Raw genomic sequence first — 72,089 nt, forward strand, 5'->3', positions numbered from 1 at the left:
TACAGAGGGAGAAATATAAGTATGTACACACCAAGTTGTGTATATGCAGGCAACTTTTACATCAGCTCTAACACACCCCCATAGAATCAAAATAGCATTTTACATACACAGCCATGTGCATGAAACAGATTCATTTGCATATCTCCCAACATTTGGGAGAAGATTTTGGGGGCCGCACTCCACCTGAGGCAAAGGGTGGGCAGAGCAACAGCCAGCAGGGCTGTCTAGAGACATGCTGGGCCCTGGTAAAGGGGGCATGGCTTTATAATGTGGGCATAACTATGCCCTTTAATTTTAAATTTAAAAAAAAAAAATAATAATTGCGGAAGCGGCCCTGCACGCTCCACAAGGGGGACACTGTTTTAACACAGGGGGAGAGCGGGGAGGGCACCCACTTCCTACCTTACTTGATCTGATTTAATTATTGAAGCATGTATAAATTACATATTAAAAGCAATTTTGACATATGGTATTTGTAAAGTTTGATTACTTTACAAGGAAAAGCAATACCGTATCACACTGTGGTTCGGGAAGCTGTGACCATTAAACATAAGCAAATAAACGCTAAGAAATGTATGCACGTTGCGTATACAATGCAGCAACACGTGTGGCTGAGTACACCTTATCCCCAAACAAGAATGGAATGCGACACCAGTAGTTAAATGTAATGTTGTGGTCCAACGCATCAACAGTATTTACTCAAAAGATACAAATAAAAGATACAACAATATTACAAAGAAGAGCTACAACCAATAGTACATACGTTTGTTCGCAAGCGCTCCCAGATCCAGGGCTCAGCCAGTCTCAGCAAGATGTCCTTCAGAGAATAGACTGAGCCTGATCAGGAGGACTCTCTTTATACAATGTGTCCAAATACAGTACAATGGGAAATGTAAGCTCTTCTTTCATAGGTCAAGGGGCAGGTCATTTAAAGTACATGAGGGGTCATAGGTTGGTTTAGATGAATGGGCGATGCTTGGTCCAGGTGTACTTGCAGCTGTTTGCCACTGGGTTCCGGCCGAATATCCAGAGTACAGTATTTACAGTAGTTTATGAATATTACAATTCTGTGCATATCTATGTGCAGAAACATGTGATAAACTGCAAATAGTGACCGGAATAACTCTGTTGTTCTATCTTTTGAGTATATGTAACTTGCTGGAAAAATGTGTGGAGACTATGTGTAAATTATGCACTATATAAATAGAATAATGAATATGACTTTGTGGCTTTTCTATGCAAATGCGTATGCTACCGTATTTACTCATTCAAGCACCAATACTTAAGGTTCGTGAACCAGTGTACATAGCATGCAAGTATGCGTACGCACGGCGAAAACGCGCATGCACAGGGGTCACTCTGTTTGGTGTTTGCTTGTAGTGTGTATGTAATATTTTCGACTTTGACAGTCCACCCTTTGACAGTAAACAATAATTGTGATAAATTACTAACAAAATATTTCAAAACACATAACAGGTGACCTAGACACACGTATGTACTTATTTTGCAAATCAGACAATGACTATGTTTGGGGAAGACAGGGAGGAGGAGGAGACATCCTCTATATGCACTCGGCGGTCATGGGACCACTGGTTGGGTGTGGGACGACATTCAACCTATAGAGTATGCTGGGACAGTGCTATAGCCTAAGATGTCTGATTTGAAAGAACGTTGCATACATACATGTACCTATGTCTTTGCACACTGATGTCCAGATTCGGTAGAAGTTTTGCTGGGTAGAAGGAGAGAAAAACACAAAAAAATGGTGAAAGAAACAGGCCTTGAAATTCATTTACATTCCTATCACAGCACTGTCTGTATCAACGGATCGTATACCAGAACTGCCACATTTACAACGCACCCGCTCCTTAGACTCATCAAATTTTTATTATGCCTTTTTCGCCGCGTCAAAATCTGAACACATTTAAATATCAGGTCAATAATTATGACAACACCCAGGATACAGAGGAGAAACTTCCCCACATTTGCAACCATACCTTGTGCCCACTCTCTTAACCCAGAGAACCACTTGAGTGTGTTCAACCATGAGGCCAGTCCAGTCAATTCATTACCCACAGCCGCTAAAGTGAGATTATGTTTCCTTCTAAACTCCCATTTCAACTAGAAGATCTTGTCCATCTTTTGATCAATGATCTCTGTTGGGTCCTCAGTACTGTTCGTAATATATGTGCAGCACTTCACACCATATTGAGTCACCAAGGTAACACAATACCCACCCGTCACGGCCGTGACATAATTCAAGACCATTCTGTGTTGGACCAGTTCCTTCTTGTAGGCCTGTAGTTCCCTACCCGTATATCTGAAGGTGTTGTCATACATCTCATTGATATTATCTATCAAGTTCGCTAGCGCATGGATATACCTATAATTTATAATTCCTCTGGCAGTATGGGTGATATCTAATTCAAGAAGAATCTGAATCCCGGTGAATTTATTAATCAAATTAGAGGCTGCAATCTCTCTCATGTCTATGAGGTGTCTCTTGAAAATGTGTTCGTAGTGGGTGTGAGTATAAGGAGTGCAGAGAATGTCTTTCATTTTGTCATGTGCAATGGTCATGACTTCTGGTAGTACTTGGCCTATGTAAGACAACCCTTCAGAGCTCGGAGTAAGCCACTTGTATGCCTTCCTTCCACATATGAAGTAAACGTCATCTGGGAGAACATAGGGGACAAAATGCATCAGTATCATGTCCCAAATAATCCTTACAAAGAAACCTGTCCCCAGTTTTTCCATCTGTTTTACACAAGTATCTGGCTGGATGATGGGCGTACAATATCCCTGTGACACTTTTCCAGTCCACATGGTTTTGATCCCATGTGTATAATTGTATCGGAAGTACCTCCAACTTGTGGCTATCCCACGTACAAGTTCAGAGTTGATGGGTTCTTTGTCAGCTCTATATGAGAAGGTCATTGTCTGATTGTTCCAAGTCACTTCCCAATTTCCTGGTTTCCGGAAATTGGTTATGTTGAAACACAGTAGTGATCTATCTATGTGGTACTGGTGGAGCTTTAGGCTAGGGGGTCTAAATATATTGTATTTTCTGTCCACCGGTGTCCCCCCATGCAATTCGAGTACCTCATTTACTGTTAATGGGTATGGCACTAATCCTGATTTACTCTGTACTTGAGGTACCTGTGAGCACACCCAGCATTTTGTTTGGTTTAAGACCGTACCCACTAATGAGTGATAGTCACTCAAAGGATCTCCGTCAATATTGATATTATTGTTTGACTGACATCTCTGGATGCACTCATCTTCGACTATGTTATTGCAGTACTTACATATGCAGTATTCATTAGACAACAACCCTTCACATTGCCTCCGAGCTCCGTGACTACCAGATCTCTTACTTTTACCAGCTTGACCAAAGTGATGGACTGATCCTGGGGTCCTATAAATTCATCCTCTCCATCAGAACCTATTCCAGATCCTTGCTCGATTTCTCGGGGGCCCTCGCAAAAACAAATTGTCCTGATCAAAAACAGTCACGAGAAAAATTTGGAACACAGTCTCTTGATGCGAATCCATTTCGAGAGAAAGGGGGGGGGGATGAAGAGGTGGGGGTGTTTGGAGAATTTTTTTTTATGATAACAGTCCTTGATTTTGTTTTTCACCAAACTCAGGTGCAGTTTCGACAGTCCTGCCTCTCAGCTTTCCCAGAACAGATTCTCCAGTGATATCAGGGTTTCTTCACCTTTCCCTTTCTCACAAGCTTTCTCCAGGTTTGCGACCTTCTTGCAGTGTGGTGAATGGACCCAAGTCTCTCTCTTGGCAACCTTCAGTGATGTCATGCTGGTCAACAAAACTTGATATGGTCCTTCTCACCTGTCTATGAGGCAACCTGAGCGTAGAATATTTTGAATCATCACAAAGTCCACAGGTTCAATTTCATGACAATTACTGTTTGGTAGGTCAGGAATCGACAGTTTCAAATTCCTTTGCTGGTTTCTCAATTGCTGGCTCATCCTAACCAAGTATTGCACAGTCATTTCATTATTGCATTTCAGATCATCCTGGGGATCTATCATTACATGGGTCTGTCGTCCAAAAACAATTTCAAAGGGTGATAGGTTAAGCGGTGACCTGGGAGTGGTTCTGATACTGTACAATACTGGTGGCAGTGCCTCTGGCCACAACAGTCCAGTTTCAGCCATTAATTTGCTCAGCTTGTTTTTAATAGTGCTGTTCATTCTCTCCACCTTCGCACTGGCCTGTGGTCAGTAGGGAGTATGTATCTTACTATTAATACTCATAAGTTAACACATAACCTAAAAGACTTCACCTGTAAAATGGGTACCCCATTACTCTCAATAATCCTAAGGATACCATATCTACACACAAATTCCTGCACAATTTTCTTAGCGGTAAACACAGCAGTATTTGTGGTGGCAGGAAATACTTATTTCAAATTCCTACAGGGTGGTAGCTGTATGAAGTCGATTTGTATTACCTGGAAAAGTCCATCTGTAGGAGGGATATGGGATGGCTCCGTCGGTATTGTCTTACCAATATTCTTCCTCAAGCAAGTAAGACATGTCATTGCTTTCTTGCTTGCCTGAGAAAAGAACCCTGGTGCACTCCAGTAAGCTCTTACCAATTTGCACATACCTTCCTTGCCCAGGTGAGTCAGACCATGTGCCGCTTCAGCTAGGCTTGGGAGATATGCCCTAGGGGCCACTGGCTTACCTTGTCCATCTCTCTAGAGTCCTGAGGACTCCTGACCATATCCCTTCGCCTTCCAGACTGCCTTCTCCTGTAGGGAACACAAACCTTGCATTTCAGTTAACTGTTGTGTGTTTACTGTGTTGAATGTCATCAGTTGTGTGGTGGTACTTTGTGTGGTGGTGCTTGCTGCCTGTTTAGCAGCTTCATCCGCCTGGCTGTTACCAAGTGAAATTGGGTCTTGGTTGTAAGTGTGTGCTTTACACTTGATAACAGCCACTCTGTCAGGTTCCTGTATGGCTGTCAGAAGCCTTTTGAACTGTGATGCATGCGCCACAGGTGTGCCAGCTGCTGTCATGAAATTTCTGAGGTGCCACAGGGCCCCGAAATCATGCACTACTCCGAAAGCATATCTAGAGTACGTGTATATATTAGCTGACTTACCCTTTTCCAACTCACATGCTCTGGTCAGTGCTTCTAGCTCAGCGACTTGTGCTGAGTGAGGTGGACCAAGGGGTTCAGCTTCTATGATACCTTTGTCATCAACAACTGCATATCCGGTGCACAGGTCTCCTGAGTCTGTCTGTGACAACTACCGTCAGTGTAAAAGGTAAAATCTATGTCTTCTAGTGGGTTGTCACTGATGTCAGATCTTGCAGTGAAAGTCTGGTGCAAGTATTCCATACAGTCATGCATATCAGTGTCTGTACTAAATCCTCCTTCACCATTATTCTCATCCTCCACCCTATGTGCATGACAAGGCACACATGGCAAATTAAGTTGCAGGATCTAGTGTGCTACACCTTTTTATGGTGATGTTTAGAGGGGCCATCAGTGATAGTTCCCAATTTGTAAACTGAGCAGATGAGACATGTCGGGTTTCGGCGGAGTTTAGCAAGGCTGATACTGCATGAGGTGTATGGATTGTCAGGTCATGCCCTAACACTACGTCTTCACTCTTACTTACTGTTATGAACCACAAGCAGTGGTTCATTCCTGTTTGCTATCCGTTTATGTATTTTGTATTTTAGTTCTGTTCGCATGCCATGATTTCCATTACACTGGTTTAGAAGACTCTTGTTGGCCGCCGGTGGTGAGTCTGTGTAATTGCAGCCTGTTTTCTATGGGTTAATACTCACCTGCAGGTGTTTGTGCAATAACCTTGTGCCTGGCTTCCAGCCATCCTGATTGGGGCGTGTTCCCTTATTACCTAGCTAACTATGCAGTTCTGGGCTGGTGATAGACGTCCTGGTGTCCTGAGCCTGTTAAAGATATCTGTACGGCTTTCCTGTTATGTGAGCCTGTGTCTGCAGCTTTGGGGGTTCTTGTCTGTCCACCTGTATTCACACCGGTTTCATGAGTAGCGGCTTTGCCGCACCTTACAGCCTTGGCCGTATCTGTCCGTTATATTTGCTTTGGATTTTCTGCAGAAGGTTCTGCATATGCTGTCATCGCCGGTACACAGTAGTATTGTGTTGGCGTGTGGACAGCATTTCATTTGTTGTAGTTTGTCCTGGCGGCTGTGCTGCACATACTGTTATTTGAGTTCTGTAGTTGCCCCTAACTCGAGTTTCTGTTTAGTTAGAGGTTCCCCTTGTTATTGCCTCATCTCAGTTTACGCCTTGTCTCCAACTAAGACCGGGGGGCATCGGAGTTGGGCAGACATAATCCGCCCTTCAAGCGCGGCTGCCATGGGCCCAAGCAAACATAGTCTTGCAGGCGTAGACTGACCACACGGGTGGAACAACGGAGTCAGGGTTCTGTAGGGGTTTGCTGCTGAATTCAATTCCCACTCCAGCATTACGTTCCTGCACTTGGGGCTCATCCACCCAGTTCCAGGAGTACCAAGTACAGTGAACGTAACATTATCACCAGCCATACAACAAAAAAGAAGCAAAGCTAATTAGTAGTTTTTTCTTTTTTGGTCCAGTCCGGTATTTAGAATCCAGTCCGGAGTTTAGAATCCAGTCCGGTGTTCAGAATCCTGCCCAGTCTTGTCTTGTCTAGTTCAGAATCCAGCCTAGTCTTGTCTTGTCTAGTTCAGAATCCAGCCTAGTCTTGTCTTGTCTAGTTCAGAATCCAGCCCAGTCTTGTCTGTCTAGTTTGAAATCCTCCTATGCCTACTATGCAAGCCCTACAGGCGTCTCTCTCAGCCCTGAACTCTGCTTTCAGTGCTTTGAGACCTGAGCGGCTGGAAGTTTTGCAGCAATCCTTAAAGCAACTGCAACACCTTCTGACCTAAATTTTGCTTATCTTGCCAGAAGTTGTTGAGAGTACTTCTATCTCTAAATAGACTCTTGCTCACAATATTGTGACAAGAGAATCCTCAGGTTTGGTTGGAGAGAAAAGGTTTAAAAGTTTTCTGTGTCCCAGGCTCTCGGAAAAGGAGCTTCTGCGTTGCAGAAACTTAAATTTATGCCTACATTGTGGGGGCTTAGCCCACTATCTGCAGACCTGTGAGTTGCGCAAGCCAAAGTGTGGCGACAAGTCCTGCCCTCTGGCCAAGTTGAGTCAGGATTTAAGACCTACTCCTGTCTCTACTGTGGCAGAGGTACTTGTCACAAAACCAACACTAAAAAGCACTCTGTCCTATAATTGGGGTCCTTGGGCTAGGGAGCCACATTATAGATTCAGGAACCAAAGGAGAATGTTTCTCTCCTCTCTTGACTTTCCTGTTGAATCAGAGTTGCAAACCCGGGTAGTGGAATCTCTGAGTCCTGAAGCGGAACCCAATGCCCAGGGTCCTGAAGTGGTGCCCGATGCCCAGGGTCCTGATGCGGAACCCAATGCCCAGGGTCCTGAAGCAGTGCCCGATGCCCATGGTCCTGAGCGGTGCCCGATGCCCAGGGTCCTGAAGTGGTGCCCGATGCCCAGGGTCCTGAAGCGGTGCCCGATGCCCAGGGTCCTGAAGCAGTGCCTGATGCCCAGGGTCCTGAAGAAGTGCCCGATGCCCAGGGTCCTAGAGTGGTGCCTGATGCTCGGGGTCCTGTAGTGGTGCCTGATGCTCGGGGTCCTGGCATGGTGCCTGATGCTCAGGGTCCTGGCGTGGTGCCTGATGCTCGGGGTCCTGGCATGGTGCCTGATGCTCGGGGTCCTGGTGTGGTGCCCGATGCTCCGGGTCTAGGAGCGGTGCCTGATGCTCTGGGTCTAGGAGCGGTGTCCGATGCTCCGGGTCTAGGAGCGGTGCCTGATGCTCCGGGTCTAGGAGCGGTGCCCGATGCTTCGGGTCTAGGAGCAGTACCCGATCTTCCGGGTCAAAGAGGGACATCGGATATAATAGCTCAGGTGTCAATCTCAGAAGGGGTCTCAGAAGCTGTTACCCCAGGTGTGGACTAGAAAGGCGCAATCCTAGAATGGGTATCAAAAATCATGGCTCATGGAGGGAATTCGAGAAGCACAACCCCAGAAGGGATTTTTGAAGCTATGTCCCCAGGTGGGGTCTCGAGAGGCACAACCCCAGAGAAGGGTCTAGAGGTCGCTTCCCCAGGAAAGGACTCAAGAGGCATAGTTTTAGTGGAGGTTCTGAAGGTCATAGCTTCAGCAAAAGTCCCGGAGGTTATAATCCCGGGAGAAGTCTCGATAATTATCAACTCAGAGAGGGAGTCCGATGGTCCGGCCCCAGAGAGGGAGTCCGATGGTCCAGCCCCAGAGAGGGAGTCCGATGGTCCGGCCCCAGAGAGGGAGTCTGATGGTCCGGCCCCAGAGAGGGAGTCCAATGGTCCGGCCCCAGAGAGGGAGTCTGATGGTCTGGCCCTAGCAAGAGAATCCAAGGTGCTGGCCCCAGAGGGGGTCCTGAAGGTCACTGCCCCAAAGAGAGTCCCGAAGGTCACAGCCTCGAGTAAGGTCAATAGTGACCTGGTCCTATCAATGCACTTCAGTCAGTCAGATGGGAAGGAAGCAGATCCTGACTCTGTTGATATCTCAACATCTATATACTTTGATGGGGACTTAGTCCAATTTCTGGCGCTTTACAAACACTACTTCACCATTATGCTGCCTAGACCATTTTTGGGCATCACCTCAGAGAATCTGGTGTTCTATGTGATATATTCCTTTAGAAGGGAGCCTTTAGAATGGGCATCCAACTTAGTTAAAAATAATGATCCCATTCTTCAGGATCCCCCGGCATTCAGCGATGCAGTTATTAAGAGATATGGTTCCAAAGAAATTGGTTCAGGTTCCTCTAGGTCACCCATCTTATCTGCCGAGAGTCCACCGAATGTTATAAACTCGGCACAAAAGTCTCAGCCTATTGCTTTTGACTGTGGGATGTGCTTTTCTATCTTCTTCTAGCAGTACTTTTTCTGAAAGTTCAGCTCCCAAGGTAAAAGAACCAATCTCTGGATTGAACCCAACCTTGCTGGATGGTACCATCAGTTCAGACAATGTTTGGGGAATTACCTTGGTTATACCTCAAGAACCATGTAAAAAAGAAAAAGAAGAAGAAAAATAAATAATTGCTGACTCTTGCCTTGTTAAAAAAAAAGGTTTTTTTTACCTGTCTTGTGTCCAGTGGCCACCATCAAGGGGCGGCACTGTTACAAGCTGTTGCCACAGCTTGTTTCTGTTTTCTTGCCTGTTAGACCAGTGTGTTAGGTTTTTTTATGCATCCCTTGTTTTGGAAAAACTGAATATTGGGGTCCGTTGACCCCTCCTCAAGGGGGGGTACTGTTATGAGCCACGGTAGTGGCTCATTCCTGTTTTGTATTTTGGTTATGTATTTTATGTTGTACTCCTGTTTCTGTTCCCCTTGGCTTTTGTGGGGTGTCCGGAGTCCACCCTTAAGGAGAGGGTACTGTTATGAACCACAAGCAGTGGATCATTCCTGTTTGCTTTCCATTTATGTATTTTGTATTCTAGTTCTGTTCGCATGCCAGGATTTCCATTACACTGGTTTAGAAGACTCTTGTTTGCCGCCGGTGGTGAGTCTGTGTAATTGCAGCCTGTTTTCTATAGGTTAATACTCACCTGCAGGTGTTTGTGCAATTACCTTGTGCCTGGCTTCCAGCCATCCTGATTGGGGCGTGTTCCCTTATTACCTAGCTAACTATGCAGTTCTGGGCTGGTGATAGATGTTCTGTTAAGATACCTGTATGTTCCTGAATAGAGTCTTGTCCAGTATTGCATCTGTGTCCAGGCCCTGTCTGATACTGGAATCCTGTGTACTCAGCTCTGGCAGAGTCCAGAGCTTCCTATGAGCTGTTCCTGCCCTGGTGTGTTCCTGTGATCTAGTAGCCCTGAGTCCAGAGTCCTGAGTCCTGGTGTCATGAGCCTGTTAAAGATATCTGTACGGCTTTCCTGTTATGTGAGCCTGTGTCTGCAGCTTTGGGGGTTCTTGTCTGTCCACCTGTATTCACACCGGTTTCATGAGTAGCGTCTTTGCCGCACCTTACAGCCTTGGCCATATATGTCCGTTATATTTGCTTTGGATTTTCTGCAGAAGGTTCTGCGTATGCTGTCATCGCCGGTACACAGTAGTATTGTGTCAGCGTGTGGACAGCATTTCATTTGTTGTAGTTTGTCCTGGCGGCTGTGCTGCACATACTGTTGTTTGAGTTCTGTAGTTGCCCTTAACTCGAGTTTCTGTTTAGTTAGAGGCTCCCCTTGTTATTGCCCCATCTCAGTTTACGCCTTGTCTCCAACTAAGACCGGGGGGCATCGGAGTTGGGCAGACATAATCCGCCCTTTAAGCATGGCTGCCGTGGGCCCAAGCAAACATAGTCTCACAGGCGTAGACTGACCACGCGGATGGAACAACGGAGTCAGGGTTCTGTAGGGGTTTGCTGCTGAATTCAATTCCCACTCCAGCATTATATTCCTGTACTTGGGGCTCATCGCCCAGTTCCAGGAGTACCAAGTATAGTGAACGTAACACTTACCAACAAAGTTATAGCTGCAACATTTCATAGGCAAGTGGAGAGAGACTGTGCTACAGTGTCCAGCTGTGCACTATAGTAGGCAACTGGTCTGCTGGCATCACCATATTTCTGTATTAGGACCCCTGCCGTGCACCCAGCACTTTTGGTACCATATAATTCAAAAGGTTTCTCATAATCTGGCATCCCCAATGCTGGTGCTTGAGACAAGCACTCTCAGTCTCTCAAACGCCAGTTTGGACTCCTCAGTATGATTAACCCGTTCTGGTTTACTTGAAGAGATCATTTATTGCAGTGGTAATGCCAAAATAGAGAACCCCGGAATCCAGTTCCAACAATATCCACACATTCCTAGAAATGTGCGAATTTGTTGTTGAGTCTGCGGCAGAGTCATGTCACGGATGGCCTGTATCCTGTCTGTGGTTAGGTGTCTTATTCCTTGTGTCAAGCAGTGTCCCAAGTATTTAACCTTTGTCCGGTACAACTGTAATTTATCCTTAGAAACCTTGTATCCTGTCTGGGAGAGGTGAAACAGAAGCAATATATGAGAATTTACACAAAATATCTGTACGCTTGTGCGCGTTTTTGAGCTAAAAGTAAAACAAAGAAATAGCTTTTCCTTGCTGTCCCTCGGTTCACACCAGCACCTCTGAGACTATACAAGAAAGACGTGGTTTAACAACATTAGGTAGTTTTAACTAGAGATGAGCGGGTTCGGTTCGTCGAGATCCGAACCCCCCCACACCCGAACTTCACCTATTTTACATGGGTCCGAGGCAGCCTCGGATCTTCCCGCCTTGCTCGGTTAACCCAAACGAGGACGAACGTCATCATCCCGCTGTCGGATTCTCGCGAGATTCGTATTCTATATAAAGAGCCGCGCGTCGCCGCCATTTTCACTCGTGCATTGGAGATTGAACGGAGAGGACGTGGCTACGTTTTCTGCCTGAAAAGCTCCACATCTGTGCTCAGTGTGCTGCAAATATCTGTGCTCAGTGTGCTGCAAATATCTACGTTCTCTGCCTGAAAAGCTCCATATATGTGCTCTGGGAGAGGTGAAACAGAAGCTGTTTAGTGTCTGCCAGGGACGACTCAAATGAATCTGAGCATAACAACAAGTCATCAACATATTGTATCAGCACCGACCCATTCTCGGGTTGAAAGGATTGAAAACAGTCATGTAGGGCCTTGGAGAAAATACTTGGGCTGTAAATGAAACCTTGGGGGAGATGGGTCCAGGTGTACTGTACTGTATGAGAAAGCAAAGAGGTACTGGCTCTCAGGGTGGAGAGGAACGAAAAAGAAAGAAGAGCAAAGGTCAATCACAGTGAAATAAGTAGAGGTAGAGGGAATCTGCATCAGAATGACAGCTGGATTGGGCACTACGGGGAATTGGCTCTCGACTATTTTGTTTATCCCCCTTAAATCCTGCACTAGCCTGTAACCCCTCCCCCCACTCTTTTTCACAGGGAAGATGGGACTATTGGCTGTGCTGTACATCCTGATTAGGATGCCCTGCTGTAGCAGCCGTTCTATGACAGGGTACACTCCTAATTCCACCACTGGCTTCAGAGGGTACTTGGGGATTTTTGGAGCTATCCTGCCATCCTTTATTTGTACTACTACTGGGTCTACATTTGCCATCAATCCAGTGTCCTGTCCATCTTTGGTCCATAGGGAACCCGGTATTTGTGAGATCATTTCCCCTACCTGTGTTGGACATGTGTCTAGAACAGTAGAGTGCAACATTAGCCTTTGAGGTGGATATCTAAAAACACACCCTCAGGGGTAAAATATATAACACACCGCATTTTACATAATAAGTCTCTACCAAGTAGCTTAGTCGGGGCCGACGCAGCCTACAAGAATGAATGTTTGGTATGCAGGGGCCCTTTCGTAACTACTGCAGGTCTAGTCAAAGGATACTGTTGCACTTTTCGAGTTACTCCCATTGCTGAAATAGTTTTGCCCGTGGTCATTATTCCTGTTCGAGTGGTTAATACAGATCTGGCCGCCCCTGTATCTATGAGAAAAGGTTGTCTTGTACTAGCTACCTTGACCATGACCTCAGGATCATCTCGGAGGCTATTAGTCAACCTCACTGGCTGTAAGATACAGGTATGGCCTCCTTCCTATTGTCTGTATTGTTGGTTTCCCCGGAGTGCATTGACAGCTATCATATGAGAGGGAAGTAACTATGATGAGTTGGAGGTCTGCCCATCCCTCCTTGGGGTAAATCTATGTGTCTCCCCTCTATGTGGCTCAAAATCTCTTCTATATGTCCCTTGATCCCGTCTATGTGTTGGTTAGTTGTGTATACATTTCTCATATCTAGGGGCTTGTGGTCTTTTCAGTGTACAGTCCCTGGAGAAATGTCCCTCTCTCCCACAAGTGTAACACCTACTTACCCTCCTTCTCGGTTCTTCAACCACCTGGGGGATAGGTTGTGTAGTTTGGCCTTCCAGAGCCTGTATACTCACCGTCATCAAGCTTTCCCCCTGCTGTTCTTTATGTATGAATATATTGTTGTCATGCTCAATAGCAGACTCTCTCAGAGCATCTACAGTGACCCCTCTCCAATAAGGCAAAGAAGTCTGTACTCTGACTTTCAATGCCTCTTTGAGTCCATCCATTAGCACAGAGACAGCCACCTCCCTGTGGTTCACATCATTCCTTATATCTCTTATCCCAGTGTATTTAGCCATATCTTGTAAGGCTCTATGAAAATATTTGGATGCCATTTCACTTTCTTTCTCTTTTGATAGTGAAAATGTTATTCCATTTTACAATTGTGGAGAAATAGAATCCTAGTTGTATATTGATTTGTTTCACGTATGTTGTCTGCCTCTGTCTTACAATTCATTATAAACTTTTGGTTGTCAATATTAGGGGGTACACACGCTCTAAACACTGTCCGCCAATCTTTGTTTGTGGGTTCATGGGCATTACCCAGATACTTATTAAACTTCTGGCATCCGACTAAATCTTTCCTGGGATCAGGTAATTCTGAAATAATTGACCGCAGTTCCAACATGGACCACAGGCAATACATTGCAATATTCCTGATGGGGGTTACTCCCTGGCTATCAGTTCTCCCATTGGGAACTGCTATTACCTGGACAGGGTTTAACCCTACCACTTCATTCCTGTTTGTCTCAGTATGGGGCGCTACTGTCTCTGCGTAATGAACAGTCCCATACTTACCGGTGGCTAGGATCTCACCCATCCCTCCAGTGGAAGATACAGCCACTGATCTTACTGGTTGGGCTGTGCCCACCTGAGTTTCCTGCATGGTGGCTGCCTGAGAGAGGGCTGAGATCAGGCTGGGCTCTTCGTCCTCCCCTGAACTATAACCCTTGGAAGAACTTAGGACAGGGTACAATTTGCATGGGTTAGGGTTAACACAATTTGTAAGTGCATCCCTATCATTTCCTGGTATGCTATTGGTTGTAGCAGCCTTCTCTACATCGACATATGGCAGTGGTGGTGCACTCGTATTTACATTCCTGTGGGTTTGGGCCTATTTACACAAGCAAGTTCCCTTTCCATTTCTCCTTCTTGTTGCCATATGTTTAAACAGTTGTTATGTCTGATCCTTTGTTTCTTTGATCAGACATATTCTATTTCTAACATTTTGCAGTAACTCTGGTTCAAAACTACCAACCCTAGGAAATGATGCCCTGTCTTCAACAGTCATACGTACCCATTCATCACAAAAAGTCTCCGTGTAAGGACCATACTTCCTACACATAATATACCAAGCGGACCCTCTCGGCGTATGCTCCTCAGCCTGAACCCTGGCTCCTGAAAGCCTCTCGCGTGTCCACTTGGCTCCCATTGTGGACTTTTTAAACACAAAAACCAAATGACCCACACAAGCCGATGGTGAAAAGTTCCTCCGAGTGCTTTTCACCTGCTCTGTCTCCTCTGGACAGTACCACAGTCCATTCCAGTAGTGATCGCCCCGCGTACCCAGTGAGGACCCCTGCCAGAACCCTCAGCACTGGAAGTATGAAGTATTAACAGCAATAAATCAATACTTCACCTTTTTCAGTGGAGGTTAAAAGCCTGATCTTTTTGGTTTCTATCCACTGGAATTTTCTTGGGTGAGAAACACCTTATCGATCACCCTTTCCAATGAATGTCCACAAGGAATATTTCCTGAGAGAGAGTCAGCGAAAAATTCCTTTACTTTACACAAATCATGTCTGTGTATGCTAACACAGTGCGTATGATGACACAATTGCGCGAAATTACGCAAATGATACCACATTGCACCGCGTATCTCACACACACACAAGTGCGGTCCAATCGCACAGTTTACAGATACTTGTTATCTATACGCCCTACGATCATGGGAGTCGAATTCACAAGCTGCGCTCCACAGCCGGAGCGTAACACCAAAAATCATGCTCCGACGCACGTTTTACCTTTAAAAACACACACACTATGTGCCTCAATACCAATTAATACATGAGGTCAATAACCTTCATGCCACCGAGCCTCTGCTAACTCAGTGCCTCACTGACAAGATCCCGCTTTCCGGGGTTCATTCCACTCACACTTACTTTTCAACAACCCAAACTTTTAAATTTTCTGTACAGAAAAAAAATCACTCCCTTTGATTGATAGCTTGCCCCAGAGGTACTACACTTATAATAAGTTTTTCAGTAATCTGTCTAAAATCGGATAGTTACTTGCTCAGTGTCAGTGCTGCATTGTGGTGACCAGTATACTACTGTACAATAGTCCAGTGCTGTTCTCGCTGCTCAGTGTCAGTTCTCCGTAGTATCATCAGTGATCAGTATAATCAGTGCTCAGTAAAATCAGTGCTCAGTATAATCAGTGCCCAGTAAAATCAGTGCTCAGTATAATCAGTGATCAGTATAATCAGTTCTCAGTATAATCAGTGCGCTGTTAGACGTGCGCACATTTTCCGCCATTAGTGCATTGGGATTTAGACAATTGATGAAGTTATTGTGTCCCCGGTACAAAATCCCATCTAGATTTCACTTCACTAGGCAGGCGATAGCGAGATTTTACCAATTAATATCAGTGATTTATAATTAATTATTAATTACAGTGATCTTGCCAAATGATTCCAGTGATTTTGTCATTTTCTTCCAGTGATTTTGTCATTTTCTTCCAGTGATTTGGACCAATAATACCATTGATTAGAACGAATAATTCCAGTGATTTTGTCATTTTCTTCCAGTGATTTGGACCAATAATACCATTGATTAGAATGAATAATTCCAGTGCAGATGTCATTTTCTTCCAGTGATTTGGACCAATAATACCATTGATTAGAATGAATAATTCCAGTGCAGATGTCATTTTCTTCCAGTGATTTGGACCAATAATACCATTGATTAGAATGAATAATTCCAGTGATTTTGTCATTTTCTTCCAGTGATTTGGACCAATAATACCATTGATTAGAACGAATAATTCCAGTGATTTTGTCATTTTCTTCCAGTGATTTGGACCAATAATACCATTGATTAGAACAAATAATTCCTGTGATATTGATGTGTTTGTGTCGCTTAGCTTAGCCATCCAGCGACCACAGTGCACCTCTTTTTCTCTTTTCTTTGCATCATGTGCTGTTTGGGGACTATTTTTTTAAGTGCCATCCTGTCTGACACTTCCGTATATGTCCAGTGGTACTGCCATTTGATATAATTCCCGACATTACTGCCATTTAATTCCAGTGATTTTGTCATTTTCTTCCAGTGATTTGGACCAATAACACCATTGATTAGAACAAATAATTCCTGTGATATTGAGGTGTTTGTGTCGCTTAGCTTAGCCATCCAGCGACCACAGTGCACATCTTTTTCTCTTTTCTTTGCATCATGTGCTGTGTGGGGCCAATTTTTTTAAGTGCCATCCTGTCTGCCACTGCAGTGCCACTCCTAGATGGGCCAGGTGTTTGTGCCGCCCTCTTGGGTCGCTTAGCTTAGTCATCCAGTGACCTCGGTGCAAATTTTAGGACTAAAAATAATATTGTGAGGTGTTCAGAATAGACTGGAAATGAGTGGAAATTATGGTTATTGGGGTTAATAATACTATAGGATCAGAATGACCCCTAAATTCTATGATTTAAGCTGTTTTTGAGGGGTTTTTAAAAAAAAAACACCCAAATCCAAAACACACCCGAATCCGACAAAAAAATTTCAGGGAGGTTTTGCCAAAACGCGTCCGAATCCAAAACACGGCCGCGGAACCGAATCCAAAACCAAAACACAAAACCCGAAAGATTTCCGGTGCACATCTCTAGTTTTAACATAACAACAGAAATTATTTTACTTTAGACGCGTCCTCCACCCTTTGCTGCTAGACCAAAGTCTGTTAGGCCCTGCAAGTCCGCGAGTATGAGGTGAACTGGACAGAGCCCCCAACTGTAAAGTTTGATTATTTTACAAGGAAAAGCTTACCGTGTCGCACTGTGGTTCAGGCCACTGCGGCTGTTAAACATAAACAAATAACCGCTAAGATATGTATGCACGTTGTGTATACACGCCGACACACTATGCGCACAATGCAGTGACACGTGTGGCTGAATACACCTTAACCCCAAACAAGAATGGAATGTGACACCAGTAGTTAAACGCATCAACAGTATTTACTCAAAAGATACAAATAAAAGATACAACAATATTACAGAGAAGAGCTACAACCAATAGTACATACGGATCCAGGGCTCAGTCAGTCTTAGCAAGATGACCTTCAGAGAATAGACTGAGCCTGGTCAGGAGGACTCTCTTTATACAATGTATCCAAATACAGTACATGAGGGGTCATAGGTTGGTTTAAATGAATGGGCGATGCTTGGTCCATGTGTACTTGCAGCTGTTTGCCACTGGGTTCCCACCAAATATCAAGAGTACAGTATTTACAGTGGTTTATGAATATTACAATTCTGCGCATATCTATGCGCAGAAACATGCAATAAACTGCAAATAGCGACCGGAATGTGGCTCCCAAAATACTGTACATCTGGATACGAAAACATTAAGTTCTCTCCTTGCTCCATCCCCTCACATCCTGTAACCCTGAATAACTCTGTTGTTCTATCTTTTGAGTATATGTAACTTGCTGGAAAAATGTGTGGAGACTGTAAATTATGCACTATATAAATAGAATATTGAATATGACTTTGTGGCTTTTCTGTGCGAATGCGTATGCTACTGTATTTACTCATACCATGCGCCAATACGCAAGGCTCATTAACCAGTGTACGTAGCGTGCGAGTATGCGTACGCACGGTGAAAAAGCACACGAACAGGGGCCATTCTGTTTGGTGTTTGCATGTGGTGTGTATGTAATATTTTCGACTTCGACATATTATATGACATATTATTTATCAAAAATAAATTCGACATACATGACAGTGGCATTATGTGAAGTATTACAGTATTAATCACATATGTGTATATCAAAGACCATATGAAATACAAGATCTGGGCCTGTGAATCACTGTCATCCGGAGGGGTTAGAATCAATAGTTATCAGGGGATCCTGAGTGAAAATTTGACCTTTATACAGTGTATCTTGCAAATATTTCCATAATTGGTTCTTAAGTTGTGGGGATAAAGTGGCAATGTAACTCTCCAAAGTGATCTTTGCTTTCTATGTGTGGCGCTTTAGAGTCAGCCCTAACCAATATGATGCCCTAGGCAAGATTTTGGCTGGTTCCCCCTAGCACCACCGCTAGGTCCACCTCTGACCCTGCACCCCTTTCTCAGCACCATCACCCCTCCCCCATAGCAGTCCTAATTTTGGTGCTCCTACCCCCTATATTTTAAATAGGAAAAGTGTGCACATTCGGTGCACAGCCCAAAAAAGTGTGTGTTTTTGCTGGCCTGGGGCATGGCAATACAATAGTAACCACAATACAAATTACGCCACAGAGTACTGCAACTTTATTCACAATTTATCATGTGATAGTGTCCCTAATTCATGATACATCACACAGTAGTACCACTTTACCTTATATACATTGCTCCTCACAGTAGTACCCCTTATTCATATTACATCACACTGAATTGCTCCTTATTCACATCACACCTTACCATATTGCTCTTTATTCACATTAGACCACACAGTACTGCCCTTTCTATATGGTATGCCATACAGTAGAGCACCTTATACACATACAGGTGGAGTATCCCTTATCCAAAATGCTTGGGACCAGGGGTATTTTGGATATCGGATTTTTCCGTATTTTGGAATAATTGCATACCATAATGAGATATCATGGTGATGGGACCTAAGTCTAAGCAAAGAATGCATTTATGTTTCATATACTCCTTATACACACAGCCTGAAGGTCATTTTAGCTAATATTTTTACTAACTTTGTGCATTTAACAAAGTGTGTCTACATTCACACAATTCATGTATGTTTCATATACACCTTATACATACAGCCTGAAGGTCATTTAATACAATATTTTTAATAACTTTGTGTATTAAACAAAGTTTGTGTACATTTAGCCATCAAAAAACAAAGGTTTCACTATCTCGCGCTCACTCAACAAAGTCTGTATTTTGGAATATTCCGTAATTCGGAATACTTGGATATGGGATACTCAACCTGTAATGAAAAACATTAGTAATGCATTTATACACATATCACCAAACAGTAATGCCCCTTACACATATGACACACATTATTAATGTACTTTTAAACATAATGCGCCTTACACATAATCCCAGCCTTTATTAATGCCTTATACACATAATGTCCCTTACACACATATGCCGCAAATTATTAATGACTTCATACACATAATGACACACATAATGTTCCTTACACATATGCCGCACATTATTAGTGCCCTTATACACATAATGACACACATAGTGCCCCTTACACATATTTTACATATTATTAATGCCCTTATACACATAATGCCACACATAATGCCCCTTACACATTTGCTGCACATTATTAATGCATTTATACACATGACATGCATAATGAACCTTACACATATGCCGAACACTATTGCACAACCAACCCGCTCACACACACACACAGCACTCAAACGTCCGCTAACACTGTGATCTCTGCCTATGCTTGGATACAGATGTGTCCTCATACATCTTGCCTCAATAGACCATGCAGCAGGAGATTCCTGGTGTGAGTCAGCTGGCAGCTCTGCTAATGTCGTGACTAGGATGCACAAGCAGCTTTTGCTGATTAAAATTATATGCACATGCCTATATACTGTGTTTAACTATGGCTGTATTTGCATATGAAATGCTACACACAGAATATAGGCATGCCGCAAATCATTTTAATCAGCAGAAGCTGCTTGTGCCATGGGCATACCAAATGCCCTAGGAAATTGCCTAGTTTGCCTATGCCTAGGGCCGGCTCTGGGTGCCATCTTTCTGAAGATACCGGGAAGATGGCACTGCCATCGGCTGGCCACAGTGCTGCACAGCCATACTCGGGGGAAGTTTGTACTAGTAGAATATAGTACTATTTCATTCACAGTACAAGAAAATTCTATGAAAGGAAGACAACAGAATAGTTCCCATCAGAATTACAAGTTAAATTATTACTTATAACAAAAGAAATCCCCTGCAATTTATAACTTTGACTTTGTTGTTACACAAATGTCAGAGTCACGGAGATATGGGTTTCATAACACAGAGTTTTTTTTACCTTTACTTCTCAAGAAAAAAAATGCAGAAATGTGTTTCTGTGATTACTAAACCTAGAACTGCACAGTTACACAACACTAAGCACACTAACTCCCCGATACCAAATATGTAGGCAAATACAAATATTTATTGGTACAGTAGCTCCAGTCTTCGCTATCAGTCCGGAGACATGGTTACGTATATTGCATTTATCACATATGCTGTAAGCTTCTTTTCTCCATCCATATTAACCATTTTTCTGTATCCGTGCATTTCAGTGATAAAGATTTTAGTTCCCAGATAACTCTTCTAAATTTGAAGAATAGATTTATAAAGCTTAATCCCACATTGCTGAACATATGTCAGCATAGAATAAGCAATGTACTAATATGCTAATAAATATCTTTAGAAATCCAAACACTCAAACTATATTAAAAAAATAGCTTGCCATAGCCATAGGGGGGTATTCAATTAGTGCCAAATTTTCCGACAGTCAGAAAAACTGCACTTTTCACCCGTTTTTAGGTAGAATTTACATTCTACTTATTCAATCAAAGTGCCAATATTTCTACTGTCGAAAAATCCGGTACTGTCGGAAAACACGTGGATCGGCTATTTTCTGTGGATGCAGATTCGACTTGTTAACAAGTCGAATCCGCATTGTAAGAAAAGTGACCAAAAATGGATGAGAAAATCCAGACATAATTGAATATACCCCATGGTGGAAATCCAAATGTATGTGTGTAATCTCCTGGGGTTATGTAAATTACCCCTAGATGTTCCAGTACTGAGCACCAGGGTCTAATACAGTCCCATGGAATAGTGGGTTTTTACAAAAAGGTAATATCAACTATATCAACCTGTAGTAGTAATATAGTGTATTATTATTATTATTATTATTATTATCCTTTATTTATATGGCGCCACAAGGGTTCCGCAGTGCCCAATTCCAGAGTACATATGCACATAATTCAAACTGGAAAACAGTGACTTACAGTTGAAGATAATATTGGACAAGTAGGGTAACTAAGCATAACTATATCAGTAGACGACACTGAGATAAGTATCAAGGTGGCCTAGAACTGCATGATTTGGGCAGTTGAGGATTATTAAAGTAAGAAAAGGATAAGCACATGAGGGAAGAGGGAAGCCCTACTCGTTAGAGCTTATATTCTAATCTATATGCATACTGCAGTAGTTCAGTATATATTAACAGTCACCAAATGAATAGGAAATACCTGGTCTCTGTTGCATTGCCTGTTTCCTCTCCAGCACAGTTCTTGGTTGCATAGAGTTGAGGTATATTGTATAATACTCCCCAGATCTGGCACTGTAACTTATGTCACTAAATTCTGATACAGCACAGTAGAATTAGGTTAATTGACACTTAAGTGTCAGGTTGGCTGATCCTTGACATTAGTTAAGCGCAAATTGTACCTGTATCACAAACATAATGGGTGGGATGTAATGGTGTCCAAGATCGATGGAGGTGCCAATCTCGAACATTTTTTTAAAGGGGCAATCACTTACAAAGCAAAACCATGCCATGTAAGTGATTGCCCCTTTAAAAAACCTCCAAAAATGTCCAGCATCCTGCACCTCCGCCGATCTCAGGTGCTAGTACATCCTTCCTGAGATGTTCAATTCCATGCCATACACTATAGGGGGTTGATTTACTAAAGCTTCTAAACATGAAAAGTGGAAGTGTTGCCTACAGCAACCAATCATGTCTATTATTTTATAGAATGCTATAGAGCAGGGATAGGGAACCTTTGGCCCAACAGCTGTTGTTGAACTACATATACCAGCTTGCCTTGCTACAGTTTTGCTATTTAGCCATGCTAAAACTGTTGCAGGGCATGCTGGGATGTGTAGTTCAGCAACAGCTGGAAGGCTAAAGGTTCTCCATACCTGCTATAGAGAAATGATAGCTATAATCAGATTGATAATGATTTCATTGTTAGAACCTTTAGTAAATCTACCCCAATGAATTAGAGACCAATGAGAGCACAATCCTGTCCATTATAAACTCAAATATGATATAACTTGTAGATTTCAAATGTAACAGCTAAAGGTACAGATTTGTCAAGCCTTGGAGAGTGATAAATTGCACAGTTATAACGAACCAGCCAATCAGCTCCTAACTGTCATTTTTCAAACACAGCCTGTACCATGGCAGTTAGAAGCTGGTTGACTGGTACATTATCACTGCGTAATTTATCACCCTCCATGGCTTGATAAATCTGAGCCAAAGTATCAAACAGCAGAAGTGTGTGCAACTCTATGAGGCTCTTCTACAGACCACAAGATATTTAAATGAGCTTGAAGGGTGGACAGATTCTTGGTAAACAGGTGAATACAAAAAACATCCAGAACGAGAAGGAAGAGAATTTTCACTGAAAGTGTTTCTCAAACTGTAGCTTGATATTATTTTGAATAACATTGGAAATTATACTGATATACAAGATCTGTTGAGTGTGAGTTAGCCTGAATTCATCACAGGAAGCTCATGAGCTCTTAGTGGGATGCTCTGGTACCCAGTAATCATGAGAGGAGACAGAGATACTGATGGGAGTTGCAGAGGGAATTTAAGAAGAACAGCCGGGTGCTATTATTCCGACATGATGAGGGATGATAATAGATTACATTGGATCAGATGTCAGCTCTAAGAGTTATTGTGTGGCTATAGAGTGTGTGACAGAGTGAGTGCATGTAACAATGATAGCGTAAATTTATAATGAAAAAATAATTAAATTTACAGTAAAGCTAATCATCATCAGTTTTTAGCGATTCACTGCATCACTGGATATATTATTATGCTTGAAAATGTATGACATTCTATGTATTGGTTTGCATTTGAACATATTATTTGCAGAACTGCGTATGGGGTTCTGGGGGGCCTGCCTATTTTGTCAGTCCCAGGACCCATGATTTTTGATGGTAGCCCTGGGTTACAAAATTACAGTTACTGTATGCATCAAGCTTTTCACTACTGTATGTTGGTGAAAGTGAGACGGGACACGGTCACATGACCGGCGGTCGGTATCCCGGCAGTCAGGATGCCAATGCCGAGATTCTGATTGCTGGCAATGCCGACGATCGGCATGCCGACACACAGGAACTATTTCCACTTGTGTTGAGTGGGAATAGAACCTGTGGCGAGCACAGCAAGCCACGAGCCTGCTGCATAGCGAGCCCACAATGGGCTCCTTTGCGCACTCCCCCCCTGACTGCATTCTGGTGGCCAGGATCCCGGCATTGATATGCTGAACTCTGGGATCCCAACCGCCGGCAAAACTATCCTAACCCAGTGAGACAAATCCAAGCTACTGTAACATGAATACCCTTGTGAAGTTTTATAGAATAGATTTAGAACCATATACATTGTATTTACATTGCTTTAGGGTGATTTTTAGAACAGAGTTATAGAGGGGCAGATGTATTAACCTGGAGAAGGGATAAAGAAGTGATAAACCAGTGATAAGAGCAAGGTGATAACGCACCAGCCAATCAATACGTATTTGAAAAATGACAGGAGCTGACTGTCTGGTGCGTTATCACCTTGCACTTATCACTGCTTTATCACTTCTTTATCCCTTCTCCAGGCTTAATACATATGCCCCAGAGCACCTTAGTGGTACTGAAGAGGTTAACAAAATACTCAGTTTCTAAATAGATGTATGTTAATGTTTCCCTGACTTTTACAGTTCACCATGAGCTAAGCTACAGCAATGTTTAATAAAATCAGAAATAACATTTCTGATTTTAAAATAAGCCTACACACTGTTAATCTTATCATTAAAGTATGACTTTAGGTCATAGACCATATCACTCAAAACAACTTTAATCCCATATAAATCAATAACTCCATTAGGACTGTATGTCTAGGCCATTTACACAAATAATGTCAGAGTAAAAATGTTACTTCGTACAATATATCCATATTACTGTTCTAAATCAATAAAGATGTTAAGCCCTACAATGAACTGTTGCAAGTAAGGTAAGACAAAGACGAGCTGTATTATATATTCTATGTTATGGATCCCTACATAAACCATTGATTCAAATTACAAGGTCAATATAGACTTATGATGTAAAATACATTGTCCAATAAGGACAACATGGCAACAACTGATATATTGTAGATGCACTATACTTGGAGATGTCATATTAATTAGTGAATGTAAATAGAAGTTTTAAAATCCACATATTTATACATTGTCCAGATTTGTTTTGGACTAGTGTAATCCTATAAGCTTTTCTCCAATTATCATCCTGCTACACATTGAGAGACACATGAGAGACAGACAGAAATACATACAAGAAAAGGAGAATGCTCATTACATATATGTGTGTGTGTGTATATATATATATATATATATATATATATATTCTGAATATATATACCTAGTTACTGTCGACCTAGAGAACGGATCCCATATATATATATTCTGAATATATATATATATATATATACTGTATGTGTGTGTGTGTGTGTGTGTGTGTGTGTGTGTGTGTGTGTGTGTGTGTGTGTGTGTATATATATGGGATCCGTTCTCTAGGTCGACAGTAACTAGGTCAACACTATCTATGTCGACCACTATTGATCAACAGTAACTAGGTCGACAGGGTTTCTAGGTCGACAGGGTCTATAGGTCTACATGTTCTAAGTCGACAGGTCAAAAGGTCGACATGAGTTTTTCATATTTTTTTCTTTTTTTTAACCTTTTCATACTTAACGATCCACGTGGACTACGATTGTAATGGAAATCTGTGCAGAGCAAAGTGGTAGCGGAGCGAGGCACCTTGCCCGCAGCTCACTCGCCATGCGAGGGGACACGGTGCACTAATTGGGGTTCCCGGTCACTCTACAAAGAAAACAACACCAAAAAAACATAAAAAACTCATGTCGACCTTTTGTTGACCTGTCAACCTAGACAATGGCAACCTAATGACCCTGTCGACCTAGTTACTGTTGACCAATACTGGTTGACCTAGACACTGTCGACCTAGTTACTATCTACCTTCCATACCACACCCATATATATATATATATATATAGTCCAATGTGGTGTCCGGCACTCAGAGGAAGAAAAAGTGAAATGCTGCGGTGCCCTCCTCATGAGAGAAAACTTCCCATAGTACTGTAGAATGGAATAGGCGGCACTCAGCAGGCTGGTGACAAGAATAATTCCTTTATTGGCAACGGGCCAATAAAGGAATTATTCTTATATATATATATATATATATATACACACACACATTTATACATGCGAGTCACACTATTATGACCACCAGCTAATAGCTAATAGCCAGACAACCGCTATGTGCAGCACAGATGGCAGCTTATGGGCTGCACTGTTGTTTAAGACACATGTCTGGTAGCCACCAGGGTCTCCAGTTTAGCGTGTCGGTTGGCCCTCATGCACCTTCGTAGCTGACATTCACCTTTAACATCAATGGCACATTGCGTTCTGCAGTTTCCACGTCATTTGTGTCAGTCATGATACACTTTACCACAACAGTATGCATACAGTTCACAAACTGCGCTGTTTCAAAAATACGATAGTCAATAATCATCCTTTTTTTGCAACTCGGATAAATTGCCCCTTTTAATCTTGACAGCAACAAGTGATATGTGTCCAGACAGCCTATAGTAACACCTTATACACTCACCAAGCCAGCGGTATGAGGGTTCTTGTTTCAGAATGATCTTGCAACAAACCAAAAAGGTTCATCAATCTTCATCTGTAAAGAATTTCACTAAAGAACTTAAGGACATTCAAAGAAATCTGTGGACAGTAATAGTAAATTTGCTGTCTGCTCCCCTCCACCTGTCCTGTTAACATTTCTTGGTCCTTCCTGTAAAGGACCCATCTGGGGACAGCAGCCGGCCTCAACTAGGTTATACAGAACCCTAGGACTAAAGACTAGTTCCAAAAAGACATAGGGGTCTGTTTACTAAGCCTTGGATGGAGATAAAGTTGCTGGAGATAAAGTACCAATCAACCGGCTCCTAACTGCCATGTCACAGGCTGTTTGAAAAATGACAGTTAGGAGCCGATTGACTGATACTTTATCTCCAGTGACTTTATCTCCATCGAAGGCTAAGTAAATAGACCCCTTAAACACTTCAGCGCATATCTGGGTATGTATTTTTACACACACACACACACAGTCCAGATCCTGATAGATGGCACTCACATCATAATGATTCATCAGCTGAGGAGCCACATTTCAAGCCCAAGGGCATTGACCAGTCTTTGTCCATATAAAATTAGCAAAGCAGGACATGTAATGTCAAGGGCAAACATTTCAGGCCAGTATGGGCCTTGGTCAAGATCTTCTCATGAATACATTGCGTACGTCTTGCAAAAGGCCTATCCACACTGAGCCAAAACATTGATTTTATTTGTATCAGTTATGCATGAGTGATATATGTGAGTGTGGGGGTTTTAGAGTTAAGTTGTGCTAATTGGTCAAAGAATATATAGGCTATAGGAGAGGAATAATAACATTTAACTTGGCTGGTATGATATGTAAGGAAGGTAGAAAGATGTAATTATCATAATACAAATGAAACCATTTACGTGATAATTTCTTACTAAGGTTATATATGAAGAATATAGACATATGGATATATGGTATCCAATCAAATGACCGATAGTAACCATGTTGACATTCAGAAAGTCAACACCAAAATGTTGACATGGTTCAAAATGTCAACAGGCAATAGGACAGTTTCAGGATACTCTTGGTTAAGGATAGACTGCAGGGGCAGGTTAGGCTGCAGTGGGGGGGTAAAGGTTAGGCATTAGCAAGATAGTAAGGGTTAGGGATAGGAAGAGAAACACTCAGTGGAATGCTGTAGTATTGGGGGCCCTCGCCAGAAGTGACTGTCACACGGGGACCTGGAAGAAAATGCTGGAGCTGCCTCTGCGGCCAGGACAAGGAAAGAAGCCACATCTGGGTAGACATGAAGAATTTCAACATGGTCACTTCGATATGTTTAGCAGGAACAAACACAGGAATGACTAGGAGGGGGGTAGTTTCCATATTGCCCACATATTCACATTGGAAACACATACATTGCACACACACAAACACATTGCACACACATACACATTGAACACACACACCATACTTACAGACTTTCTAGCTGTGCCCACACTCACACATACATAGTACACACATACACATTGCACACACACATATACATAGCACACTATACACATACATAGTACACTACACACACATACACTTTGCGCATACACATATACATAACACACACGTAAAACACCACACACATTGTACACACAGCACACCACACACATAAATAGCACACCATACACATTGCACACACAGCACACTATACACATACATAGTACACCACACACCGACACAGCACACTATACACATACATAGTACACCACACACATACACACAGCACACAAACACAACGCACCATACACATTGCACACACTGTAGATAGCATACCACACATACATACATAGTACACCACACATACGCATTTCATACAGCATACAACACACACATACATAACACACCATGCACACATACATATTGGACACACTCATATACATAGCACACCACACACACATATTGCACACACAGCACACCAAAATGCACACACATATATAGCACAGCATAAACACACACATAGTACACCACATACACAATGCACACACATATACATAGCACATTATACACACACATATAGTACACCATATACACAATGCACACACAGGACACATACAAAATAAATATGGTTGGCATAATTTATTAAAGATTCCCCCCCCCCCCCCAAGCCACACCCCATGCCACCACCACCTCTGCGAGACACACACCTGTATCTGAGGAAGAGTGGCTCTGGGACAGGATCAACCGGCAGGGGTGGTTTCCAGGTACTCGGAAACCCTCCTGCATGCACCAATGCCGAGCATACCAACATGTTGCCTGTTGACAGTTTGACCCTGTAGAGAGTCTCATGTTGACCTAATGACTGTCAACACCTGGATATATGTATTTATAACTGTAATATCTTTATTTGATTGTCATAAACCAAATATTGTACTAGTATCTGTATAATTATAGTTTCTAATTTATTACTCAAAATAAAATACATATATTGAACATAAAACCCACCCAGGTGGTGTGGTGTACAATTCCTAGTCCTGCTATAGGAGTGTATAAGAAAATTATTAATTTGTCAAATGATAGTCGATGTTGGGGTACTCTCAAGCCTTCCCCTGGCAAAACATTTGTGAGCCAACTATATACTTTGAGGCTTGGCTGGAGGCAGTGACGCTAGTAGTCAATAGCCAGATGAATACCCATAGAAGAAGGAAATATTTCAGTCTAATGAAGGCGAGCCAGGGTTACATAAATTTGTGAGGAATATAAAACAAAATCCACAACAATTTTATTTACGATCCCTCTCTATTCCTTGTGATTTGCATATACGCAGGTCGATGTATCACCGGGGCACTTCTATATCATAAGAGCTGTTCTAATGTATAAATTATCCTACTTACAGACAATCTGAAATGCCAATATGCAGACAAATGGGGAGAGCTGTATCATAATTTATTTGTGAAAATTAATTTATCTCCACCTAAGACTAGGGGCCTAATTTAGACCTGATCGTAGCAGCAAAATCTTTCTCTAATGGGCAAAACCATGTACACTACTGGTGGGGCAGATATAACATATGCAGAGAGAGAGTTAGATTTGGGTGGGGTGTGTTCAAACTGAAATCTAAATTGCAGTGTAAAAATAAAGAAGCCAGTATTTACCCTGCACTGAAATAAATTAACCCACCCAAATCTAATTCTCTCTCTGCACATGTTATATCTGCCCCACCTGTACGCGTGTCGCCAAACAACAACGGGCATCGCTGACCAGCGACAGGATGGTGTGAAAATTCTGATCACACAGGCATTCGCAAGGCGATTAACAGGAAGAGGTCGTTTGTGGGTGGTAACTGACCGTTAGACTTGGAGTGTCCAGAAAAATACAGGCATTCCCAAGTGTTTTCAGGGAGGGTGTCTAACATCAGCTCAGGCCCCGATCAGCCTGTTCTCATCGCACTGCAGGAGTAAGTCCTGGGCTGTGCACAGACTGCACACACTGGATTGTTGGAGCTTGGCATACACATGTGATCACACACTTGCATGGGGCGAATATACTGTACAATCCCCTCAGGCGTGACTATCTGAATGCAGAACAGCAAAGTTAACAGCCCAGCGAACAGATCTGAATTACCCTCATGGTTTTGCCCATTAGAGAAACATTTTGCTGCTGCGATCAGGTCTAAATTGCTGGAATATAGTTCACTCAGTACCTTGTCTCCTGTGTATACATTACACTGGGTGCGCATCCTCTAGTGTTTACCCTCTAGTGCTGGAGCATCAGGGAGGTGGAGACTAATGACACAGTTCCTCCTGCAGTGGAGGGTGATGAGACAGTTCCTCCTGCAGTGGAGAGAGAGAGAGAGAGAGAGAGACAGTTCCTTCTGTAGTGGGGAGAGAGAGAGACAGTTCCTCCTGTTGCGTGTGTCGCACTGCCTGACTGGGATGGGGAGAAGTGGACGGTGTGTTTTCCTTCCAACTGGAGTCAGTCTGCATGGATGTGCAGCCTTCCATCCCATACTGTCAGAGTCACTACCTTACCACAGCCACATGACGTATAGCGATAAGTTCTGCGCTTTCGCTGTACCAGCCTGTTATATATATGACTTTGTTACTGCTGCTCCAGAACATCTTCCGCATTAACAAGTGTTATCTTTGTATTTTAATAAACCAGCATTCTGGTTAACTATGAAATTGCGTGGATTAACATAACTATCAAATACCGCGACACTCTTCCAACAGGTTATGGGCCCAGCTCCACGTGTGTGAGTGATAGCCCAGAACAGAGGTAAATAGAATAAAACCTATTCTGATGAAACCGACTGCCCTTAGGTCGAAGAAACACGTTAATTAGGGCTGGAGCTACATTTTCCACGTTCCTGACCGCCTCTGCACACCTGATTTCAGGCACACAGCCGATTGTCTCCGCTGCATTTGAGCCATGTCTGCTTCCCCCCCGGGACCTGCTAACGTCCGCACACTGCCACACTCGGGACCTGCCATCGTCTCTACACTGTTGCTCCCGCATTGTCCGTTCTTCCTTGTGCCATAGGATACGGCTTCTGCATCATCATTTCATCTGCGGTGAGCGTTCAGTCATCTGGACGGATGTGTGTGTGTGGGGGTTGAAAAGAGAAGCAGGACGCTGGCCAGTAGACTTTAAAGCTATACTCCTTTCAGGCGGCTTCCAAATAAGTACAACAAGCATGCATATGTGATCACATCTTTTGCAGAGGTACCTTCAAATCACTGTGTTTCTGCTTTTCAATATAGAGTCTGAAGTGGGATATTCCATATACCAATAATCAATCCTTGTCCATAAGAAATAATTGGACATTCCATTCCAAACCATATGGGACAATATTGTTTTATTGACAGATATTAGTGATGGTCAGTGGACTATAATGCTCTATATATTTAGCAACATTGTTTTTTTTATATGATCAACATTTTTAATATTTTAATAAATTGGTATTATTGGTTCATTATCTTGCGCTCTCTTGTATAATCATATAAGTATAACTATATTTATATCTATAATATAAATAGAATAAAAGTACAACAGATTAATTTAAAGAAACATTTTATTAAAATGCTGAGAAGATGCATAGCACAGGGCACGGGTGTGGTATGGTATGCCGGCGGTCGGGCTCCCGGCGACCAGCATACCGGCGCCGGGAGCCCAACCACCGGCTTACCGACAGTGTGGCGAGCGCAAATGAGCCCCTTGCTGGCTCACTGCGCTCACCACGCTGCGGGTACGGTGGCACGCTACGCGCGCCATGCTATTTTATTCTCCCTCCAGGGGGGTCGTGGACCCCCACGAGGGAGAATAAGTGTCGGTATGCCGGCTGTCGGGATTCCGGCACCGGTATACTGTGTGCCGGGATCCCGTCAGTCGGCATACTGAAGACCACCCCAGGGCACATAATGAACTTTGCAAAATTTAAAGGTTCAGAGAACTACACTACATGGAATTTTGCTATGGAGATGCAGCTTAAGCAGGAAAAATTGTGGAAGGTCACAATAAACCCAGGAGCAGGTCCTAACCCAGATGATGTAGACAAAGCCATTGGCACGATAGGCTTAGGTGTGGAACAGCATGCTTATTCTAAAATCAGTGGGAAAGTGTCAACTAAGGACATGTGGACAGCCCTACAAAAGGCATATGAGGACAGAGGTCTGATGAGAAGGATAAGTTTGAGACGCATGCTATATGGGACAAAATTGAGTGCCTGCAAGGACATGAATGATTACATTGATAAGATATTGTCAATAGCAGTTGGCATCTGTGTGGGCACAGGTGGACGAGGAGGAAGTCTCAATGGTGATGTTACAAAATCTGAGGCCAGAATTTGATTTTTTTTGGTGGTTGCTTTGGAGTCTAATGATACCAAGCTGACAACAGAAATTGTAAGGGCCAAGCTACTACAGTTCCAAAAACGTATTCCTGTTGAGATCATAGCTGCCTTACTCACAAAAGGGATAAAGTCCAAAAAGCTCAAGTTCAAGTGTTTTGTGTGTCACAAGTTGGGGCATAAGGCTTCAGATTGTAGGATGAGAAATTCCAGTGGTACACAGAAACAGCATGACAAACCAAATGAGTCAGCACTGAATGTAACAGTCACAAGAAGGATCGCTGGTACATGGACACTGAGGCCACTAGGCATTTCAGTTGCAATCAGCATTGGTACAGTTCTTTAACACAGTGTGAACCCACTACAGTAAAAGGGATTGGAAATAAAATCCTTACTGCATCACAAGATGGGACAATCATAGTGCATTTAAGAATTGGAGGAGAAACAGTTGTTACAGATATCCAAGATGTATTATTCATGCCAGATTTGGGAAGAAATCTTATTACTATCAGCATCCTAGAGAAAAAGGGTTACAGAGTCCAGTTTGCGAAGGGCAAGTGTATGGTGCAAAATAAAAGAGGGACTGTAATTGCTTCAGCAACCCGGTGCAACCAACTATATGTCCTGGACACTGAGGAGTGTTCTGCAATGATGGCTACGATGCAAACCAATCAATGGAGCTGTGGCACAAATGTTCAGGTTATATAGCATATGACAATGTACAGAAACTGCTAGATGGAATGGTAACAGGGATCAACGTGAATAATGATAAAAGACCTATGTGTGAGAGCTGTATAAAAGGAAATCATAATCGCAACCCATTTCAAAAGTCAGTTAGTAGAGCAGAGACACGAATAGCTCTAGTGCACACCGATGTATGTGGTCCAATGGATGTGGAATTAATCAGTGGCTACAGATATTTCATGACTCTCATTGATTATGCCACAAGAATGACATATGTATATTTTATTAAAGAAAACAGTGAAGTTGTCAACAAAATTGTGGAATACAAAAACCTGGTGGAGCATATGATGTGTCTGAAATTAAAGGTCTTGAGATACAACAATGGTGGAGAGTATGACAACAAGGTGTTAGCCACATTCCTTAAAAAATATGGCATAAAGGGTCAACTAACAATTGCCTACACACCGGAACAAAATGGCATGCGTGAACAGGTATACCGCTCAATTGTTGAGAGAGCATGGACTATGTTAGGTGATGCAGGCCTGGAAAAAAGATTTTGGGTAGAAGCAGTATCTACTGCAGTAGCTGTAAAAGGTAAAACGCCACTGGAGGCGTGGTCCAATAAAAAGCCAAGTGTCAGTCATCTTCGTGTCTTCGGGAGAAAAGCTTTTGCACATATACCTAAGGAGAAAAGAAGAAAGTTAGATCCAAAATCCATAGAATGTATTATGCTCGGATACTGTGAAGAAAGCAAAGGATACAGACTTTGGGATATTACAAAAAAATGTCTTCTAAAATCCAGTGATGTGGTGTTCCATGAAATAGCGCCACTAACTGGGGCAGTGGAGCAAGAAGAAAAACAACATGTATTATTGGATTTACAGGCAGCTGAAAGCGTGTCTGAAACTGAGAATGTCAAAGTAGACAACCAATCAGGAAACAGGAGTTCCATAAGGCGCACCAAAGGTGTTCCAGCCAAGAAATACAGTGAGGAATATGCCAACATAGCTTACTTTTAACCCCAAAACATACAGGAAGCAAAGTGAAGCAGTGATTGGACAGAGTGGAAGTCAGCAATTGATACAGAACTGTCAGCACTGGATGATAACAGTACGTGGACTGTAGTTGATAGGCTAAGCAACCGTAAAACGATTAAGAATAAGTGGGTCTTTTGCAAGAAGTTAAATGCAGACGCGACAATTGCTCGTTACAAAACCCGCTGTGTTGCCAAAGGATATACCCAAAGGTCCGGTATCGATTACGTAGATGATCTACTACTGGCAGGCCAAGAGAAACAAATCACTGATGTAAAACACCAGCTAAAGCAAAGGTTCAAGTTAAAGAATCTAGGCCCTGCAAATCATTTGTTAGGCATGAGGATTGTACAAAATCTAAAAGAAGGGACTGTTACAATTGATCAACAAACATATATTGAGGCAATACTATCCAAGTGTGGATTGTCTGATGCAAAACCAGTAAGCACTCCCATTGACAAAGGTGTAAAAACGTTAAAAGACATGTCACCAAGCAGCCAGGAAGAGATAGAGGAAATGAAAGAGATTCTTTATCAGAATACTGTTGGTAGCATAATGTACGCAAGTATTGAGACTTGTCCTGACATCACACATGCAGTAAGTTGGGCAAGTCAGTTTGAAATCAATCTTGGGAGGCAACACTGGATTGCAGTTAAAAGAATTTTAACATACCTTAAAGGTACATGTTCACTAAAGTTGGGATTTACAAAGTCTAAAGATCCAGCTTAACAGTTTTCTGTGATGGCGACTGGGGGTCAGATGAGGACTACCGTTGTTCCTACCCAGGGTGTCTGTTTGTATTGGCAAGTGCAGTCGTCAGCTGGGTGAGCAGGAAGCAACCCACAGTTGCTCTTTCTACTACAGAAACAGAGTATATGGCACTTACAGAAACATCAAAGGAAGCACTATGGATAGAAGATACTTTGTGTGAATTAAGTCTTCTTTATCACAGTGAGATCATCAACATTGTGTCACAACTGAGGGTTTTAGCTGACAGGAGGAAGCCTCAGTTGTAGGGGATGAGAGGAACTTAAACCGGGGAGGTTTAATCAGACCCCTGGACATGTAAGTGTTAAAAGGAAACCCGAAGGTGTGACCATGACAACCAGGTAAAAGTAAATTAAAAGTTTATTGACAAACTCCGTGTAACAACAGACAGCAAATGATGACAGTGGCAATAAATAATATTCCTGGAACACTTTAACCATGGAAGGTGTAACAGAGCACTGGTAGGTTAAGAACAGCTGTTAAAGTCCTTGATGGAAAAACCTTACCAGGCCTGGCTGTAGTAGTGCAGATAACCAAGGAACATGCCAGTAGATGGAATAGATGAAGCTGGTAACTTGAATCAGCTGTTGTGTTTGCTGGATAGAACCAGCCAGGTGGTAAGACACGGAGTGGATGCTGAGTGGGATCAGCCAGGTGATAAAGTCACTGAGTAAATGCTGGATGGAACCAGCCAGGTGATGATACACGGAGTGGAAACTGTAAGATGCTAGGGAGCGTGGAAACAGAGGAGTTGAAGGATGGTTACCGGTGGTAGTGGATACTGCTGATAAGTAGAAATCCGCTGGAACAACACCGGCACTTTAAGGATACTGGAATCTGCTGGAAGCAGATGGGTTAATAGCTGGAAGCTGGATCAGCCACGGAGGACTGCAGAGTCAGGCTGCACCGCAGAATGGTAGGCAGGTGCGGGTCTCTTAGTGGATGCTGGAGACAGGAGCTGGAACCTGGAAAAACAACCACAGGAGAGAGACTGGAACAAGGTATGACAAACAAAGCACTGACGATTTCCTGGCCCAAGCACAGGATACTTATACCTGCAGCAATGCAGGCATTGGCTGGGCAATTATGCAGATTTCCAGAGGCAGTGGATTGGTGGAACTTAGACATGTGATTGGATCCAACATGGCTGCGCCCATGTTAGAACTTGGAGGGAAAGCTGGTTTGGAAACCATGTGGAACATAACAGTAATGGCGGCGCCGGCTGCAGAGGACAGGAGACGCCATGCAGGATTCAAACATGGCGCCGCTGTGACAGCGTCTCAGCGTGACAGGAGGGATATGCAGAATGTGGACACAGATGAGATCCGGCCTTGGAACGCTGAGCCAGCCTCAGGAGACATCTGAAAGGCAAGTAATGGCGTCCAGATACCCGGATCGTGACAGCCCCCCCCCCCCTTTAGGAGTGGCCCCAGGACACTTCTTAGGCTTTAGAGGAAACTTCGAGTGGAAATTCCGGAGCAAGACAGGAGCATGGACATCTGAGGCATTGGTCCAAGAGCGTTCTTCAGGACCATAGCCCTTCCAGTCAATAAGATACTGCAACTGACCGTAACGGAAACGTGAGTCCAGAATCTTGGCCACCTCATACTCGACTCCCCGTTGAGTCTGAACTTTAGGAGCTGGAGGAAGTGCAGAATGAAACCGATTCAGTATCAGCGGTTTCAACAGGGAAACATGGAATGTCCTGGGTATTTTCAAGAAGGGAGGTAACTGGAGTCTGTAAGCAACGGGATTGATGACTTGTTCAATTTTAAAAGGACCGATGAAACGAGGTGCAAATTTCATGCTGGGAACTCTCAACCTCAAATTCTTCGTGGACAACCATACACGATCACCCACCTTGAGAGCAGGAACCGCTCTACGCTTCCTATCGGCAAACTTCTTGTACCTGAATGAGGCTTTAAGCAGGGCCGCGCGGACATTCTTCCAGTTATTGGAAAACTGACGCAAAGTGACATCCACTGCTGGAACAGAAGTTGCTGGAAGCAGTTGGAATTCTGGAACTTTAGGGTGGAATCCATAGTTGATGAAGAATGGTGTTGAAGAAGATGAGGAATGGTATTGATTGTTGTGGCTAAACTCGGCCCAAGGAAGGAGTTGAACCCAGTCATCTTGGGAGGAAGACACATAAATGCGGAGGAAGGCCTCCAAGTCCTGATTCACCCTCTCGGTCTGACAATTGGTCTGAGGATGGTAAGCTGTAGAAAACTTTAACTTGACTTGGAGGCTTGACACAAACTTCGCCAAAATTTGGCTACGAATTGTACTCCACGATCGGAGATGATCTCTTCAGGAAGACCGTGAAGTTGGAAGATCTCTTGGATAAACACTTGAGCCAACTTGGAAGCTGACGGAAGACCGGTGAGGGGTATGAAATGTGCCATCTTGGTGAACCGGTCAACTACCACCCAGATGGTATTAAACTTATTGCACATAGGCAGGTCTGTAACAAAGTCCATCGACAAATGGGTCCACGGTCGACGGGGAACAGATAATGGAACCAGTTGCCCTGCAGGCGACTGGCGGGAGACTTTGTGTTGGGCACACTTCGGGCAAGAAGCAATAAACTCCATGACGTCCTTCTTCAGAGTTGGCCACCAGTAGGACCTAGAAATAAATTCAAGGGTTTTCTGAATGCCTGTATGTCCGGCAAAACGGGAAGCATGGGCCCAATGCATGAGCTTCTTCCTTAACACCGGCTTCACAAAACTTTTCCCTGGTGGAGGCGTAGAGTCCATCCCTATCGTGGAGAATGCCAACGGATTAATAATAGGATGCTTGTCCGCAGACTCCGACTCATTTTCTTGCTCCCATGAGCGGGAAAGGGCATCGGCCTTGCGATTCTGAGAACCCGGACAGAACTGGAGTTTAAAGTCGAACCTGGAAAAGAAAAGTGCCCATCTGGCCTGACGAGGGTTAAGACATTGTGCACTTTTCAGATATAAAAGATTCTTGTGGTCGGTAAGTATAGTAATTGAATGAGAAGCTCCCTCCAACAGATATCTCCACTCCTCCAGAGCGAGCTTGATGGCTAGCAACTCCTGGTCGCCAATGGCATAGTTGCGCTCAGCTGGGGAGAACTTCCGGGAGAAGAAACTGCAAGGATGTAGATGGCCATCTCTAGCCCTCTGGGATAACACCGCTCCTACTCCAACGGAGGAGGCATCCACCTCTAAAATGAAAAGAAAGTCGATGTCGGGCTGTTTCAGAACTGGTGCAGAGATGAAACGAAACTGGTGCAGAGATGAAAAGCTTGCGTAGCTTCTTCAGACCACTTGGACGGGTTAGCACCCTTCTTGGTTAATGCAGTGATAGGCGCCACAATGGTGGAAAAGTCTCGTATAAACTTTCTGTAATAATTGAAGAACCCTAAGACCCTCTGGACCCCTTTGAGGGTTAAGGGTATCGGCCAATTCTGGATTGCTTGTAGTTTCTCAGGATCCATCTCTAGTCCGGAACCGGACACAATGTAACCTAGAAACGGAATGGATTTAACTTCAAAAACACATTTCTCCAATTTGCAATAGAGATGATTGACACGGAGACGGGACAGAACCTCCTTTACCCAAAAACGATGTTCCTCTAGATTATTGGCAAAGATGAGGATATCATCTAGATATACCACGACATGGCGGTATAAGATGTCTCTGAAGATCTCATTCACGAAATGCTGGAAGACAGCTGGAGCATTGCTCAATCCGAAGGGCATGACGAAGTACTCATAATGTCCATCACGGGTGTTAAAGGCGGTCTTCCACTCGTCACCCTCACGGATCCGGATGAGATTGTAGGCACCCCTCAAATCCAACTTTGTAAAGATGGTTGCTCCGCTGACTCTATCGAAGAGCTCTGTAATCAAGGGTAAAGGATACCGGTTCTTGACTGTAATGTCGTTCAGACCTCTGTAGTCGATGCACGGCCGCAGACCACCATCTTTCTTCTTAACGAAGAAGAAGCCTGCGCCAGCTGGAGAAGAAGAAGGTCGGATAAAACCCTTCGCCAGGTTCTCTTTGATGTACTCCTCCATGGAGTGCGTCTCAGGCAGAGACAACGGATAAGTTCGGCCTCAAGGTGGAACCTTCCCTGGAATGAGATCAATTGGGCAGTCCCATTCTCTATGAGGAGGAAGGATATCAGCAGAAGCTTTACTGAACACGTCCGTGTAGTCTTGATATGGAGGAGGTGGAACATCAGACGACCTGGGGAAAGAAGAACAAACAGGAACAAACAGGAACAAACAGGACTTTGGACAAACAGGTCTCAGCACAGGAGGGACCCCATGCTAGTATCTGCGTAGTCGTCCAGTCAATCGATGGATTGTGGAGGCGGAGCCATGGAAGGCCCAAAACCACTGGATGTGTGGCTCTTGGAATCACTAGGAAGGAAATAAATTCTGCATGAAGAACTCCCACTCTCAGACGAACTGGTAGAGTCCTTAGAGAAATAACTGCGTCAAATATCTTGCTGCCATCCACGGCAGTCAAGGAGATAGACGAGGAAATTCTCTCGGTGGGTAGGGACCACCGTTTAACATAAGCTTCGGTTATGAAATTCCCAGCTGCTCCGGAATCAAGGAGGGCAATGACGTTCCTGTAACGTTGAGCAATTTGAAGCGAGACTGGGAGATTACAATCATGAGGAGATGGAAGGGAGAGCATTACTCCTAGCCGGCCCTCTCCTTGGCGAGCTAGGACTTGAAGTCCTGGACGTTTGGGACAGGCATTGATTGCGTGAGACGGAGCTGCACAGTAGAGACAGAGGAACTCAGAAAGACGTCTTCGGCGCTCAGCAGGGGATAGACGGGAACGACCAATTTGCATGGGCTCATCTTCGGACGGAGACGGTTGACGAGGAGGAGGAGCAGAGGATTTTGGAGTGAATGACCTTCCCCGCTCAATTGCTCTTTCGCTGAACCGTAGATCAACCTTCGTGCATAATGAAATTAGCTCATCCAACTTAGAGGGCAAGTCTCTGGTAGCTAACTCATCCTTGATGCGCTCAGATAAGCCATGCCAGAATGCAGCATACAGGGCTTCGTCGTTCCATGCCAGTTCGTATGCCAGGATTTGGAACTGTATTAGATACTGTCCCACAGTACGTGTTCCCTGGCGTAAACGGAGAATCTCAGATGAAGCAGAGGTTACCCGGCCTGGCTCGTCGAAGATGCGCCTGAATGTTGCCACAAAGTCAGTATAGGAGGACAGCAGGGTATCAGACTTCTCCCATAAAGGTGATGCCCAGTCAAGGGCTGAGCCCCTGAGAAGGGAGATGATATAGGCAATTTTAGTACGGTCACTGGGGATATTGCCAGGTTGAAGCTCAAAATGGATTTCACATTGGTTGAAAAATCCCCTGCAGAACCTTGGAGATCCGTCAAATTTTGCTGGCGTTGGAAGATGAAGACGTGGAATGGAAATGGGCAAGGTGGGTGGGGTTACAGCTGGTGTCACTGTGGTGGACGCACCGGACATGTCAGGTTCACGGAGGGTCGTTTGAATCCCATCCAGCCGCGTAGAGAGATCCTGGAGACAGCAGATGATATGGCCTTGTGCAGTCTCCTGATGTTCAAGTCAGGCTGCCAGTTCTTGCATCGGCCTAACCGCTTGATCCTGGTCTCCGGCTGGATTCATATGGTCAGTGCTTACTGGCACAACTGAGGGTTTTAGCTGACAGGAGGAAGCCTCAGTTGTAGGGGCTGAGAGGAACTTAAACCGGGGAGGTTTAATCAGACCCCTGGACATGTAAGTGTTAAAAGGAAACCCGAAGGTGTGACCATGACAACCAGGTAAAAGTAAATTAAAAGTTTATTGACAAACTCCGTGTAACAACAGACAGCAAATGATGACAGTGGCAATAAATAATATTCCTGGAACACTTTAACCATGGAAGGTGTAACAGAGCACTGGTAGGTTAAGAACAGCTGTTAAAGTCCTTGATGGAAAAACCTTACCAGGCCTGGCTGTAGTAGTGCAGATAACCAAGGAACATGCCAGTAGATGGAATAGATGAAGCTGGTAACTTGAATCAGCTGTTGTGTTTGCTGGATAGAACCAGCCAGGTGGTAAGACACGGAGTGGATGCTGAGTGGGATCAGCCAGGTGATAAAGTCACTGAGTAAATGCTGGATGGAACCAGCCAGGTGATGATACACGGAGTGGAAACTGTAAGATGCTAGGGAGCGTGGAAACAGAGGAGTTGAAGGATGGTTACCGGTGGTAGTGGATACTGCTGATAAGTAGAAATCCGCTGGAACAACACCGGCACTTTAAGGATACTGGAATCTGCTGGAAGCAGGCTGCTGGAAGCAGATGGGTTAATAGCTGGAAGCTGGAAGCTGGATCAGCCATGGAGGACTGCAGAGTCAGGCTGCACCGCAGGATGGTAGGCAGGTGCGGGTCTCTTAGTGGATGCTGGAGACAGGAGCTGGAACCTGGAAAAACAACCACAGGAGAGAGAGACTGGAACAAGGTATGACAAACAAAGCACTGACGATTTCCTGGCCCAGGCACAGGATACTTATACCTGCAGCAATGCAGGCATTGGCTGGGCAATTATGCAGATTTCCAGAGGCAGTGGATTGGTGGAACTGAGACATGTGATTGGATCCAACATGGCTGCGCCCATGTTAGAACTTGGAGGGAAAGCTGGTTTGGAAACCATGTGGAACATAACAGTAATGGCGGCGCTGGCCGCAGAGGACAGGAGACGCCATGCAGGATTCAAACATGGCGCCGCTGTGACAGCGTCTCAGCGTGACAGGAGGGATATGCAGAATGTGGACACAGATGAGATCCGGCCTTGGAACGCTGAGCCAGCCTCAGGAGACATCTGAAAGGCAAGTAATGGCGTCCAGATACCCGGATCGTGACACATTGCATGTGATAACAAAGGAGCAATTGATTTATCTTCTAGCACCCAACATTATGAATAGTCTAAGCATATTGCCATAAGACATCACTTCATACGTGAATTAGTGGAGAATAAGTCCATCAATGTGGAATATGTGGCAAATGAGGACAATGTTGCTGACATGTTAACAAAGGGAGTGTCATCACACCTGCTAAATGTGTTCTTGAAAGAATATGAACTAGAATATATTTAATGTTGATTTGTTTTTGCTTCATAACCATGTTTTCGGTTACAAGTATGACTTTATTGAAAAGTTTTAATAATAATGTCACGTTCTTTTATATGTGACCGGATACAGTACAGAGCGAAGGGAGGTGTTGGAACATTGGCCCTCATTCCGAGTTGTTCGCTCGCAAGCTGCTTTAAGCAGCTTTACACACGCTAAGCCGCCGCCTACTGGGAGTGAATCTTAGCATAGTAAAATTGCGAACGAAAGATTCTCAAAATTACGATTACACACCTCTTAGCAGTTTCTGAGTAGCTTCAAACTTACTCGGCATCTGCGATCAGTTTAGTGCTTGTCGTACCTGGTTTGACGTCACAAACACACCCAGCGTTCGCCCAGGCACTCCTCCGTTTCTCCAGCCACTCCCGCGTTTTTGCCAGAAACGGTAGCGTTTTTTCGCACACACCCATAAAACGGCCAGTTTCCGCCCAGAAACACCCACATCCTGTCAATCACTTTACGATCACCAGAACGAAGAAAAAACCATGAGTTAAAAACCTAACTGCATAGCAAATTTACTTGGCGCAGTCGCACTGCGGACATTGTGCACGCGCACTAAACGGAAATTCGCTGCGATGCGAAAAAATTTACTGAGCGAACAACTCGGAATGACCCCCATTGTGCACTCAGTACTTGGGCCCTCATTCCGAGTTGATCGGTCGGTATTTTTCATCGCATCGCAATGAAAATCCGCTTAGTACGCATGCGCAATATTCGCACTGCGACTGCGCCAAGTAATTTAACAATGAAGATAGTATTTTTACTCACGGCTTTTTCATCGCTCCGGCGATCGTAATGTGATTGACAGGAAATGGGTGTTACTGGGCGGAAACACTGCGTTTTATGGGCGTGTGGATGAAAACGCTACCGTTTCCGGAAAAAACGCAGGAGTGGCTGGAGAAACGGGGGAGTGTCTGAGCGAACGCTGGGTGTGTTTGTGACGTCAAACCAGGAACGACAAGCACTGAACTGATCGCACAGGCAGAGTAAGGTTGAAGTTACTCAGAAACTGCAAAGTAGTTTGTAATCGCAATATTGCGAATACATCGGTCGCAATTTTAAGAAGCTAAGATACACTCCCAGTAGGCGTAGGCTTAGCGTGTGTAACTCTGCTAAATTCGCCTTGCGACCGATCAACTCGGAATGAGGGCCTTTGTCTCCTGTGTATACATTACACTGGGTGCACATCCTCTAGTGCAGTGGTTCTCAAACTCGATCCTCAGGACCCCACACAGTGCATGTTTTGCAGGTAACCCAGCTGGTACACAGGTGTATTAATTACTCACTGACACATTTTAAAAGGTCCACAGGTGGAAATAATTATTTCACTTGTGATTCTGTGAGGAGACCTGCAAAACATGCACTGTGTGGGGTCCTGAGGACCGAGTTTGAGAACCTGTGCTCTAGTGTTTACCCTCTAGTGCTGGAGTGATGAGACAGTTCCTCCTGCAGTGGAGAGAGAGAGAGACAGTTCCTCCTGCAGTGGAGATAGAGAGACGGTTCCTCCTGTATCATGTGTTGCACTGCCCGAGCGGGACGGAAAGCAGTGGGTGGTGTGTGTTCCTTCCAACGAGATTCAGTCTGCATGGATGTGCAGCCTTTCATCCCATACTGTCAGAGTCACTACCTTACCACAGCCGCATGACATATAGCGATAAGTACCGTGCTTTCACTGTACCAGCCTGTTATATATATGAGTGAGTTACTGCTGCTGCAGAACATCTTCCGCATTAACAAGTGTTGTCTTTGTATTTTAATAAACCAGCATTCTGGTTAACTATCAAATTGTGTGGATTAACATTACTATCAAACACCGCAACACTCTGCCACCATGAATTAGGCCATAAAAAGTTACATATGAAGAACCTATTAACCGAATGACTGATAGATCCATGGATTAGCCTTACAGCAGTTGTTGTGGACACAGGGCCTGATTCATAGATAGATGCAGGGGAGTGGACACTCACAGAGTCCCGAGTATTGGGAATCTGCGGCTGTGCAAGGCATGCATAGAATGGGCATTGCGATGTCGCCTGTAGTTCCACTCTGTCACTGCCTGATTCACAGGCAGCTGTGTTGAGGGTGTGGGTGGGGGGGGCTGTGTTCCCAGAAACAGGGGTGTATCAACCATGAGTCTGAACTTATTAAAGACAGTCTCCTTCAGTACCCCGCTCCTGAGACTCTCGACAAACTCATGGAGCTTGCTATTAAAATAGATCGTCGTCTCCGAGAGCGGAGGGCTGAAAGAGGAACAACTTTTAGGCCTAATCCTTGTGTTTATACCTTTCCTGAGGACGTCGAGGAGCCCATGCAGATGGGTCTCTCCCAGCTGTCCCCAGAGGAAAGAACCAGAAGATTAAGTTCTGGTCTTTGTTTGTATTGTGGTGGTAAGGGACATATTGCTCGCAACTGCCTGAACAAGTCGGGAAACGCTCTGACCAAGTGAATTGTGAGGGGGTTCACTTGGGTCTGCAGCTAATCTCCTCTAAAGATTCTCTATTAGTTCCTGTTAAGATTTCCTTTGGCAGCCTCAGTTCATTGGTGTCGGCCTTCGTTGACAGTAGAGCTGCAGGAAATTTTATGGACTTAGCTTGGGCTAATGCTTTAGGCATTCCACAGATACCATTAGATAAATGTATCACCATGCATGGCTTGGATTGGGGTCCGCTTTCCAATGGGATAATTACTCACCGCACACCTCCAGTATTGCTGACAGTGGGGGCCTTACATTCAGAAGACATAGAATTTTACCTTACACATTGTCCGGCAGTTCCTGTAGTTTTGGGTCACCCCTGGCTTGCCTTTCATAATCCCACCATTGATTGGCGGTCTGGGGAGATTTCCCAATGGGGTCCTTATTGTGTTACGGAATGTATTTCCCATCCAGTCCGGGTTGCGCAGTCGTGCCAGAACTTATTCCTGTGGAATATCAGGATTTTGCCGATTTGTTCTCCAAAGGCAATGCGGACATTCTGCCTCCCCATCGGTCCTATGACTGTGCGGTAGAGTTAGTTCCAGGTGCCGCTTTGCCTAAGGGAAGATTGTATGCCCTGTCCGGTCCAGAGACCACGGCCATGAATAATTACATTCAGGAGAGCCTGAAAAAAGGCTTTATTAGGCCTTCAAAATCTCCATTGAGTGCAGGTTTTTTCTTTGTTGAGAAAAAAGATGGGTCGCTCAGACCATATATTGATTTTCGGGCTCTGAATAAAATTTCTGTTAAGAACACCTATCCTTTGCCATTGATTTCAGTGCTTTTTGATCAGTTATGCTCCGCCGTGATCTTCTCAAAAATTGTTCTTAGGGGAGCTTACAACCTCATCCGAATAAGATCTGGGGATGAGTGGAAGACGGCATTCAGCACTCAGTCGGGTCACTATGAATACCTGGTGATGCCGTTTGGGCTGTCAAATGCTCCTGCGGTATTTCAAGACCTCATCAACGATGTTCTCCGTGACTTCCTTGGGAAGTTCGTAGTCGTTTATTTAGACATTTTGATATACTCTGAGTCTATGGAACAACATGTTACCCAGGTGCGTCTGGTTCTTCAAAAACTACGGGAGAATCATTTATACGCTAAGCTTGAGAAATGTGATTTTCACATCACAGAAGTGTCCTTCTTGGGGTACATTATTTCTCCCCAGGGATTTTTCATGGAACCGAAAAAACTCCAGGCCATCCTTAATTGGGCGCAACCCACTAATTTAAAAGCAATTCAGCGCTTTTTAGGGTTTGCAAATTATTATAGGCGGTTCATTCATACCTTTTCTGATCTGGTCGCTCCTATAGTAGCATTGACTAAAAAAGGAGCGGATCCTTCCAATTGGTCGCCTGAAGCTGAGTCTGCCTTTCGGGCCCTGAAGCAGGCCTTTGTCTCGGCTCCTGTCCTCAGACACCCTAATCCGGAGCTCCCCTTTATTGTTGAGGTTGATGCCTCAGAGGTTGGAGTGGGGGCTATCCTTTCTCAGGAAGATCCGGAGTCTCAGGAATTACATCCTTGTGCCTTCATGTCCAAGAAATTCTCCTCCGCAGAATCCAACTATGACGTTGGTAATCGAGAATTACTGGCAGTAAAATGGGCTTTCGAGGAGTGGAGGCATTGGCTGGAGGGAGCTAGGCATACTATTACAGTATTTACTGACCATAAGAACCTGCAATATATTGAGTCAGCCAAACGGCTTAATGCTCGGCAGGCACATTGGGCATTGTTTTTTACTCGTTTCAGGTTTATTATCACCTTCAGGCCTGGTTCCAAGAATACGAAAGCTGATGCCCTGTCACGTTGCTTTCTTCCGGTTCACAATAGCAATCCTGTTACTACCCCCATAGTTCCGTCTTCAGTCATCCGGGCAGGCCTCACACAGGATTTGTTTACTCAGTTAAACCAGCTTCAACACCAGGCTCCTAGACTTACTCCTGCTGGTCGTCTTTTTGTCCCTGAATTTTTGAGAGGCACTGTTTTAGCTGAGTTTCATGACAACAAAGTCTCGGGTCATCAAGGTATCACTAAGACCTTGGAGTTAGTCTCTCACTCAGTGTGGTGGCCAAGTCTTTCTAAAGACGTAAAGGAATTTGTCCATTTCTGTCAGGTTTGTGCACAGCATAAGGTCCCTCGTTCGTTGCCGATCGGGCAACTCGTACCTTTAGCCATTCCTCTCAGGCCATGGTCTCATATATCCATGGATTTCGTGGTGGACCTTCCCCTTTCAGCTGGATTTCGAGTCATTTGGGTGGTAGTGGACCGTTTTAGTAAAATGGCTCATTTCATTGCTCTTCCCCGATTACCCTCTGCTCAAGGGTTGGCAGTTTTGTTCCTCCACCATGTGTTTAGGCTCCATGGTTTGCCCACTGATATTGTCTCTGATCGGGGTCCGCAATTCATCGCACGATTCTGGAAACATTTTTGTGCCTCGTTGAATATGAAACTGTCTTTAACATCTGGTTACCATCCACAGTCTAACGGGCAAACCGAACGAGTCAACTAGTCGTTAAAACAATATTTACGCTTGTATTCGGCCAAACTCCAGAATGATTGGTCTGAATTTCTGCCTTTAGCCGAATTTGCTTATAATAACTCTTGTCATTCTTCCACCAAGGAGTCCCCATTCTTTTCAGTCTTTGGTTTTCATCCTAGAGCCAACTCTTTTTTCCATCATTCTCCAGTCTCCTCGTTGACCTTAGCCTCCCATCTCAGAACAATTTGGAGAAAAGTGCACCTTGTCTTGAGAAAAGCTGCCTTCCGAGAAAAGAAATTTTCTGATAGGCTCCGACGTCCTTGCACTTTTAAGGTGGGAGATAAGGTGTGGTTGTCAACTCGCAACATCAAGCTCCGACAACCCTCGGCTAGATTGGGACCCAAATTTATTGGACCATTCCTTATCATTAAGAAGGTCAACCCAGTTGCTTTTCGGCTACGCTTGCCAAGATCTCTCAGAATTGGAAACACTTTTCACTGTTCCCTTTTGAAACAGTATTTTTCTTCCAGGAGATTTCCTCGGAGGACTTCCCAGGGTAGATCTCCGGTGGATGTTCAGGGGCAACAGGAGTTCTTGGTAGAGAAGGTTTTAGATTCAAAAGTTTCCCAGGGCCAGCTTTATTTTTTGGTTCACTGGAAAGGCTATGGTCCGGAGGAAAGGTCTTGGGTCCTGGATAAGGCTCTACATGCCCCTAAACTCAAGAGGTTATTCTTTCAGGAATTTCCTCAGAAACCTGGCTTTAGGGGTTCTTTAACCCCTCCTCAAGGGGGGGGGGTACTGTTAGGCGCTGCGGTCCGTGGCGCCGCTCGATCCGTTTCCGAGCGACGACCGCGGCCGCTGCACCTTCCTCCTTGCCCGCCCGGCGCCTAGCAACTAGGGACGCCATGCGCGCTGAGCCGCCGGGTCCCTAGCAACGCTAGGACGCCGTGCACACTGAGCCGCCGGGTCCCTAGCAACGCTAGGACGCCATGCGCGCCGAGCCGCCGGGTCCATAGCAACGGGGACGCCACAGGCGGACCGCGTTCCCCGTTGCAGTTATTGATTAATTAAGTGTTCACACATGTTTCTCTGGTCGTGCAGCAAGGCAGCTGCACGACATTTTGTGTAATTGGGCTCTGTGCTCTTATTGGAGGGTTCCCTGTTATATGCCTCCTCAGTGCCTCACACAGACACCGGTGATAGCTTCCTGCATGCTGCTCATGTTTGGTGAACGTCTGTTCCTGGATAGCTGTGTCCGGTCCCTCCAGTTCTCTGAGTTCCTGAATCTTGGAGTTAGTCACCTGGTCCCAAGGAGTTCTTCTGGTCCAAAGTTACCTGCGGCAGTCGATTGAGGTTCTCTCTTGGTTTCGTGAGTGGCGGTCTGCCGCATGTTGCGGCCTAGGCCAATTTAGTATTGTTTCATTGTACTGCATTTGCGGAGGTTTCCGCTTCCATAGTTCTCTCCGGTACTCGGCGGTGCCGTGTAGGAGAGTGGACAAGTGAAATATTTTGGTTGTTCTTTTCCCTGGCGGTAATCCGTGCATACTTTTAGTTTCAGGTTTGCCAGTAGCCCCTGGCCTGTTGTTTAGTTAGATGGCCCCTTGTTATCACCCTGTCTCAGTTCACTCTTTGTCTCTCATTAAGACCTGAGGGGGCATCGGAGTTGGGCAGACGTAATCCGCCCTTCAAACGCGGCTGCCATGGGCCCAAGAAACCATAGTCTCGCAAGAGTGTACTGACAGCACGGGCGAGACAACGGAGATAGGGTGCCAGGGGCTATTCCCATACCATTTCCCTTTCCCAGCATTACGTCCTGGTACTCAGGTCCCACCGTATAAGATCTCCCCTGAACTGAGTATCAGGATCATAACATTAGTATTGTACATATGCAGTATTTATTGAAAAATTCAAAACATTGACATTCTGGAAACATTACAACCTCCAGATCTTTCTAGTTAGAAAAAGCCAACAAAGGTAAATGGTAGAGATTTTTGGTTCAATGCACCTGAAAGGGCGTATCTATCCATTGGCCAGGATGGCACTCGCCAGGGGCATCGGTTAAGGAGGGGTGCCGCTCAGAGGTGTAGGATTGCAGTGACATTACCTGGTGTGTCCCCTGGACAGTGTCTGGCAGGGAGACTCACGCAGCGGCCATTGTTACTGGCACCAGTGTCGAGCACTGCACCACACTACAGTTAAGAAACTCAGTATAGACTACAGCTCCCAGGGTAGTTTACTTTGAATCACAACCAGAAAGCATGAAACAACTCTGTATGGTACACTGGAGAGGGGAGCCCGGGACAGGTAAAGTTTAATTATTATTTTGTGGGCATATTAATTACTGGGTGGGAAAAATGTGTAAGGGGCACTACTACTGTGTGGCATATTGTGTAAGGGGCACTACTACTGTGTGGCATAATGTGTAAGGGGCACTACTACTGTGTGGCATAATGTTTACATTTCTATATATGCTTGGGATGTTTCTGTACAGGCTTGGGATAGGCATATGAATATTCTTACAAAGAACTAAGACTCAAATAGGGTTGAGCTTACCTAAAGGTTAAAAAAGGACAGACTAGATGGGCCAAAGTGGTACGTATTTGCTGTCAAATTTTATGTTTCTATGTTAATGTGTAAGGGGCACTGCTAGTCTCTGGGATAATGTGTAAGGGGCATTGCTACTGTGTGGGAGGCAATATTACTGTGGGCATAATGTGTAAGGGGCACTACAAATGTGGGCATATTGTGTAAGGGGCACTACTATGGTTGGCATAATATGTAAAGGGCACTTCTACTGTTTGGCATAACATGTAAGGGGCACTACTACTGTGTGACATAACGTGTAAGGGCAACTACTACTGTGTGGCATAACATGTAAGGGCCACTACTACTGTGTGGCATAATGTGTAAAGAGCATTTCTAGTGTGTGGCATAATGTGTAAAGGGAATTAATAATGTGTGGCATAATGTGTAAGTGGCACTACTACTGTTGGCATAATGTGTAAGGAGCACTACTACTGTGGGCATAATATGTAAGGGGCACTACTGTAGGCATTATGTGTAAGGGGCACTACTGTGTAGCATAATTTGAATTAGTGGTACTATTGTATACCCCTTGCCCACAGAACCAATCCCTTTTTGGCAAGTGACAGTCCCTTACTTTTCCATGGGTTCTTGGACCCCTAAATACACCCCTGTGCCTCAGTAATATCCTACAAACATGGTCTAAAACCAACTAAACAGAGACAGTATGGAGAAAACAAGAAAACAAAGTGAGTTACAGTGCAGAACATAGCAGTATACGGACAAGCTTTAAAAAACATGCTGCATCAGCAGTCTCAATACTAAAATAAGCAGCAGAATCCAAAGGTTGGGTGCCATTGTAGGCAGCAGGGAGGAGATGATGGTAAATGTGACAGACAGCAAAGCATGTGAAGGAAGAGGGCCTTGCTCATAAGAGTTTACAATCTAAAGGGCAGGGGCAGAAATACAGGGCTGACACAGATTGGAGAAACAGTGAGCCAATAGCATGGAGCCGTGGCTTAGGATGAGAGCTGGAAGGCTTTGATAAAGAAGTGGGTCTTGATAGCCTGTTTGAAATTTTGTAGAGAGGTGGACAGTCTGAGCTTGTTCAGCTCCCCAAAGTGTTGGCTGGTACAAGATGATCTGCAGTCCCTCTATAGCTTGGTGGTCATCAGGTCACAGCTGGTGCTGCTGCAACCTCTTGCCTGGGCCCAGATCAGTGTTACCAAGTGCAGGCAGACACAGCCTGGATCAGCTGACACACACAGTAGCAACCAAAGAGGCACTCCCAAGAGCCGGTGGCACCTCCTACAGACTGGAGAGGCAAGGGGCAGTGCCGCAGAGGGGAGGAATAAGAAGCTGGACTAGCAGCAGAGGAATGCAAGTTGCAGTAGCCAGGGCAGATTGCAGCAATGCCTTTAAGCCCTGTTGCTTCATCTCCTAAGCACACCATGCAGCTTACATGCTGAGGCGATTGAAACTGCTAATGATTCTCTGCCCCCCCCCCCCTCCTGCAGAAGGCTGCTGCCGAAAGGAAACACATACAATAATAATAATGTGGCAGAGCAGCATGATAAAAAAAAGATACAACTTCCAGACTGACTGCAGCCTTAGCCCATGGGATGTGGTTATTTGACCGGCGATCGGGAGACCGGGATCCCAAATGGTGAATAGCCAGATGGTCGGCATGAGGAAAAACAAGGACTATTCCCATTCATGGGTGTCCATGAGTGGGAATAGAACCTGTGGCGAGTGCAGCGAGGCACCGAGCCCACTGCATGGTGAGCACAGCGAGGTCACACAACCCAACCCCAGGTCACACAACCCCAATCTGCCAGTCACACAAACCCAAACCCAGCCCATAGGGAGAGCACCTGGCTACTGTCTGTGGATGTGATGTATATTTCAGTCTCTAAGGGCGGTATTACATGTAGTACCTGGGCTGCTGCTGTGTCATTGAGGTGCAGGGGAGGAAGCAAGCAGTGGGCACATCCTGGGTGGAGGTGCTGACAGGAGGACCTCTCGTCTTAAGTACCCTTTGCCCCCTGAAGGTTTAATCCAGCACTGGGCTGAGCGAAGATTGGGTAAGGGTTTTGTAAGTGAGTGTGAGGAGACTGAACTGAGTTCTGAAAGGGAGCCAGTGCAGGACTTGTAAGAGAGGGGAGGCAGATGTATTGAATTTGGAGAGGGAGATGAGCTAGGCAGCAGTGTTGAGGACAGATTGTAGCAGAGACAGGTAGTAGTCAGGAAGGCCAGATAAGAGGAGCTTACAGTAGTCCAGTCTAGAGATGATGAGCGAGTGGATGAGGGTCTTATTTGCCTCCAGGGTAAGAAAGGATCTGATTCTGGGGATATTTTTGAGTTGGAAACAGCAGGACTGTGATAGGTACTGTATGTGTGGTCTAAAGGAAAGGGAGGAGTCAAAGTTCTCTGCAATGTGCCACTGCAGTGTTTGGATCATACTTGCCGTCTTTTTAAACCTTCTCTCCATGAGAAGCCTGGAGAGAGGTTGCAGCTGAGGGGGGTGGGACTAGGTGCTTTGAGTCATTAAACCCTACCCCATCATGTCATAATCACAGGTTTAAGAAGAGGGTGCTGAAGCAACTGGTGCAAGTCTCATTGGATTGCATCATATTGGCCATGACCCTTCGTGACAGAACCACAGTTCCTGTCATTATACTCCATCTCCTGTAGGAGATCCACTACTCTTCCATGGGTCTAGTAGACTTCCTGATAAATTGGGCATCTGCTGGAACGTCTGGGAGAGTAGACAAGTGGATACATACATCAGTGATGTTACTGGCTGCAAAGTGCCATCGCCAGACCGTTACAAATGCACTTAGCAGAAATCACATAGAAATGAATCTCCCATGTCTTTAAAAGTGCATGTCTCATATACATTTGTTCATGCTAGTTTGCACAAGCCATAAATGGTGACATTTCAGTTGTTGCCTTAGTCAGCACACCTCTTACTAACTACCATGACTACTTGCATACTTGGAGTATGTACCAGAAAATATATTAATGAACATTTTAATCACACCATATAACAGTAAAAAAAAAAGACTGCATTTTTCATTCAATTTACTTTGTTGCATCTTTTATTTTGAGGCCTAAAACTGCCTTAGTTTGCCTTCAATAAGCATATCCATAAAAATGCAGATAAAGTAGATAAGGATAACATAGTCACTACCTGATTTACTGATAAGTGCAATGCCCAGGAACTCAGGTGGCAAAATGGAACAGGTGCCAAAGTTAGGAAGTCCAGGGTTCGGAACATGGGTTTTTAAAAACATTGCTCAATGACTGGTCTATGTGTGACTCTCCTGTAGTCTTGAAAAAATTAATTAACTGAGAACACACATGATGTGGAGTATATTGTGTTACTTTGTATGCCCTAATAAATTCAGAAAACCTAGTCACTAATATATCTGATAGTGTATTTGCTATATTCCTTGTAGCCTCTTCTATATAACAGATTCCAGCGCCATAACTATCTGTGTGCCAGGTGTGCCTGGCACACAGCGCAGTTGCCCTGAGGGCGCACGGGCAGCGGTTTGTAATGAGTCAAATTGACTAATTACAAGCCGCCTGTTCTGTGCCAAGCGCCGTGCTGGAGGAGAGTAGCAGCGCTGGAGGCAGGGAAGGAGGAGGAGGGAGGGGGACTGGAGCCGCAGCAGCGCTATGTCATTGGTAGTAGCGCCGCTGCAGCAGTCCCCTCTCCTTCCATATTGGCTGCTCGGCGCTGCTGTGAATGCTGGGATGCAGTTCCCTCATCCCAGCATTCACAGCGGCGGGCAGCCAATGCGGAAGGAGAGGGGGCTGCTGCAGCGGCGCCTCCACCATTTACATAGCGCTGCTGCGGCTCCAGTCCCCCTCCCTCCTCCTCCTTCTCCGCTGCCTGGGAATGGATCTGCCTGCACGAGGAGTCTGACTGCCAGTGGGGAGAGATGGTAAGTATCTCTATCTCTCTCTCCCTCTCTATTTCTCCCTCTCTCTCTCTTCTGTCTGCCACAATGTGTAAAAAGGGGGACTGGCTACCGTAATGTGTAAAAAGGGGACGCTGTCTGTCGTAATGTGTAAAAAGGGGGACACTGGCTGCCTTAATGTGTAAAAAGGGGGGCGCTGGCTGCCGTAATGTGTAAAAAGGGGGACGCTGTCTGTCGTAATGTGTAAAAAGGGGTCACTGTCTGCCGTAATGTGTAAAAATGGGGACGCTGTCTGCCGTAATGTGTAAAAAGGGGACGTTGTGTAATGTGTAAAAAGGGGATGCTGTCTGCCGTAATGTGTAATAAGGGGGACGCTGTCTGCCGTAATGTGTAATAAGGGGACGCTGTCTGCCGTAATGTGTAAAAAGGGGGACTGTCTGCCATATTGTGTAAAAAGGGGATGCTGCCTACTGTAATGTGTAAAAAGGGTTGACTGTCTGCCGTAATGTGTAAAAAGGCACGCTGTCTGCCGTAATGTGTAATAAGGGGACGCTGTCTACCGTAATGTGTAAAAAGGGGACTGTCTGCCGTAATATGTAAAAAGGGGGATGCTGCCTGCTGTAATGTGTAAAAAGGGGGACTGTCTGCCGTAATGTGTAAAAAGGCACGCTGTCTGCCGTAATGTGTAAAAAGGGGGACGCTGTCTGCCGTAATGTGTAATAAGGGGACGCTGTCTACCGTAATGTGTAAAAAGGGGACTGTCTGCCGTAATATGTAAAAAGGGGGATGCTGCCTCCTGTAATGTGTAAAAAGGGGGACTGTCTGCCGTAATGTGTAAAAAGGGGATGCTGCCTGTTGTAATGTGTAAAAAGGGGGACTGTCTGCCATAATGTGTAAAAAGGCACGCTGTCTGCCGTAATGTGTAAAAAGGGGGAAGCTGTCTACCGTAATGTGTAATAAGGGGGACGCTGTCTGCCGTAATGTGTAATAAGGGGACGCTGTCTGCCGTAATGTGTAAAAAGGGGGACGATGTCTGATGTAATGTGTAAAAAGGGGGATGCTGCCTCCTGTAATGTGTAAAAAGGGGGACTGTCTGCCGTAATGTGTAAAAAGGGGATGCTGCCTGTTGTAATGTGTAAAAAGGGGGACTGTCTGCCATAATGTGTAAAAAGGCACGCTGTCTGCCGTAATGTGTAAAAAGGGGGAAGCTGTCTGCCGTAATGTGTAATAAGGGGGACGCTGTCTGCCGTAATGTGTAATAAGGGGACGCTGTCTGACGTAATGTGTAAAAAGGGGGACGATGTCTGATGTAATGTGTAAAAAGGGGGACGTTGTGTAATGTGTAAAAAGGGGGATGCTGTCTGCCGTAATGTGTAATAAAGGGGACTCTGTCTGCCATAATGTGTAATAAGGGTACACTGTCTGCCGTAATGTGTAAAAAGGGGGACTGTCTTCCATATTGTTTAAAAAGGGGACGCTGCCTACTGTAATGTGTAAAAAGGGGGACTGTCTGCCGTGATGTGTAAAAATGCACGCTGTCTGCCGTAATGTGTAAAAAGTGGGATGCTGTCTGCCGTAATGTGTGATAAGGGGGACGCTGTCTGCCGTAATGTGTAATAAGGGGGACGCTGTCTGCCGTAATGTGTAATAAGGGGGACGCTGTCTAACGTAATGTGTAAAAAGGGGACTGTCTGCCGTAATGTGTAAAAAGGGGGATGCTGCCTGCTGTAATGTGTGAAAAGAGGGACTGTCTGCCATAATGTGTAAAAAGTGGACGCTGCCTGCCGTAATGTGTAAAAAGGGGGACTGTCTGCCGTAATGTGTAAAAAGGCACGCTGTCTGCCGTAATGTGTAAAAAGGGGGAAGCTGTCTGCCATAATGTGTAATAAGGGGACGCTGTCTGCCATAATGTGTAAAAAGGGGGACTGTCTGCCGTAATGTGTAAAAAGGGGGACACTACCTGCTGTAATATGTAAAAAGGGGGACTGTCTGCCGTAATGTGTAAAAAGGGGACGCTGCCTGCTGTAATGTGTAAAAAGGTGGACTGTCTGCTGTAATGTGTAAAAAGGGGGACGCTGTTTGCCGTAATGTGTAAAAAGGGGCTCTACCTGGTGTAGTGGTGCTACTGTGCAGCTTAATTTGAATAATGGAGACTACTGTGCACCGTAGTATGAATTGGTATTATTTTGTGGCCACGCCCCTTCCCCATGAAGTCATGCCCCTATATATTTTTCGCATGCCTGCAGCACGCACTGCCCCTATCTTGCATGGGGGGCCAATGCTTTTTCTTGCACACAGCGCTAAAATGCCTAGTTACGGGACTGACAGATTCACATGAGATACAGTAGCTAATCTACAGTATGTCACTTCCCAAGCTTACACCTTGACTCGTATGGCTACATTTTCTCTATAGTTAGTTGATAGGACCTAGTTCTGTAACTGTCCCAGCACTGGCTGACCCTCCAGTCCCTGGAATCAACTACACAAAGTGACCCAATCAAACCATTTGTTTTTGTTTGTTTTGTTTTGTATTTGCTTTTTTTTCCCCTGTATTTTCCAAGACTGTTTTCTCCCCAGCATACACCAATTCCCATTTATATCTTTCTTTACTTGTTAGCTTGTATTTTGTGTATCCCATTTAATTTGAATTGTATGACTTCAGAAAATGTTAGTGCTACACAAATGAAACATAAAAATGTTACCTATGATTTATATTATGTTTACTTGGGTTGTAGTGTTCTCTCGTCTTTGTTATAGTTTCACGCTCATGGCTGAACTGCAAAATAAAACAAACAAAAAATAATAATAATAATAATAATAATAATAATAATAATATAAAAAAATCCACTACATATTGAGCTATATATTGTTTAAATTCACACTGGCCTAATACCTATATAATGTCATTTTAACATTTAACATTAGATTAATTGTTTTAGTTTCTACATATCAGGAATTACAATCTCATGTTATAACTGTGAACTTCAAATAATATGTAAAAATAGAGCAAGCTGTTTAATACATTCCGTGACAAGATGAAGAAGGGCACAAAATAAATGCTGAAACGCTGTGGTGTGGAGGGTAATGTGGAACTTGACCATAACTCTTAGAAAATATAAGTATTAGGATACAGCGGTCTAAAAGAAAAACTTACAGAGCAAATGCAAGAAGCCTAAAAAGAAATAATATATTTTCTAAATAAAATACAGTGACAGTATAACAGATTGCTCAGCAGCAGATTTTCTGGTGAGCATGTTAAATGCTGACATATTGTAGGTTAGTCATCTTTTTACTTTCCAGACAAGACAAGCCATAGACATTACTCAACGAGAGGGTGTAAAAAGAAATTGTTTGCAACAATTTATTTACTGTGTGTCAGCTTCAATATAACAACACTAGAAGTACAATATAACTACTCAGAGTAAACATTTTAAATTCAGGACCCTTGCTTTAATACTTTGATACTATTCTACAGCTTTAGAATTTTAAGGTGTGTATACACGGTGAGATAAATCTGTAAGATTTTGACTATATAGTCAGAATCTTAAGGAAAGTTAGTGCACACCTCAAAGTATTAGGCAGCTTGCGATACCGATTCGATCTCGATGCGCACTCCTGTGGGGTCGGTATTGCAAGGCTAGATAGACTGTGCAGGCAAGTCAATCTTGACTATCTAGTGTACTACTATATCTAGTACACTACAAAGTATAGTCAAAATTGTACATAGACAAAATCGAAAGTACAGATAGTCAAAATCTGTGCTATCTGGGCTCTGGGGAAGTTCAAGGGGAATCGCACAGTCAAAATCGGGCATAGCAAGGATCTCACCGTGTGTACACACCTTTAAACAGCCATCAGATACATAATTTCAACATTTATGGTTCAAAGGTAATAAAAAGTCACCCTGATAACAATTAAGAGCATCATAAAAAAAAACAACTACGAGAATTGTCACTTAGATAGCCCAGATGAATCATATTTAAGACATACAGGGGTCTATATACTAAACCTTGGAGAGAGATAAAGTAGCTCTTAACTGTTATTTTTGGTGCCTCCGGAGGCAGTAAGTCCTTCATGTGGATCTTTCCATATGATACTAAAACAAAAGTTTTCTCATATATGCATTGATCTCTTGTATGGCTCACCTCCCACAATGTAACCTTCGCAGTGAGCCTAACATGGCTGCCTCATCTGGTACACTTGTGGATGGGATGAAAAATACATGGACCTGACTGTTTTGTTGGAACCCTACTCTGAGCGTTAGTATACTGTAATCATCCCATTTTGTGACCCCTCTTCTAGGGGTAACCTATTCCACCTAGGGTAATCCTTTATGGTCTATTTCTGTATTACTTAACTCTTCTGTATTATGTGCATTGTTTTTGATACTTGTAAAGTACCTTGAGTCCTGTTGGAGAAAGAGTGCTACATAAATAAAATAATAATAATAATAATTATTATTATTATTATTATTATTATTATTATTATTTATTTATCAAACACAGCCTATAACATGGCAGTTAGGAGCTGATTGACTAGTACTTTATCTCCGTCCACATTATGTCTCTCCATGGCTAGGTACATAGACCCCTCAGACTTTAAACTTATCACCAGCAAGGGAAAATAAAAGCCAATATCCATTCTTAGAAGAGATATGCGGTGGACACTTTTCGGGGTTTGTGTTTAGGTTTTGGTCTGGATCTCCTCTCATGTTTTGGATCTGTATTTTTTAGAGAAAAAAACATAAAAACAGCTAAAATCACAAAATTTGGTGGTAATTTTGATCCTACGGTATTATTAACCTCAATAACATTCATTTCCACTCCTTTCCAGTCTATTCTGAACACCTCATATTGTTTTTAGGCCAAAAGGTTGCACCAAGGTAGCTGGATGACTAAGCTAAGCGACACAAGTGGGCGGCACAAACACCTGGCCCATCTAGGAGTGGCACTGCAGTGGCAGACAAGATGGCAGTTTTAAAACCTAGGCCCCAAAGAGCACATAATGCAAAGGAAAAAAAGAGGTGCAAGATGGAATTGTCCTTGGGCCCTCCCACCCATCGTTATGTTGTATAAACAGGACATGCACATTTTAAAAAAACAATCATTTCAGTGACAGGGTCTGCCACATGACCGTAGCTGAAATGATTTGTTTGTTAGGGCGCCCACAAACAAACAAAAAAGCAATTAATCTCTCCTTGCACAGACTGGCTCTACAGAGGCAATATGTCATCCTGATCCTCCGATTCCTCACCCCCTTCAATGTTTACATCCTCATCCTCACAGAGTATTAATTTGTCCCTGCTGGAATCCACCATCACAGGTCCCTGTGTACTTTCTGGAGGCAATTTTTGGTAAAGGTCATCCTGGAGGAATTTATAATTCATTTTGTGGAAGTAACCTCCTACATTAATCGCTGACAAGGTTACCGGCTGCGGTAAACACTCTTTCGCAGTACACACTGGATGGGGGTCAACTTAGGTAAAATAAAGCCAGTTTGTGCAAGGGCATCCAAATTGTCTCTTTTTCCTACCAGTATACGTACGGACTGTCTGACATGCCTACTTGGATGCTGTCACCGATATATTCTTCGCCATTCTTTCAATGATGACAGCACCATATGCAGCGACAGTAGACCTGTCAGTAATTGTTGGCAGGTCCTTCAGTCCGGACCAGATGTCAAAACTTGCTCCTGACTGCCCTGCATTACCGCCAGCGGGTCGGCTAGAAAATTTTAATCTTTTCTTTGCAGCCCAAGTTGCGAGAGAAAATGAAGGAGGAGCTGTTGACGTGTCACGTTCCACTTGAGCAGACAATTATCTCACAATCAGGTCTTTGCACCTCTGCAGACTAGTGTCCGCCGGAAAGAGAGATACAATGTAGGCTTTAAACCTAGGATCGAGCATGGTGGCCAAAATGTAGTGATCTGATTTCAACAGATTGACCACCCTTAAATCCTTGCAAAGGGAATAAAGGGCTCCATCCACAAGACCCACATACTTTGCGGAAACACTCTGTTTTAGCTCCTCCTTCAATTTCTCCAGCTGCTTCTGCAAAAGCCTGATGAGTGGAATGACCTGACTCAAGCTGGCAGTGTCTGAACTAACTTCACATGTGGCAAGGTCGAAGGGTTGGAGAACCTTGCACAACACAGGAATTATTGGGGGGTCATTCTGAGTTAATTGCTTGCTAAAAATGTTCGCTGCACTGCGATTAAGGGAAAAAACAGCACTTCTGCACATGCGTATGCGGCGCAGTGCGCACGCGCGACATACTTTCACAACAGCCGATGTATTTTTACACAAGGTCTAGCGATGCATTTCAGTCGCACTGTTGGCCACAGAGTTATTGACATGAAGTGGGCGTTTCTGGGTGTCAACTGCCCGTTTTCAGGGAGTGTTTGAAAAAATGCAGACGTGCCAGGAAAAATGCAGGCATGACGTCAAAACAGGAACTGAACAGTCTGAAGTGATCACAAGCTAGGAGTAGGTCTGGAGCTACTCAGAAACTGCACAATATTTTTTTGAAGCCGCTCTGCGATCCTTTCGTTTGCACTTCGCTTAGCGTTTGCACTGCTGCTATAAGCAGCTAGCGAGCGAACAACTTGGAATGACCCCCATTCTCCACTGTGCTTGAGTCAGGTGCATTTCCCCGCCTTTACCCATGTCATAGGTGGATGTATAGGCTTGAATGGCCTTTTGCTGCTCCTCCATCCTCTGAAGCATATAGAGGGTTGAATTCCACCTCATTACTACCTCTTGCTTCAGATGATTGCAGGGCAGGTTCAAGAGTGTTTGCTGGAGCTCCAGTCTTTGGCACGCAGTCACTGAATGTCGAAAAGTGGCCCGCAATTTTTTGGGCCACCAACAGCATATCCTGTATGCCCCTGTCATTTTTCAAAAAATTCTGCACCACCAAATTAATTGTGTGAGCAAAACATGGGATTGCCCAGATGTAATGCTCACACAATATTGTATGCATCAGATATCACAAATCCCCAGGAGAGTCTAAGTGGGGTAAGCCATTGTGCAATGATGTCCCTCAGTTTCTGTAAGAGGTTCTCAGTGGTGTGCCTTTTACAAAAACTGGTGATACACAGCATAGCCTGCCGAGGAATGAGTTTGCGTTTGTGAGATGCTGCTGCTGGTGCCGCTGCTGTTGTTGCTGCGGGAGGAAATACATCTACCCAGTGAGCTGTCACAGCCATGTGTGCCTTAGGTTGCCCTGCCCCACTTGTCCACATGTTCGTGGTTAAGTGGACAGTGGGAACAAATGCATTTTTGAGAACACTGAGGGCACGTTTCTTAATGTCCCTGCACAGTCTGGGAATCGATTGCCTAGTAAAGTTGAATCTACATGGGATTTGGTACCGGGGACACATTACGTCAATCAACTGTCTAAATCCCACTGCACTAATGGCGGATACCGGATGCACGTCTAACACCACTATAGTTGGTATGGACTCAGTACTCCGCTTTGCAACGGGGCGACTGCTGTCATACTGAATCTCGCAAAGGACTGTTGGACAGTCAATTGCTTAGTTAAGGTAGTACAAGTGGTCTTCCGACTTCTTCTCTGGGATGACTCCCAGTAGCAACAATAGCAGCGGCAGCAGTAGGTGTAGCACTCAAGGATCCTCCGGAGGAATCCCGGATAGGAGAGGACTCGTCAGTCATGCCAATGACATGGCCTGCAGGACTATTTCCGACCCTGACTGAAGAGGAAATTGACGATGAGGGAGTTGGTTGTGAGGATTGCAGGAGCTTGGATACAACAGGAAAAAGGGATTTAGGTGTCACTGGACGGCTTACGCTCTTACCCAAAGTTTCTGAACTTGACAATTACTTAGGATCAATGCGCATCAGGTGACATATAAGGGAGGATGTTCCTAGGTGGTTAACGTCCTTACCCCTACTTATTATGGATTGACAAAGGCAACACATGGCTTGACACCTGTTGTCCGGATTTATGGATAAATAATTCCACACTGAAGAGGTGGATTTTTTGGTATTTTCCCCAGGCATGACAATGGGCTTTTTCATCCCATGGAAAACAACTGTCTCCACTGGTGCCTTACAAACCACATAACCATCAGATTCCTCATTGTCAACCTCCTCTTCAGCGCCAGCTACACCAATATCCTCCTCATCCTACTGCACTTCTACAATGACATCCTCAATATCAATATCAGCAACTGGACTGGCGGTGCTCCTCCCAGCACTTGCAGAGGGCGTGCAAATGGTGGTAGGAGCCTCCTCTTCCCATACAGTCTTGAGACGGTCAGGCCTAGACATTGCAACCGCGGACACACTTGGAATCTCCTTGGGGATTTGTGATATCTCTGAGTCTGAACGCACAGTTGTTATTTCCAGTGCTTTAAGAAGCTTTATTTTTTAAATTTTTCAAGAGGGAAGAGGGCTTCCATCTTCATGAGAAGCTGAACCACCAGTCATGAACATAGGCCAAGGCCTTAGCCTTTCCTTGCCATTTTGTGTCTTGAATGGCATATTGCCAATTTTACGTTTCTCATCTGATAATTTATTTATTTTTGGTTATTAATTCTTGCTTCTTGGATTGTACATGCTCTCTATGACATTGGGCATCGGCCTTAGCAGACAACGTTGATGGAATTGCATCATCAATGTCATGACTGGTGGCAGCAGCTTCAGAACTAATACTAGGAAGTGGTTCCTGATCTTTCACTATTTTTTCCTCCAAGTTTTTGTTCTCCATTTTACAGGACAGTGCCCCCTTATTATTGCAGCACAAAGAACAGTGCCCCTGTATTTTTATAGCAAACAAAACAGTGCCCCTTTATTTTTACACTACCCCTGTATTTTTACAGCATACAGGAAAGTGCCACAGAGTCCCTTTATTTTTACAGCACCTCTGTATTTTTACAGCATACAGGACAGGGCCACAGAGTCCCTTTATTTTTACAGCACCTCTGTATTTTTACAGCATACAGGACAGGGCTACAGCGCTCTTTTATTTTTACAGCACCCAACAGGGCCACAGTCCTTCTTTTTTTTTTTTACAGCACCCCTGTATATTACAGCATACAGGACAGGGCCACAGTGCCTCTTTATTTCTACAGCACCCCTGTTTTTTACAGCATAAAGGAAAGGGCCACAGTGCCCCTTTATTTTTACAGCACACAGAACAGTTCCCCATTATTTTTACAGCACAGAGGACAGTGCCCATTTATTTTTATAGCACACAGGACAGTGCCCCTTCATTTTTAAAGCACACAGACCATTGGCAATTTATTTTTACAGCATACAGAACAGTGCCCCTGTAAAGCACAGGACTGCAGCACCCCTGTTCAGCACTCCAAACAGCACAGGACACCACAAGACAGCAGCACCCCTATAAATCACAGGACAGGAGCACCCTTAGCAGCACAGGACACCACCCCAGAACAGCACAGGACAGCACACCTCTTTACAGCACAGGATAGCAGCACCCCTAACAGCACAGGACACCACTCCAGCATAGGACAGCACAGGAGAGCAGCACCCCTGTACGTCACCACCCACAGACAGACAGAGGTCTGTCTCCCTAACTCTTCAAGTCCAGAGTGAAAATGGCAGCGACACGCGGCTCCTTATATGGAATCCAAAACCTGCAAGATCCGACAGCAGGATGATGACATTTTGCCTTGATCTGGGATTCGAGTCTGGGGGCAAGTCCTAATCTAGACTTGGATCCAGACTCAGATCCTAAAGTCTGGGGCAGTTCGGATCTCAGAGATCCAAACACACTCATCACTAATTCTTAGTATTCCATTCTTCTCCGTAAAAGCGCTGCAGAATGTGTGTGTGCTATATAAATAACTGGTAGTAATTATAATAATAATAATAATAGATACAGAGACTGATTTCAAGTGCTCCAGTCTGACAAGGTTTTGTAAGTATGATGATTAAAGTGTCTCCTACTCTGTTGTTTCCCAAACTGTACCTCAAACAGGGCTTGTTTTCCATATTAATGTCCATTATAAATCTGATCCATTCACTCTCCCCCCCCCCACCTGACTTGAATAATTTTTCAGAACATTAGATTAATTTCAATAAAATAGAATCGCTGGACATTTACATTTCACATGTAGACAAGACCTCTCTAGAATGTCTCTTTCCCTTAATTTAGTAATTCCAGAGGATCACAGATGTGTCCTGATACATTATTGCCCATGTTGCGTTACCTACCCATAGCTGAGAAAGGGAACTCCAGTGGCTGCAGCAAGCAGTATGCATCATGACAGCACCGGGACACACTGCCTCCCGCAACAACAATAGTAGGACACATCTGTATAAGAAAAATGTATCATCAGCTTTTTCAGGCCAACTTCCCCCTTGTGCTTTCCCAGATTAAGGCAGTCCTTGTTTCATGACCCATCCATTTTATATCCTGGATAGGCTTAATCAACACTACAAAATTAATTCAACGCTACCAAAATGAATGTACTACCCATAATTTTTTGTACTTTCCAGACCCTTCCTATCCAAGTCTCTATATACATTTTCAGATTCCTTAAACTACACACTTCTTTTATTTGGACAGGGCGGCATTCTGGGGTGCATCTCCAAAACTTCTAGAGATCTGCTAAGCAATACTATCTCTCTGCATAGCTTGCTTAATGCATCTTATGAAATAGATCAGGTTCATCTAGAGTTTGTGTACAACTTGAGGCAGAAGGTCTGAGGCTGCTTTCTCCTGCTTCCGTCCTCCGGCTCCCACAGGCTCAACACCCAAAAGAGGTATGCACAGGGTCAGTGCAAGGTTCCTTGGCACTCTAGGCAAGATTTCAGCCTACTGTTCCCTCTGCCCCAAACCCACACCCCAATATGCCCCTCAGGCATTGGCGTATATACAATTGGAGCACGGTGTGATGTGCCCACAAGACCCTGGGTCCTGGGGAGCCCACATTGCATATCTGGACCCATATAATTATACCTACCCCTCCAGAGTCCTGTGGCAGCTGGCACTGGTGACATAAAGCAATGGTGAAATTGTGTGGCGGACATTTTCCTGGTGATTTGTATATGCACCTTAGATATGTCCCTGGGAATAAGGCACAGGTGACATTTTCCCTGCATATGTGCTGTAGACTCAAAGCCATAGTCTACAGTGCTTCTGACAGAGAGGAGGGGGTCCACAATGACCCTGCACACAGAACCCCTCCTCTCTTAGTCAGACTTTGCCCTCAGTTGACAGTGTGGAGATGGCATCTTGGAAGTTTAACAACCACCACCTGTATTGAGCTCAACAAAGATACCTCTCTCAGAAACATTCTTAGTTTCATGATAAGCAGACTCAGGGTCACCCCCCTGATCACAGTACCATAGTTGGCTGTCTAAAGCTGCCTAATGGTAGAGCTGGCCCTTGGTTTGCAATCACTACATAGACCCCAACTCTCTGACAATATGGGATCCTGCTGCCCGGTCATTTGGGCCTTTCCCCTTTTACCTCCCCAATTTTTCTTCTGTATAATTCTCTGGAATCCCTCACTGGCCTTATAAATCAGAATTATCTTTTTGGCTGAAAGGGGCTATTTGATGCCTATATGATTTGGTTCACAACCTTTCCTTTTCCCTCTTTTTTGACATTCAATCCACAAATCATATTCCCACTAAAAAAAATTACCAATATTTGCAACTATGACATTTCTATAGCAAAGTTAAGGAGCATCTTACTCTCCACCCCCAGATTACTGAGTCATTATATTTGCATCAGTCTTCCACTGTGGGACAGAATTCTATATTATATGCTAAGCTTAATCTTTCAACAAGAAATGACTGAGACCCACGCAAATTGGCCTGGGAGAGGGATTTGAGCATTTCTCTAGATCCTAATGACTCGGCAGATATTCTGGACAGCATCACTTCCTGCTCAATTTGTGTGAGAATAAAAGAGAATGTATACAAAAATCTACATAGATGGTACTATGAGGGTAATTCAGAGATGATCGCAGCAGCAAATTTGTTAGCAGTTGGGCAAAACCATGTGCACTGCACGTGTGGCAGATATATCATTTGCAGAGAGTGTTAGATTTGAGTGGGTTATATTGTTTCTGTGCAGGGTAAACACTGGCTGCTTTATTTCTACACTGCAAATTAGATTTCAGTTTGAACACACCCCACCCAAAGCTAAGTCTCTCTGCACATGTTATACCTGCCCCCCCTGCAGTGCACATGGTTTTGCCCAACTGCTAACAAATTTGCTGCTGTGATCAACTCTGAATTACCCCCTATGTTCCCATCTGGCTTAAAAAGATGCATCCCAGTACTGTACCTCTGACAGATATTGGCATGGTTGCTTGTTAGAAGGAAAGTATCTTCATTTTTGATGGGGCTGTTGGATATCAAGAAACTGATTTTTGCAATTCTCCACCTCTCGATTCTACTAGATTTAAATCTTTTCTTTCAATGGCCACCTGTCAGGTTGCTGCTGATTAGAAACAGCTGTCCCTCCCCACTCAAATATTAGGGTCTGGCATGTTCACCGCATGGAAGTCATGACCTGTATTCTTCAGAACTCCCCCAAGACCTTTTAAAAGGTCTGGCTGTCAATTCATGATAGGTCTCCATTTACTTAATCATCTTTTCCTAGCTTTCTATTTCCTCTCCCACCCCTCTTTCTCTGATGGTTTGAGCCAAGCTGTCTCTCCCCATCTCTCATCCTTGTTTCTTCACATATTCCTAAAATAGGTCTTACAGAGTTATCTCTTTTTAGACTCCCCAATTATACCCAGTTGGACCATGTTCTCCACCTCCCTTCTAACTACTCCATATATCCTCAGGGATACAGTAGGGCTTTTGTTTTACTACTACCCCTGCAGATAGCAAACAGCAGATAAGGGTGTTTCAATCCTTAAAAAAATGAATTGTTATTTTATTTGGACAACCGGTGCTCACTGTATTGCACTGCCTTTGTTCACAACTTCACATAATTAAATTAAGTGCAGTGCCCACAGTAAGTTGTCTGTCATTTGCAAAACGAAAACCCAAACAATTGTTTATTTATTTGTACAACTGATGTGTGCACTATACTGCACTTCCTTTGTTCACAATTTGACATTTATAAGTTTTGTGTCCGCTGTTATTATTTTTATTATATTTTATTTATAGGGAACCACAAGTGTTTTGCAGCGCTGTACAACGGACAGTACAGGGAGACAAAACTTAGCATTACAGTAAATAAATAACAAAATAGAGTACAGGTAACAAAGAGCACCACAATTCTCAAAACATAACACAGCTTAGATGTAAGTAGCGAGGGAGTAATCATTGTGCTACTTGGGGCTGGCAGCCATAGATAGAGATGTGCCTTTACCAGAAGGAGAAAAAGCAGGTAAAGATGGTCGTGAGTTGAGAGAGCTGCGAGTGAAATGTGTCGAGAAGAGGGCTTTAACAACAAGAGGAAAGAGGGCCCTGCTCTGAAGAGCCAACAATCTAGTGGGGAGGGGTGATAGACAGATGACATGAGGTGCAAGCAAGCGGGTGGAATCCTGATGGCAGTATGTAAGCAAAGCAGAGATGTTCAAGGCATGGGGCAGGGGGATGGAGGAGCAGCCTAAGGATTAGGTTATGCATCGTAGGGGTATGCTTGGATAAATAGGTGGGTTTTCAGTGCCCATTTGATCAGGGAGAGTCTAATGGAGCGGGGGAGTGCATTCCACTGAAGGGGTGCAGCACGCGCAAAATCTTGAACTCATGCATGGGAAGCAGTGACCAGGACAGAGGAGAGGCAACAGTCATCGGCAGACCATAGTGGGCAGGCTGTGAGTTGTCCTCCTCAATAAATAAGTAGACTTATGTGTGTTCAATATAGATAACATTAATCATCAGTTGAGAGAAGAGCAGGAGCAGCAACTAACTACTAGCGCTGCATCTGCAGCCAGTAATTATACATGGTACAACATTTAAAGAGGTGGGTCCAGGGGGCATAAAGTTTAGGAAATGGCACAAAAATCTAAATCATTCACAAAGTTAAGGGGTAGAGGTGTCACCTTAAAAAGTGACAAATCAGTGATTAAAAAAAAGAACACTAAGGCTTAAACTGTATTTCCAGAAATCATTGAAGAGAGTCTAGGGGGCCCGCATTAACTTTGTGCGAGTCTGACATTTCTCACAGTGTCCTGATAGAGAAGCCTCTTTCACCTCCTTCCACCATCTCTTAAACATCTGCATATATGGCAAGCAGTACAAGATGGTGACGAGGATATAATAAAAATTGAGGATACTTGTGTGGAAGTGAAACCGGATAAGGGGGATAATTGTGTTCTATTACTATATGACACTAATAATGGGAATGATGATGTTGATGATGCTGTTTAAGTTAGCCACCAGTGGCTGCAGTTCTTGCCCATGATAAAAAGAAAGATTGTGATAAAAGGGCATAAACAACTTTTTTTTGGTGTGGGATTATTTTTACCCAAATCCTGACAATGTTTGTGAAGGCATCTACTCCATTTGTGAGGCCAATGTTGGTAGATGTAGGGATGTCAACCATACATGCAGCTTCTCCATGTTACATAATTTGCAGCTAGTTTATTGCATTTATTTTAGAAGATAATATTGTAATTAACACCGGCATCATCGTACTGCTCATTAGTGATCGAAAGTAGTCCTACAAAAAAACTGGTTCATGGGAGCCCAAACAAACCAAGCACTTCAGCCACAAAAGTGACAGTCTGTGCCACTGTAGTGTTTGGTTTGTTAAACTGTGCATATCCTTCACAAAAGTGGGTGGGAGGGGACACTTCCATATTGCACCACTTTCCTCTTCATAATGGGCTGTATTTTTGGAGGGCATTAAGGATGGTTTTTGCATTGCTAATTTGAAACACATTTTTAAACCAATATACAGTACTTGCCATGTGTTTGTGCTGCTTCTTTGTTGTTATTTTAGCCAGCCTTTAGCTAACATTTGTGAAGAATATTGTGAGCTGAGAGGTGATCAAAATAAAGTGGAAAATCTGCAAATTAATGTTATTTGGGGTTACTAACACTGTAGAAACAAAAAAAGGCCCAAATGCACACAGCATCTATTTACAGTGACAGGGAGCCTCCCATCTCCCTCCACATCATGGGCCACCAGCCCTTAGGTGGGACAGCAGGACAGTGCCTGAAAAATGGAACTGTCCGACAAAAATCAAAACAATTGGGAGGTACGCATTTATATTATTTCTGTGCAGGCCTGGTTGGTGGGTTTGTGCTAGGGTGTTCAGCACCCACCTGCAAACTATAATTTTGTGCCCACCTTTCCATAACTCAAAAAAGACTTTTGTCTCACAAGGAAGGGGCATTGCCACGCAATAGAATCTCCAATTAAAATTATGCCACACACTAGCATAATCTTATTTACATCAAACTGCATATAGTCTCCCTGACTCATATTAAACCACATATTAGTGTCCCTTATACACATTACACCACACAGAAGTACCCCTTATACCTGTTACAGCCCACAGTAGTGATCCTTATACATGTTACTCTACATAGTAGTACCCTTTATACTCAATAACACAGTAGTGCCCTTATACAAGTTGTTACACAGTAGTACCTCTTATACACAATGCCCACAGTAGTGCCTCTTATACACAGTATGATACACAGTAGTACCCCCTTATACCTAATGCCCACAGAAGTGTCCCTCATACACATTATGCTGTACAATAGTACCCGTATATACAATGCCATCAGCAGTGCTCTCTCTACACAATGCCTAAACGACAGTATAGACCCTGGGAAAGCACTGCACAGTGGTCCCTACCCTATCAGCAGCAGCTGTGATGTCCATGGAGGGACACAAATGCAGGATTTGAAGTTTATATATATATATATATATATATATACCAGTGCCAAGGGCTAGACTGGGGGGAAGGAGAGGGAGGCATAGGAAGAAAGAGAAATGGGAAGAAAGACATGTGGAGAGAGAGACACATGGTTAGAGAAAGAGAGACATGCAGAAAGAGATGGAGGCATGGGGTAAGAGAGGCATGTAGAGAAAGAAATTGAGTCATGGAGAGTATAAGACATGGGGAGAGTGGGAGAGACATGGGGCAGAGAGAAAGATGGAGAAGGAGAGAAAGATGGAAAGAGATAGAGAAATTCAAAGAGAGGGACATGGTGAGAGACATAGAGAGAGATGGAGACATGGCGAGGGAGGGAGGGAGGGAGGGAGGGAGGGAGAGAGACAGACAGACAGAGAAAGAAACATGGGCAGAGAGAGACATGGAGAGATACTGTATCAGCAGCAGAATGAGACATGGCAGAAGGGCTTACACTCGGAGATGTGAGGTGCTCAGGATAGCAGTTGCCTGGTGGTCTCTGGGATGAGGCTATGTTGTCTCTCCAGCCAGGAGATGTGCAGAGCTTCAGGTGGGCTCCCAGGCTGTTACACACATGTAGGCGGCTGGTGGACTGCAGACTGAGAAGCTGCTTTTCATGCTGCCGACCTCTGCCTGTCATACATCAAACAGGCACAGGCTGCAGCAGCTGGTGCAACTGCCTACGCACAGTGATGTGCAGGTGTGCAACACATCAGCAAGGAGGCAGAGAGGGGGACCCATTGTTTATGTTGCTGGTGTAGCAGCCTGTCTTACAGTTCAACAGGCTCAGGCTGCGGCAGCTGGCAGCAAGAATGCACATCAGCAAGGTAGTAGAGTGGGGAGAGCACCTCTTCAGCCCAGCACCTCCCTGTGTTGCAGTCCTTGCAGAGCAGGTGGCGCCAGCCCTGTGTGCAGGGTAAACACAGGCTGCTTTTACATGTAGCTCACACATGTTAGTGTTATTTTAACACTGCAATTTAGATTTCAGTTTGATCACACCCCACCCAAATCTAAATCTCTCTGCACATGTTACATCTGCCCCACCTGCAGTGCAACATGGTTTTGTACAGCTGCTAGCTTTTTTGCTTTTGCTTGTGTGACACTCTGAATGGATATCCTATTAACTTGGATTTATGGGGATATATGTGGCTATATAGGTACCATCACCCATATACTGGGGACAACCTGGGTGAGACACCTACATTTTCCCTAAAAGGAACCCTCACTTCTCCCTAGCCGGCACAGTGCAGCTGAAAGGGTTAACGGCTTCCCCTTGCTTAGGTTGCAATGCCAGCAACCAAAAGACAGCAACTTGTGGAGCGCTAGGACCCAGGTGCATACCTGCAGAGTAAGATGAATTGAAGCTGCTGATTGGGTGGTGCAGAGCGGGAAGAGTAGGAGGCGGGGTTACCTCCTGAAGTGATTGCTGAGGAGTCTCCTGAGGTGACAGGGATAGAGACGCTGTGAGGAGTGGTGCTCTGAGGTAACTGTTCATCTTTTATGCACCATAACTGAGCTCTACTACCTGCATAATAAACTCCAGCTCAACTTGTAAGCTTATGCATGCTTTCCTCATTGACTGAACACTGGGGGTAATTCCAAGTTGATCGCAGCAGGATTTTTGTTAGCAATTGGGCAAAACCATGTGCACTGCAGGGGAGGCAGATATAACATGTGCAGAGACAGTTAGATTTGGGTGGGGGGTGTTCAATCTGCAATCTAATTTGCAGTGTAAAAATAAAGCAGCCAGTATTTACCCTGCACAGAAATAAAATAACCCACCCAAATCTAACTCTCTCTGCACATGTTATATCTGCCTCCCCTGCAGTGCACATGGGGGGTCATTCCGAGTTGTTCGCTCTGTAAAAATCTTCGCATCGCAGCGATTTTCAGCATAATGCGCATGCGCAATGTCCGCACTGCGACTGCGCCAAGTAAATTTGCTATGCACTTAGGAATGTTACTCACGGCATTTTCATCGTTCTGCCGATCGTACTGTGATTGACAGGAAATGGGTGTTACTGGGCGGAAACAGGCCGTTTTATGGGCGTGTGGGAAAAACGCTACCGTTTCCGGAAAAAACGCAGGAGTGGCTGGAGAAACGGGGGAGTGTCTGGGCGAACGCTGGGTGTGTTTGTGACGTCAAACCAGGAACGACAAGCAGTGAAATGATCGCAGATGCAGAGTAAGTCTGAAGCTACTCAGAAACTGCTACGAGGTGTGTAATCGCAATATTGCGAATACATCGTTCGCAATTTTAAGATGCTAAGATTCACTCCCAGTAGGCGGCGGCTTAGCATGAGCAAATCTGCAAAAATTCACTTGCGAGCGAACAACTCGGAATGACCCCCATGGTTTTGCCCAATTGCTATCAAAAATCCTGCTGCGATCAACTTGGATTTTTTTCTAACTTTCGTTTTTGTCACTCGTCTGTGATTGGTTTGTTTCCTGATGGAGGAGTGTCTGTGCTCATTACTATAAAACCGCCCCAAACCAACCAAACCTCGTGGGTTTAGCTAGTGGAGAGGTGAGAGGAAGTGGTGTTTGGTGTTGGAGAGTTGTTTGGAGTTTTGGGAGGATTTTAGGTGTTTTTTGCGATTGCTGAGTGCTGTACTGTAAGTAGTTTTGTCATACTTGTTGTGTAGTTATTTAAAAGTCTGTTTAGTTTTTTGTCTTTGTATTTTTTTTTCAGTCTATTGTCATTGTGTGTGTGTGTGTGTGTGTGTGTGTGTGTGTGTGTGTGTGTGTGTGTGTGTGTGTGTGAGTGTGTGTGTGTGTGTTTGGTGTGTGGTGTGTAGTGGTAGTGGAGGAGTGTGTTTTGTGTTTTATTTTTATTAGTGTTATTTGTTGTTTGTCGGAATATGTCCCAGTCAGATGTGAGTGAGAGGGAGGAGGTGAGTGAGGTGGAGGAGGTGAGTGAGAGGGAGGAGGTGAGGGAGAGGGAGTAGGTGAGTGAGGTGGAGGAGGTTAGTGAAGGGGAGGAGGAGGGGGAGGTTGGTGCTGCAGCCTCGAGTGAGAGTGACAGTGTTACTGCTGTGGCTCCGCAGCCACGCACCACTACAAAGACTGGGCGCAATGTGAAGTTCAGCTATGCAGAGAATGTAGCATTGGTGCGGGAGCTGATGAGACATCATCGTCAGCTGTTTGGGCCTGATGCTGCCAAGGTTCCTTCACGCAGGAAGAGTGTTCTGTGGGGGAAGGTAGTAGGGGCAGTTAATAGTGAGGGTGTGGTGAGGAGGACCGAGGACACGTGTCATAAGCGATTCTATGACATCAAGTGCCGTGTCAAGGCTAAGATGGCGAAGGAGGCTAAGTCAGCCAGACAAACAGGGGGTGGCCATCCCTTCAGAGCGTCATATCGGGATTGGGAGGAGCCTGTGCGTTCCCTTATTCCGCCAGAAGTGTTTGGTGCGACTAATGTCCGGGATTGGGATCGTCCAGGCAGGATGGTGAGTTTGTTGTACAATAATTCTTTT

This window comes from Pseudophryne corroboree, chromosome 1 (assembly GCF_028390025.1).
Source record: "Pseudophryne corroboree isolate aPseCor3 chromosome 1, aPseCor3.hap2, whole genome shotgun sequence".
Classification (NCBI taxonomy): domain Eukaryota; kingdom Metazoa; phylum Chordata; class Amphibia; order Anura; family Myobatrachidae; genus Pseudophryne; species Pseudophryne corroboree.